Here is a 72,089-nt window from a genome sequence, read left to right as displayed (position 1 = left end):
AAAAAGATCAACAAATCTAGGGGTTGGTTTTTTGAAAAAAAAAAAAAATAGGTCTCTCGCTGGACTAATAATGAAGACAAGAGAGAAGACTCAAACACAATTAGAAATGACAATGGGGATGGTACCACTGACCCCCACGAAATATAAATAACCATCAGAGATTACTACAAACACCTCTATGTACACCAAACTAGAAAACTTCGAAGATATAGATAAATTCCTGGACACATACAGCCTCCCAACACTGAACCAGGAGGAAACTGATTTCCTTAACAGACCAATAATGAGCTCTGGAATTGAATTAGTAATAAATAGCCTACCAACCAAAAAAAAGCTCAGATGGATTCACAGCCAAATTCTACCAGATGTACAGAGCTGGTACCAGTCCCACAGAAACCATTCCAAAAATCTGAGTTGAAAGGACTCCTCCCTAACTCATTCTATGAGGCCAACATCATCCTGATACCAAAACTGGCAGAAGCACAACAAAAAAAGAAAACTCGAGGCCGGCATCCTTGAAAAACATAGATGCAAAAATTCTCAACAAAATACTGACAAACTGAATTCAGCACCACTCAAAGAGCTAATTCACCAGGATCAAGTGGATGTTATCCCTGGGATGCAAGGTTGGTTTAACATACACAAATCAATAAATATGACTCATTTCATAAACAGAACTAAACACAAAATCACACAATTATCTCAATAGAAACAGTACAGGCTTTAAATAAAATCAACATCCCTTCATGTTAAAAATCACTCAATAAACCATGTGTTGCAGAAACCCCTGAAAATAATAAGAGCCAGCTATAATAAACCCACAGCCAACATTATACTGAACAGGCAAAAGCTGGAAGCATTCCCCTTGAAAAACAGCACAAGACAAGAATGCCCACTCTCAACATTTCTATTCAACATAGTATTGGAAATCCTTGCCAGAGCAATCAGGTAAGAGCAAGAAATGAAGGGCATCCAAATAGGAAGACGGGAAGTAAAACTATTCCTGTTCTCAGACAACATGATTTTATATCTAGAAAACCCCACACTCTTGGCCCAAAAGCTCCTTCAACTGATAAACAACATCAGTGAAGTTTCAGGATACAAAAATCAACATACAAAAATCACCAGCATTCCTATACACCTATACACAACACCCAAGCTGAGAGCCAAGTCAGGAATGCAATTCCATTTATGATAGCCACAAAAACGATAAAATACATAGGAATACAGTCAACCAGGGAGGTGAAAGATCTCTACAAAGATAATCGCAAAACATTGCTTAAAGAAATCAGAGATGACACAAACAAATGAAAAACATTCCATGCTCATGGATCAGAATAATAGATATCATTAAAATGGTCATATTGGCCGGGCGCGGTGGCTCAAGCCTGTAATCCCAGCACTTTGGGAGGCCGAGACGGGCGGATCACGAGGTCAGGAGATCGAGACCATCCCAACATGGGCTAACATGGTGAAACCCCGTCTCCACTAAAAAATACAAAAAACTAGCTGGGCGAGGTGGCGGGCGCCTGTAGTCCCAGCTACTCGGGAGGCTGAGGCAGGAGAATGGCGTGAACCCGGGAGGCGGAGCTTGCAGTGAGCTGAGATCCGGCCACTGCACTCCAGCCTGGGCGACAGAGCGAGACTCCGTCTCAAAAAAAAAAAAAAAAAAATGGTCATATTGCCCAAAGAAATTTACAGATTTAATACTATTCCTATCATACTACCAATGACATTCTTCACAGAACTAGAAGAAAACTATTTTAAAATTCATCTGGAACCAAAAAATTAGCCCAAATAGCCAAGGCAATCCTAAGTAAAAAGAGCAACACTGGAAGCATCATATTACCCAACTTCAAATTATACTACAATACTTCAATATCCAAAATAACAACGTACTGTTAAAAAAAAAAAAGCAGACACATAGACAATTGGAACAGAATGGTCCAATGCAGACACATAGACCACTGGACAGAAAGCCCAGAAGCAGTGCTGCACAACTACACCCATCTGATCTTCAACAAAGCTGACAAAAACAAGCCATGGGAAAAGGACTCCCTATTTAATAAATGGTGCTGAGATAACTGGCTAGCCACATGCTGAAGATTGAAAGTGGACCCCTTCCTTATACCATATACAAAACTCAATTCAAGATGGATAAAATACTTAACATTTAAAACCCCAAAATATAAAAAACCCTGGAAGATAACCTAGGAATTACCATCCTGGACATAGGAATGGGCAAATATTTCATGACAAAGATGCCAAAAGCAATTGCAAACAAAGTAAAACAAAACAAAACAAACAAACAAAAACCTAATTAAACATAAGAGCTTTTGCACAGTAAGAGAAACTATCAACAGAGTAAACAGATAATCTACAGAATGGGAGAACACTTTTGCAGACCATGCATTTGACAAAGGTCTAATATTCAGCATCTGTAGGAAACTTAAGCCAATTAACAAGCAAAAAACAACCCCATTAAAAAGTGGGCAACGGACATGAATAGACACTTTTCTTGTTTCATTTATCAATCTTAATTTACTTCTTATCCATTTGGAGTGGCAAATAACGGCCAAAGAAATTGTAATTATAAATTAAAGAACACAATTTAGCAAGGAAAAGTAAATGAAAATAACACAAAAATGTATTATTCTTTTACTTTTGTCATTAAGCAACAAACATATTTCTGATAATTTGTCAAATATTTTCTCTTTGAATTAATAGTTTATCTTATTTAAAAGGGTATATTATGTTTTTTAAAATTTTATTTTAAATTCAGGAGTACACATGCAGATTTGTTACATAGGTAAACTTGTGTAATGCGGGTTTGTTGTAAAGATTATTTCTTAACTCAGGTATTAACTGTAGTACCCATTAGTTATTTTTCCTGATCCTTTCCCTCTTCCCACCCTCCATCCTCTGATAGGCACTAATCATTAGAGAAATGCAAATTAAAACTACAATAAGATATCATCTCATCCCAGTCAGAATGGCTATTACTAAAAAGTCAAAAAATAACAGATGCTGACGAGGTAGTGGAGAAAAGCGATCACTTATACACTGTTGACACAAGTGTAAATTAGTTCGACCATTGTGAAAGATAGTATGGTGATTCCTTAAAGACCTAAGACGAGAAATACCATTCGATCCAGCAATTGCATTACCGGGTATATACCCAAAGGAATATAAATCTTTCTATCATGAAGACACATGCATGCATCTGTTCACGGCAGCACTGTTCACAATAGCAAAGACATGGAATCAACCTAAATGTCCATCAGTGGTAGACTGGATAAAGAAAATGGGATACACATACACCATGGAATACTATGCAGCTATAAAAAAGAATGAGATTATGTCCATTGCAGGAACATAGATGAAGCTAGAGGCTATTATCCTTAACAAACTAATGGGGGAACAGAAAACCAAATACCACATGTTCTCATTTATAATTGGGATCTAAATGATGAGAACACAGGTACACGTAGAGAACGACAGACACTGGGGCCTACTTGAGGGTGGAGGGTGGAAGGAAGAGCAGGATCAGAAAAACATAACTATTTAGTACAAGTCTGAATACCTGGGTGATGAAATAATCTATACAGCAAACCCCTGTGACATGATTTTACTTACATAACAAACCTGCACATGTAGCCCTGAACCTAAACGTTAAAAAAAATCAAACTGTATTGTTAAATTATTAGGATGATTTATAAACAATGTTGTTTTAGGATAAACAATTTAATTGTTCGACAATTGCAAATTATTAAATTAAATATCAATATGTTAGGGAATGTAATTCAAATGATGTAAATATTTAGGCTCTAACAAAAGGCAGCCTTATATTATTTACCTCACCTCAAAAAGGGGTATCATTTCCATTCCCTTGACTTTAAGGTAAATTAAGATAAATTTGTAAAGCACTCAAAAGAATATTCAATTCAATATGTGGTGGACAGTTGAGAAATTATGTGTTATCTAGGTCATGGAAAAGCAACTTGTAAAAAGAAAACATTTCCTCTGAGGTTTTCACAAATAAATGAAACTGTGAACCCTCGTATGTACTGTGAAAGGACGATTTGAGGAGCATCTCTGATTAGCAGCAGGTTGATTATTCTTTCCTCATTTCATGTTATACTTAGTAAAACAAACCATACTTGTATATACACACGTTCACTTACACTGAAGATGCAAGATGAAGAAAGGTACATGACATTGAATGTACAGTCAAAGAAAAGGACTTCTACCCAAACAGCTCAACTTACATTTAAAGGTATAGAATTTAATTTTGTTTTTCAATTGGTGTGAATTAACATAGTAGTTTTCCACATTCTCTTCTATTGTGTTATTGGACTGTTTCATTATTTGGGTGCTTTTCTTTCTCTGTCTCTGTATCTTTCTTCCCTTCCCTCTCTTTCAATATTAATAATGATTTAAAAATAACAACTAGTCTTACTATTTAAGAAACACCAGTTGCAGGCACTATACAGAGTGTTTTATCTATGTTCCTTCATTTAATGTTACAAATTTCCCGTGAGATACTCTCTCCCTCTCCCTCTCTCTCTCTCCCATTTATCAATGTGGAGCTAATGCTTACTTGTAATATCTTGTCTGATATAATTTCTTAAGGACATTCTCTGAGGAAATATGCACACTTAATTAAAGTTAATAATTTCAAATCAGTGAATATTTGGTGCCATTCACCTCCTTAACATTCATAGAATATGGTGTTTTAATGCTTTTTTTTTTTTTTTGAGACGGAGTTTCACTATTGTTCAGGCTGGAGTGCAATGGCACGATCTCGGCTCACTGCAATCTCTGCCTCCCGGGTTCAAGCGATTCTCCTGCCTCAGCCTTCTGAGTAGCTGAGATTACAGGTGCCCACCACCATGCCTGACTAATTTTTTTTATTTTTAGTAGAGACAGGGTTTTACCATGTTGGCCAGGCTGGTCTTGAACTCCTGAGCTCAGGTGATCCACCTGCCTTAGTCTTCCAAAGTGTTGGGATTACAGACGTGAGTGAACGTGCCCGGCCTTTGATACTAATTTTTAATTCAACTTCTCTAAAACTTTAAAATATGCTCTTCACCAGGTTGCCTCAAAATAAAGTTTATGCACCTGCAATCAACAATTTAATTTACTACTTCAAGCATACCCTCCATACATAGTGCAATTCCATCATGCCACCTGAATGTGATATGGCAAAAGAGATAAGCAGAAATTAAAGACACAAATAACCACAGTTATAGAGACTGTCTGTTCTGTTCTATTGCTTTCTAAATATTTCTCTTTTAATAACTTCACCCATGAAAATGTTACTTATCTCTTGACTCCTTCCGCAATTATCATCCATCACAGATTCATCTTAGAGTTACACACCTGCTATGTGTAAAAAATTTATGGCTTCTTTCATGTCAATTTTTACAGATTCCCATATTTTCAAGTCTTTACTTCCTATGCTCAGTTTTTATTTCCTTTTTGGAAACTAGAGATATTAAACCTGAAAGACTACAAAATATAGTGACTTCTCTGCAGACATTTTTCCACACTCTGTTCATAAATGTCTTTCTGAGGCAAAAATGTGCAGATTTTCAGCTCCCAGATATTTAAGCGACACATACTAATATTTATGTCTTGCACCTTTAGCTAATATTTATTAAAGCTTGAGGTAAGACATATCTTACGTGAGTTAGATTGACAATTTGAGCCTTGGGGTTATGATGTTCATTCATATAACTTAATTTTGTGATGTCATATTTGTAAATCTTTTCTCATATATTGAAACATCTTTGTTGCCAGGGATAGTAAGAAATTACATAGCTGCTCTATCCCACTATGCATATATAGTAGTTCAGAATCACTATAGAAATAATATTATAATAAGATAGTTAGTTAAAACAGATTAAAATGTTTTGCAGGTTTAAAAATCCTTAAGATATATTCCATTGAGCATGCACCATTAAATGTTTTAAAATCACTTTAAATAATTCCTCTCTCCATAGTGAAGACACTAGCAATACCTAGTTGGATTCATTTTCTTCATTTTTTATGGATTTTTTTCATTTTTGTTTAATTTATTTTATAGTAATGTAAAACATTTACATATTTTCAGTCAAACTTATATAATAAAGGGCCAAGTGTGGCAGCTCATACCATTAATCCCAGCACTTTGGAAGGCCGAGGCAGGAGGATCACTTGAAACCAGGAGTTCAAGACCTGCCTGGGCAACAAATGAAGACTCCCATCTCTACAAACAATAGAGATAAAAACATTAGTCAGTCATGGTGGCACATGCCTGTAGTCCTAGCTACACACGGTGCTCAGGCGGGAGGCTCTCTGAGCCCAGGACCTCAAGGTTACAATGAACTATAATGGTGCCAAGCTGCACTCCAACCTGAGCAACAGAGTGAGACCCTGTTTCAAATAAATAAATACAAAGTTAAAAAATTTAAAAAATTACTTTCAGAGAAATCCACCTTGCATAAATCCAGCACCCTTCATAAAATTGTACCATTTTGTATTTCTATATTTTCAGTGTTTACTTAGCTATTCTCACTCTTTTGTTCTTCCAAATAACTTTATAAAAAATTATTCAGGCTCACTCACCACAAACAACAAAAAATAAAACGACCCGATGTAGCTTTTACATCTAAATTACTTCCTAGTTTGTCATTCAACTTAGGGAGAATTTATATTTATGACACACAGTTTTCTTTTCCCAGAACATGAGCAAATTAGTATTATTCAGTTTTCAGTTAGTTTAGTTTTGTTTGTATTGGGTTGGGGCACTTGTCGAGTTTCTGTCTAGTTTTCTTTTTGTTTGTTTGTTTTTTTTGGTTAACTGTCCATGAGTAATGAATTTCTTTCATCTATGTTTTCATAGTGGTTACTGGATTATACAGGGCACTGATTTTAGTATGTTAGTTTTATAAATGCAGCTACTATTTTTTGTTCCTGGAATTATGGTATTTTTTTCAATTGATTGTACTCATATTACCTTCAAATAATTTTACCTTCTTTTTCTAATATTTCTACCTGTAATTAGAATATTTTTTCTTCATTGCATTATATGTTACCTCTTCATATTAAAAAGTAGTGGAGATTTGAGATATCTTTCTTTTACTGGACTTAAGCAGAAAAGCTTCTTTCAGTTTTCTCAATTCAATAAGATGTTAGCTTCATTAGACATAAAAGTATTATGTTGAACACGTATCCATTAATTTCTGTTTTTTAACATAAAGGTATAAGATTTTATCAATTTCATTTTTTACGTCTATTGAAATGATGACAGATTTTTCCCTAACTTTATTAATATAATATTAACATGGATTTTCTACTATTGAATAATCTTTACATTCCTAGAATAAACTAAACATGGTTATAATATATTTTGGTTGCTGATAATGTACTTAACATTTTTGTATAGACATTCATAAGACTGATTTTGGCTTTTTATTTTATTATTTCTGGTTTTGAGTGGTAAAAAGGCTTGTGTTTTGACCATTATAAGTTAAATTAAACCACTTCCTTACAGGAGAAAATACAGGATAATGAAAGTGTTACTTTCTCCATTATTCAGCATCTCTTAAAAAATTTTTTTACTTTTATTTTTATTTTATTATTATTATTTTTTGAGACAGAGTCTCGCTGTGTCGCCCAGGTTGGAGTGCAGTGGCACAGTCTTGGCTCACTGCAACCTGTAGTGCTTGGGAGAAATAATTGAGTCTGGATTGAATTTCAACTGCCTTCCACAACTTTTTTTTTTCCTAATGTTTTCTGATAATTATTTTTTAAGTTTTAAAATAAATATATGACATTTTTAATACACCGTGCTTGATTTCTTGGAATTTATTGCTTATCAATATTAACATAAGAAAATTCATAAACAATCCGAGAAATGTGTAGTATGCATTAAATGAATTCTGATAAAATTATTTTAGTATCTTTGACAATGTTATAATAAGAGAAAACCTGCAAACCACTTATGTAAAATATAATTCTATAGGTTCATCATGTGCTTTTCTGACAGGGCTTGACAGCTTCAAATGTAGTTTCTCTATTTTATCCAGGTTTAAAGTGTATTTAGAATATAAATCAGCATTAGTAATTTGATTTATTGACTGAACAATAAGAATTATTTCAGCTGCAACAGAGGACTTTTATCAATTATTATGATAGATTTGTTATAAATTATCTTTATAAGGACAAAGCAAGCTTCACAAAGCATAGCTCTTCAGTTATTCAGTATAACATAATTATTCATGTAATTTCATAGTCAGTGCCCAGAAATATTCCAAACTCTCTGGATGAAAGATTCCCTATCGTCTGTCCAATGATAGCAGTTTCTTTGAACAATAATCATTGAACAAGGACTTTTTTTTTTTTTTTTGAGAGGGAGTCTCGCCTCAGCCTCCCCGAAAGTAGCTGGGACTACAGGTCCGGCCACTCCTCGGCCTCGGCTACTTGTATATTTTTAGTAGAGACGTGGGGTCAACGTGTTAGCCAGATGGTCTCGATCTCCTGACCTCAGGATCCGCCTGCCTGCCTCCCAAAGTGCTGGGATTACAGGCTTGAGCCACTGCATTTTTACCAAACGACTGCAAAATATATGAAAAATAAAGCAGTTCTTAAAAGTTTACCATGTAATAAGAATATGAAATATTATTCATGACTTACGAAAGATTTTAGGGTTTTTTTGATTAGAATAGCAGGATACCTAAAGCCATATTTAGTTCTGATTTTATCCTTAGTAAATAAAAAAGGCTCAAAGGACTTGTAAATGTTATATTAATGATGAATTAGAAGGTGTTTATGTGGATATACATGTATTGTCTGTAAATGCATGTGCATGTGCGTGAATGGATGTGTCTCTATAATGGTTGGAAAATTATTCAATATATAGAGTAAAATTATTTCTACAAGTTAATAATGTTAAATATTAGCAATTTCTTAGGATTTGATATGACATGAATCATAGCTTCTGACCATCCAGAGTGTTATCGTTATTAAATAAATGTATATATTTTTCTATTTACTTAGTCTTCATGCTTTTGTTTGCCTAATATCCTTTGAAGCCCAACCTTATATATTATACAATCCTATTATTACAATTGCTATTATATTACTCCCTGGAAACATACTTTTCTAAACTAATTCATGTGATTAATGTCTCAGATTATTCAGTGGTGTTGCACTGGTATAAAATCTTACTGGGAATATCTGGAACCCTGAATGGTATTCTGGCTTTGGCTTTGATCTCCCTGATCCTATTGGGTAAGTTAGAAGATCTTAATTAAATAAAAGTATGAAAGATGTTTACTTGTTTCTTATAAATCTTTTTATAATTATTCATTCATTCTTCACGACATTAACCAAGATTGAATTAGAAGCTACTGCATGTAAAGCTATTAGTACACTACATGGTGCTATATTTAATATGCAATCAAATCAGGTAAGTCTCTTGTCCTCAAGTAGCATACAGTCTAATACGGAGAAAGGAGTGTATGTGTAGAGAGTGTGTGTGTGTATGTGTTGTATTTGAAACCATTTTTCTGTATTTCTTAGATACTGGTAATAGATACAATTTTACTGTTTTGCTTAAACATTTTAATGCATTTTATCTAAGGTTGTATTTAGTTTGCTTTTCCTTTTGTCCAACAAATATTCACTGAGCAACTACAATACTCCAAATATTACAAATTCCCCAAAACTTTTAAGAAAAGAATAGTCAGGGTGAGGAATGTTATATTCTAGTGGGAGAAGCAGATATTAAGTAATTATGTCACAATGTGCTGAGTACAGTATTGGAGGTTGCAGCAAAACATTAAGAAAGGATGAAAAGAGCCTATACACTTCCCAGAGCAGAAACTTGACTTTATTTACTATTGTATTACCAGTTCATAGGAATGCCTGGCATGGAATAAATTCTCACCAAATATGTGTTGTAAACATGAATTGATTGCGTAAGATTTTGAATTCTTTCCATCTGTAGACATGAAAATTTTAAAAAGATCCTAGTGACCCCTTCAATTATTTCTTGTTCCAATCATCAGAATTATCCCAATGAATGTGTCTCTGAGACATTCCACAGAGAACATATTTACCTAACCTTAAAATATTCAAGTTTCTCAGGGAGTATTGCTAAAATGCCAAAAAGGAAGTCATTCAAATACCACCGAGCATGAAGATATTGGAGACCTAAAAATGAATAACGGCACAAGAAGAAATACAAGTAATAAGGACCTTTGTGTTTCGAGATCTGCAGACCAGACAGGTATGTCTCAAGGCTTTGGCTTATCCTTGTTTTAATCTTTTGGACTCTCTAAATGTTGAGCATTTTTGAACAGGTATGCAATAGATTAAACTAACATGTAAAGGTTTGGTATAAATCTACTTTTTATTCAAAGCTTGATTTAGATTTTTTTTTCTTTTTCTTTTTTTTTTTGAGACAGTATCACTCTGTCATGCAGATATCTTTAAACTTGTTGCAGTGGGAGAAAAATTGTAAAACAACATAAGAAATAGGCTCTTCCCTCTAGGAATTTAAAATCAAGTTGATACATACAAATACGGAAAATTAGTTGTTATTAAAAAGCAGTGTGTAAATAGCCATTTTTGCTTGTCACTTATTTATTCTTCTTTTTCTGAAATACGGACTAGATAAAAGTCAATATTTTAAAAGTTATTCGTTATGATTTTAAGCTTAGACTTTTAAGCTTAGAAATTCCAGTCATACAGAATTTTGATAACATTATCTTCTATTTTTAAATGTTTAAGTTGAACTTTTAAATACTTAACTGATAATTTTGACATTTATTTTATTGTATGAGATGATATATTATGACTTTCCAGATAAATGCATAATTATTATAAAAGGATATTTTCTAATCTGCTAGTTCATATTGCCTCCTTTATCATATGTGAAAATTTTACATACTTTATATTCTACTGATTGACACTCTCTTCATTTGGCTTATCTGTCTGTTTCACAGGTATACGTCCCAAACCAATAGAGATATTGTAGCTTTGTCTCATATTTTATTGTCTCCCTATCTCTAATGTCTGTCATTGTGTTGGGTATCATTGCAATAACACCTTAGAAAAGTTAAGGCGGCTTTGGTAGGTAAACATGGAATCATATACATGTCATTAAACATTAATTAAAGTAGGGTATAAATACTGTATATTGAGCTATAATATATTTATTTCCTATTCCTTTTTTTAACTGAGGTACAATTCAAAAACTTGAACCTTTAAAAGTAAACAATTTCATGATGTTTAGAACCTTCAAACATTGTGCAACTACCGTGTTTATCTAGTTGAAAAACTTTTCCCAAAAATAAATCCCTTACATACCCAATAAGCAAATCACTCTCCATTCCCCCCGCATTTAGCCTCTGACAACTACAAATCTTCTTTCAGTCTATATGGATTTACCTATTCTGGATTTTCATGTAATAGAATCACACAATATTTGGCCTTGGGCTTCTTTCACTTAGCATAATGTTTTTAAAGTTCATCCACATTTTATTCTTTTTTATGGGTGAATAATAGTTCATTGTGTGTATATATCTGTAAATATAGAAACATACATATTTATATGTATCTCTATATCTATAAATATTGATAGTCATATGTATATCTATAAATATAGATATGCACAATATTTGTGTGTGCAGAGCTTAAAGGTCAGTCCAATGTGAGATCTTAGGTCCTTTTCAGGTGATTTCTGAGCATGCACCCAGCCCAGGGCTTGTGCCTGGCCTTCCAGATTTTCAGGATTATGTGGGAGCTTTTCAAAGTCCTTATTACTGAAACAGCTCATCCCCCAGCTTTTCCTCTCAAGCTTTTCAGTTAGTCCTGTTGTTTGTTCCAACTATTGTACGTTGCCTCATGTGACAAAAGCTAACACATTTAACTTAATTTTTACAAATATCCTTTGGTAGCCTCATGGCAGATATCTAAGTCTTCTTTACTGGCAGTGATATCTACTGCTAAAACAATTCAAGAGTCCATAGATGCTCTGGATTTCATGGAAACTCATGAAAGACAAACTCAGTTACTGTTGTCTGCTAATTCTACAAATAACACCTCACCTGACTTGAATGAAAATCACCACTGATAGCAAGGCCATCTCTTCGCTAGGTCAAACACACAACTTACAGCCAGGCCCCTGGTCCAGGGTGAGCCCTGAGAAAAAGAGAGTTTATATTGGACCCCAAAAGACAGGTGGGTCCCAGGTTGGATAACCTCTGGTAGAATGATGAAACAGTTGCAATACTTACTAGGGTTGGATGACAACAGTGCCAGGCTTCTCCCTAGCTTCTGGAGGCAATCTTTCCTTCTGCACCTCCTTCTGTATCCATGAGTAGCAGGACCCCACTCCCACATAGGGATATGGTGGGCATGAAAGCAGGTGTCTTCTAGTAGATATTCACTCTTTTACCAAATTAATTGAGGTTGAGTCTCCAAAAAATAATCAACTTTGACTGGCTCTGACTGCCTTTTAGACATGAATGCCCCAATTCCTCTTATTCCAGGAAGCACTCATAAATTAAAGTGATTTTTCTGGGAGGTGAATAGCTTTGAGGAAGGGTAAATTAAAGAAGCAATTCCCTGCTCAAATATTAAATTTGGTCCCATTTTGCTGAAAGATGCTTTCATCCTGGTTGTCCCTCAAGACTGTTCCTTTGCTCATCCTTGAAATGGACCTTCTCAGTCAGCACGTGAGCTCATGGAAAGCTTTTACACTATTGGTGGGCACTACACAGTGGAAAACAGTTAATCTTCCCCACCAGTGTGAGTGGTAAATACTCCAAGATACCAAGCAAGGCAAAGCACTGCAGGATTGTGGTTTGTTATAGCTGACTTTGTCAAAGGAATTCTATTCTTTACCATGTTGCCTTTTAACTTCCTGGTATGGCCTATGTGTAAAGCCACTACTAGAGAGTGAAGGCTAACTATAGACTACAGAGAGTTAAGAAAAATTATTCCTTTTATTAGAGCACCTTTATTGGATAATTGCTTTAATGAATGACCTTCAAAACATAGGTAAATGGTTTGGGAACAGACTTAGCTAACATATTCTATTTAGTAAAAATTTTTCAGGAGAATGAATCACAATTTGCCTTCACATTTACTTGGTTGCTGTGGACTGAATTGTACCCTCCCCTTAATTCATATATTGAAACTCTAACCCCCGATGTGATGGGATTTGGAGATGCGGTCTTTAGGAAGTAATTAGATTTAGATGAGGTCATGTGGATATGTCTGTCTTAGTTTGGGGTGCCACAGCAAATTACCATAAGCTAGGTTGCTTATAAACAACAGATATTTATTCCTCACAGTACTAAAGACTGGAAGTCTGAGATTACAGTGCCAGCATGGTTGGGTTCTGGTGAGGGCCCTCTTCTCTGTTGCAGACTGCCAGCTTCTCATTGAAATCTCTCATGGCAGAAAGCAGAATGACTCAAGTTATCTCAGGACTCTTACAAGTACTAATCCCATTCTGATTTTCATCTGTTCTTAGCTCCCAAATGCCCACCTCCTAATACCATCATATTGGGAGGTAGGATTTCAGCATATGAATTTTGGGGTATGCAAATATTCAGTTCATAAAATTTTACCTCTGAATTCCCAAAATTCATGTCCTTCTAACGTGTCAAATGGAAAAGACAACACACCAAAAGAGAAAGATATATTTGCAAATCATGTGTCAGATAGGGGTATAATATTCAGAACATATAAAGAACACTTATAACTCAAAAACACAACCCAATTTAAAAATAAGCAAAGGAGATGAATAGACATTTCTCCAAAAAACACTATACAAAAGGCCGATAAGCACTTGCAAAGATGTTTAATATGATTATTCATTAGGGAAATGTGAAATCAGAACCAGGGTGGAAAGCCACTGCACACCCACCAGGATGGCTACAATCACACAAAAAGAGCAAATATTGGTGAGGATGTGGATAAATCGCTCACATATTGCTGGTAGAAATGTAAAATTTTATAGTACTGCGGAAAACAGTTTGACAGTTCCTCAAATCATCACATGACCCGACATTCAACTTTTAGGTATATATCCAATAAAATGGAAGACATATGTCCTTACAAAAATTTGTACATGAATGTTCATAGTAACAATATTCATAATAGCCAAAGAATGGAAGCGGCTCAGATATCTGTCCATCAGCTGATAAAGAGATAAACAAAATGCACTACATACATGTTATGAAATATTCTTACAACCATAAAATAGAATGTAGTACTGATACATGCTACAACTTTTACAAGCCTTGAAAACATGGTGCTGAATGAATGAAAAAGCAGATGCAAAAGGCCATATATTGTATGATTCCATATATATATGAAGGGTCCATCATAGTCAACCCCATAGTGACATAAAGAGGGCTAGTGGTTGCCAGGGCTGTGGGAGTAGAAAATGAGTAGTGACTACTTAGTGTTTATATGTAATGCAAATGCTCTAGAATGAGATAGTAGTGACAGTTGTACAACATTGTGGGTGTATTAAAAGCCAGTGCATTTGCACTTTAAGATGGCCAAAATGGTGAATTTTACGTTACGTGAAGAAAAATAGTCATGGTAAGAAATAAATAAAAAGAGAGAGATTGTAATGGGTCATAAGTTAAAATAGTTATATTGGTCTTTATTTATATTTTTGTATATATCTCACTTTTTCTCAATATGATGTCAAAAATCTCAATATTTCCATTTAATTTAATTTTCTTTAATATTAGGAAAATCAAAGAACTACATAATATTGCAGTTATTAAGAGGTTGAAAATAAGGAAGTTGAAAATAAAGTGTTATCTTTCTTGGCATAATTTAATCATTATTAATTACTTAATATTAAGAGGGAGAAGGGGATACACATACAAAACTACAAGGAGAGTGATTTGAAAACTTTGTGTGGTTTTTATTTGCATTTCCTCTAATGATCAGTGATGTGAACCACGATGAGGTACTAACTCACATCAGTCAGAATGTCTATCATTAGAAAGTCAAAAAATAACATGCTGGTGAGGGTGTGGAGAAAAAGGAATGCTTATACACTGGTGGTGGAAGTATAAATTTGTTCAGACTGTGTGGCAATTCCTCAAAGATCTAAAGACAGAAATACCATTCAAATTCAACCCAGCAATCCCATTACTGGGTATATACCCAAAGGTATGTAAATCATTCTATTGTAAAGACACATGTATGTGTATGCTCATTGCAGCACTATTCACTATAGAAAAATCAATCTAAATGCACATCAATAGTAGACTGGATAAAGAAAATGTACATATACACCATGGAATACTATGCAGCCATAAAAAAGAATGATATCATGTTCTTTGCAGAGACATGGATGGGGTTGGAGGCTATTATCCTTAGCAAACTAATGCAGGAACAGAAAGCCAAACATCGCATGTTCTCACTTATAAGTGGGAGCAAAATGATGAGAACACATGGACACATGGAGGGAAAAAACACACACACTGGGGCCTACTTGAAGGTGAAGGGTAGGAGGAGGGAGAGGATCAGAACGAATAACTAATGGATACTGGGTGCTACCTGGATGTTGAAATAATCTATACATCAAACCCCCATGACACAAATTTACCTATGTAACAAATCTGCACGTGTACCCCTGAACTTAAAAGTTAAAAAAAAAAACTTTGTGTGGATAAATTCTAAGTAACACAAATTACATTTTATCTAATCTCTCAAATAGCTATTTTATTTTGTTCATGCTATTTTTGTCAATATAATAGATCTTGGCATCAAAATTCCCATTATGTCTAGGTTTTGCTTCATCTCATTAAATTAATTGTCTTAACTTCCAAGGACCATCATTTGTGTTTTGGCCATCTTTTATGTCTGGACAATTTGCTATGAGTGATTTTATTGTAGCTCAACTCTTACTTATACAATATATAAGTGTTGTTCTTACTGCCAATTTTCAGAGATGCATATGTACTTTAATTTCATTTTGTTTTCTACATTTCTCTGTAGTACTATGCCAATCAGAATGGCTCAAATACCAAGGGAAGTGTTATTGGTTCTCTAATGAGATGAAAAGTTGGAGTGACAGTTATGTGTATTGTTTGGAAAGAAAATCTCATCTACTAATCATACAGGACGAACTTGAAATGGTAATTGGTCTAGTATCAGGGTTATATGGCATCTTTGCAGTTGAAAATGGCTTTCCTTAAATATCTTTCCATCTTTGCATTAAATCATCATTTACTTTGATTATGAAGTTTTGGGCACTGTCTTAAATTTTGTATTCCAAGCAAGGGCCTCACTTCTCATGCTGGATCTGGCCCAAATTCATATATTCAACTTGCAATTGCGTGTGTGTGTAACATATATATGATATAATGTGTGTATAAGTAAGATATGAATTGATTATCATAAGAATCCCCATGCAGAGTGCTCTTTTGCAATAAAATTTAAAATCTTCAGTGTGTCTGAATTGCTGAAATATTTTGTTTATTTAGTCCCTCATTGTCCACATTTTAGGCTTTTATACAGAAAAACCTAAGACAATCAAACTACGTATGGATGGGGCTTAACTTTACCTCCTTGAAAATGACATGGACTTGGGTGGATGGTTCTCCACTAGATCCAAAGATGTGAGTCAGTCTTAAAAGGCAATCTGATTTATTGTCTGTTGTAGAATATGTCTCCTCCAGGTTCACCAAATTCAACTCTGAAATAGTTACTGGTACTACAGAATTCGAAAGAATGAAAATTAATTTAGTATTTACAGGAGTAATGATGGATATTTTGATTTGATTTTTAAAGAAAAAGGATTTGAAAAAGGTAGTTTATGATTTTAAAATTTCTCACACTTTATATAGAAAAGTAGCTTGCATCAATGCGATCTCCTGTTTTTAAAGTTCTCAATGCTTTCTTTAGCCATCTTCAGTAATAAAACCAATGTGCATTTTTTTGTGTTATGTGATTATCACAATGTTAAAATATAAACAATACATACAACATAGAACAAGATTATCCAAAAGTCTCTGAACAAATGCATGGAATTATTGATTTTAAAAGTTCTGTCAATATTTTTGTGTGCATTATTTTATAATAAAATATTTAATTAAAAATATAATTAGTAAAACAGGTAAATTCAAAATCCTATTCCTATGTTAGTAGGCTTGATAATGGTCCCCAGAGATGTCCACATTCTAATCCCAAAATGCTGTGAATATGTCATTTTATATGGCAAAAGAGCCTTTGCAGGTATGATTAAATGAGGAATCTCGAGATAGGAATGTCATGCTGGATTATCTGGGTGGTCCCAATCAAATCCCTTAGAAGAGGGAGGAAGCAGAATTAGAGTCATATTGGGAGATATGAAGTGGAACGCAGAGATTCACATGATGTGAAAGCACCTCTGTGGGCCAAGGGACGCAAGTGGCCTCGAATTCCTCCCTAGTACATCCAGAAGGTGACTCTGCAGACATTTTGATCTTAGTCCTGTAGGGCAATCTTGGGCTTCTGATACTCATAAGTGTAAGATAACAAATTAACCTTGTTTTAGGCCACTAAGTTTGTGGTAATTTGTCATGGTAGTGATAGAAAAATAGTACATTATAGTAACCAACTTAATAGTGCTATTATTTTCCCCTTATTTCTATTTCATCATTAAATATTAAATATTTTCTCTCTGACTGCACTAAATCAATATAAAAAGTGAATAAAAACATTATTTGGATTGAAGGATAAAATTATGGATGTGTGTCATCTGAGAGCAGAGTTGTGTCACTGAACATGACATGAAGTTGCCAAACTTTGTTTTGTCCTCTTGCCACATCCATTCAACACTACCCTTTAGGGTTGAGTTTTAACTCTAGATCATGCTTGGAGATTTTTGTCCATAATATATTCAATACAAAATTTAAATCTAAGCTTGGACAAAGTGTATTTTCTAATATGAAAATTCAGTACTTACTTGCCCTTATCAATTTGGAAGCATTGAAGATCACGTGCACCTTTTCCAAGATTCTTTCTTGAACTTTTTCCACAGGTCAAACAAATTTATCAGAATGTATCACTAACACTACATTATTTTATATATAAATTTGTTAATATTTTTAATCTGTTACATTATAAGTAAATAGTGCAATAAGTATGGAATTTATTATTTAGGTCATACATAGATCGCTTTGTGTATTGAGTTCTTTACAAACATCAATTCATATAAATGCTAAACAATATCATGAAGTATTGTTATCATCCTTATACAATTAGATATAAGAAGGAAAGAGAGGTTAAGTGAGCTGTCCAAATGGAGTTAATCTTATTTTTAATGTAACTGAACTACATGGGGCAAGAGAAGGAATACTAGAATGGGAATGTGGAGGGAAATTTATTCTCATCTCTGTTAGTTGCAGACTCTCTGGCAACGCTTGACCAACCACAGCTAACAAGGCTAAGTTACAGAGTTATTGTAATCATTAGTGAACTCAAGTATGTAAAAATAGTTTGAAATTTTGAATTACTTTTTTATTTAAAAGAGGATATTAGCAGAAGGCACAAATGGATGTCTTCAGCAACAGCGCTTAACAAAGTATTCATTCTCTCTTCCCCAGATTCTTCATAAAGGGACCAGCTAAAGAAAACAGCTGCGCTGCCATTAAGGAAAGCAAAATTTACTCTGAAACCTGCAGCAGTGTTTTCAAATGGATTTGTCAGTATTAGAGTTTGACAAAATTCACAGTGAAATAATCAGTGATCACTATATTTGGCCTATTAGTTTCTAATATTAATCTCCAGGTGTAAGATTTTAAAGTGCAATCAAATGCCAAAATCTCTCTTTTCCCTCCGTCATCGACACTGGTCTAGCCTCAGAGTAACCCGTTAACAGACTAAAATATACCCTTCAAAATTTGTACCTGATAGTATAAACCAATGTGACTTCATGTGATCATATCCAGGATTTTTATTGATTGTTTATTTTATGCCAAATGTGATCAAATTATGCCTGCTTTTCTGTATCTTGCGTTTTAAATTCTTAATAATGTCCTAAGCAAAATTTCTTATTTCTAAGTGTTGAAATATAATGTGGATTTATACATTTTTTACCCTTTTATCAAAGAGAATTAACTTTGTTTCCAGGCTTTTGATACTCTGCACTCAGCTACAATAAACATCCTGAATGTTTTCTTAAATAGTAACACCTTTATTTCTATGATACAAGCCCTAAAAGTAGAATTTCTAGGTAAAAGTGTTAAATGTGTTGTTTTATATTTTGTACAATTTTTATATGTTGCACTTTTGTTTCCAAATTTGGAAGCTTTCAAACTTATAAGAAGATACTAGGTGCAGAAAAAGAACATACTGCTTTTCTTGAACCTCTTGAGAATTACTTGCCAAATTGATGCATTTTATTATAACATTTCATTTGCTATTGGATACTTTTTGTGTATTTCCTTCCAAAAAAGGGGCTTTCTCCTACATAACCACAATAAAATTATGAAAATCAGCAAATTTACACTGACATAGAACTATCATCTAATTCCCAAATTTCCTTCAAGGTTTGCTATTTGTCAAAATAATGTTTTTAGAGTAAAAGCATCCAGCTTAGAATCAATGTCTACATCTGGTGACTATCATCTCTTTAGCCTCCTTCAATATGGAAGAGTACGTGAGTCTTCCTTGACATTCATGACCTTGACACTTTTGAATACTACATGTTGATTATTTCGTAAAATGTTCTTCAACTGAAATATTCTGATTGTTTCTCATGGTTAGATTCAAGTTTTATCTTCTTGGTAGAAATGGCATAGAAGTGATGTAGTGAAGCTTGGTCTCTGAATCCTTTCAGGTGGTACACAGTTTTATTTGTTCCATTATTGATTATATTTATTTCATTCACATGATTGATGTAACTTCTGCTTGAATTCACTGTAAAGTTATTATTTTCTCATTGTAATTAATGCATATTTTGGGGAAGTGACTGAGATGGCCTTAATATCCCCTTCAGCTTGGGGCTACATTCTTCTTTTTTTTTATACTTTCAGTTCTGGGATACATGTGCAGAATGTGCAGGTTTGTTACACAGGTATACACGTGCCATGGTGGTTTGCTGCATCCATCAACCTGTCATCTACATTAGTTATTTCTCCTAATGCTATCCCTCCGGATAACAAGAACTCAGAAATAATGTACAGAGTTATGATCTAATAACAGGTGTATTCTAGCTTTTTTACCCAGAAAGCTAACTTCTTTTCTACATTCATTATACAGAAATATCAGATTTTAAAGCCTCTTGAGGCTGGAAAGCCAAACCAAGACAAACTTTAGATTTTATCTATAGTATTAAGGTCTTTGAAACTTCTAGGAAGTAACAGTTTTTATTTACTCATTGTAAGGCTGTGAACCTTCAAAGTTAAGCATGTTATGTATATTGTTAAATATGACATTTTAGTCAAAGCCTTAGTAATGTAACCAATGTCTTTTAAATTGTATTCTACTATTAAGAGAGAGCAGAATTTTATTGGACTTACGGAAATAACTTTATATAAATAACCATATTGTCATGAGAATACTAAAAAGTACATTTGAAATTTTGAAAGAATCAAGTAAGGAGGAAAAATGCCAAATGGTTTTATCTTTTTTCACAAAAGTATATTTTATCAAATTACTATAAATTATAGGTCACTCAAGAGAGAAAATTTCTTTACACCTGAAAGACAAAACATTTGAGTAAAGGACCAACAACGTTTTAAATAAACATCATAAAGACATGATCAGTTATTGAATGTTATGTAATCAATTTTATTTCTGCTTGATCTTCATTAGTAATTTTATAAATCTATTTATTTTATTAGAGTTTTGGACATTTTTATTTAGTCTATTAATCTTAAATGTATCAGAAACCTGTATCTATGAGTACTTGTGGGGGTCTTTTATGAATCTGATTATGAATGTTTTTAGAGAAGAATTTAAAACCGTAGAAGAAAACAATTAGAATAGTCATGGTTAAAGACCTGAGGAAAGTTTATAATTGACAAGAAAATTAAGTTCCTTGTATTATAGATGGCATTTAAAAATAACAGCCAGAATTATGACTGCTAGAATATTAGGTATTTATGAATTTACACACATTTTGAAAAATATTTATAACAATAATATATTTATAAATGTAACTAAAAGATGATCTACTATTACTTATTGTTTGACAATGTTTTCTACATGATTTATCTAATAAGCATAATTATTTAACATTTCTACAGGATGAGAGTTATATCTTTTAAGGCTTTTCAGGGACCCACCTGGAGAATCCCAAACGTGATTTTAGGTGAAAAAGATTTAATTTATGATTTCATTTTGAGGAAGTTTATTAAAGATGTTAAAAGGCTCAAAACACTTGATGAGAGAGTGGGGCTTCAAGATGGCTGAGTACAGGTATCTGGCACCCGCCAGCTCCACAAAGCAGCAAAATGTCAAACAGATAATCACACTTTGAAGACAGCACCTGAGAGAGAACACAGTAGTTCAATAGCAAATGGATGGGAAACACCTAAGGTAATGAAGAAGAGGCAGTCTTCCTGGCCAAGGCTGGCTAGGAAACCAGAGAGACTCTCCAGTGCAGAGAAAGAGGAAGTGAGAGATCCCTAGGGATCCACATTCCCAATATTAGACTCCTGGAATCCTTGCCATGGGAGAATCCAGTGATGGTTGCCGACCCTGAGACTCATACACAGAACTCTCTGGAGCTTCAGATATTGCTCCAGAGACAGATCCCAGTCTAGGTCCCGCATATTAACAGAGACCTAAGCAGCTGCAGTATAGCATAATTATGAGAGCTCACCTCCACCAGACTGCATCTCACCCATGGGCCTAACAGCCCCTCAATCTCCACATCCCTGAAACCCCACTGACACTCCCTCCCTACATCCAGCTGAAGGGCTGCAGTGGCACAACACTGGTGTGCTCTGCAGCACGGCAGTGTCCTCAACACTCTAGCACACAGTGTCCTACACACCAAGGAATTGGTGGCACAGTGCACTGGGGTGGCTGCCTTAAGACAGAGGGAGCCAAAATACATCTCACCAGAGCCTGATTCTCTCCTGGCTAGGGTTACTGCCATAACACTCACCCTGTCCTGCTAAGCCACAGGACTGCTTGCACATTCGCATTTGCCCTGAAGACTGGATCTCCCCATTCCTGCTCTTGTTGCTTCCACTATGAGGGATCTGAAGCATACACTGCCCAGCCTCTTGTCTCCAGCTGCTACCACTGACAGCAACCCTGAATCCCCCAGCAATAGGGCTGAAATGCACTTATATGTGTCCTGAGGGCAAAGTTCCTCCTCCAACCTCTGCCACTGTTGCCATCAACCAAGTACGTAGCCAGGGACCTGGGAATAACCTTGTCCCTACTAACAATAGCCTGTACCCATGCACAGCAACAGGAGGCCTGAGGAACGGGCTGCCTGGCCTGGCATTGCTCTGCTCAGTGCCTGAGCATGCCATTCAGGGGCCTGTGAATCATTACAACCTGGTCATCATTCTTGGTTCCTGTACACTCCCCTGGCAGCCTGAGGATGGAACTGCCCAGCCTTCCACTACTACCATAGCTGGCACCCACTCACATGTACTTCTTGGGGTCCTGGGGAATGGCCCACCAGCTTATTGCAGCCATTTATTTTTTTAAATTATTATTATTTTTTTGAGACAGAGTTTGGCACTTGTTGCCCAGGCTGGAGTGCAATGATTTGATCTCGGGTCACTGCAACCTCTGCCTCCTGGGTTCAGGCAGTTCTCCTGCCTCAGCTTCCTGAGTAGCTGGGATTACAGGCATGTGCCACCAAGCCTGGCTAATTGTGTATTTGTAGTAGAGACGGGGTTTCTCCGTGTTGGTCAGGCTGGTCTCAAATGCCCGATCTCAGGTGATCTGTCTGCCTCAAACTCCCAAAGTGCGGGGATTACAGGCGTAAGCCACTGCGCCCGGCCTTTTGCAGCCATTTATAACCCAACAAAGGCCACTTGGAGGCCAGAGGATTATTCCACACTGCTGGAATGATCTCATAATTGCCCATGCCATGCACACTGCCTAAGGATCAAAGACTTGCCCCCCTACCTGGCCCACAGCTGCCACTTCAGGAATTCAACAAAACCAGCTGGAGGACCAAAAATTGGCCTAATTCATCTGGTTAACACCAGATGCTGACCTGGGACCCAAAGACAGGCATGATTGGCCCACTGCTGCCACCACTGGGGTCTGAGGACTGGCCCACTTGGCATCCTTGTCCCCAAAAAACCTCACCACAGCCTCCACTAACAATCACACCCTAAGTCAATGTGGAAACCACAGACACTTTAGATGCTGCTTACAGTGTAATTGTTTCTCCTTATAGAATGTTCATTTAGATAATTTGGAAGTTGAACCTGATGAAAAGGACACTTGAATTTAATCAGACACAGGAACAATGTGTCTAACATTATAAGTGCAACAATTAGATATATCAAGAAAAGCAAAGAGTACAAAATCAAATTATATTGAAGGAAAACACTGCTTTTCTAGGCCTTCATGGTAAGTATTTTACTGTCAGGACATAACAGCAGAGTTAGAACCAGAGGAAAAGAGTTACTGGAGTGGACAACAAAACAAAAAGGCCTTCTCAAGGTTCTCGATGGCATTAAAACCCAAGGTAGTGATGTATGCCTGCAAATCACGTGCAGTGAGATACAGCAAAACTTGAACCACTGAGATATGAATCTGAGAAATTTGGAAATGAAAATTTTGTTTCAAGAAGTGAAATTATTATGTAAATGAATAGGAGAGCATGTTTAGCCTGTAACTAGGGAAATTAAATAGACCTCCAGGAAAAAAATGGCTGAAACAGACACTGTGGTTTAGAATAAGGCTGGTAAAGACACAGATTTTGTGATTATAAATCAAACCTCTTGCAATTTTATGAAGAGCATATACATGTTTTAAGAAAACCTTGTAGTTTCAAATATTGAGGATCAGATTCTGGTCAAGTATCAATGCACCCTTGATACCAATATTTACTTTTTAGAAAAACACAGAAGTATATTTTTCTCAATCTCACCACATAAAACCTCTTTTATAAGACCCATCTTTTTTTTTTTTTTTTTTTGAGACAGAGTCTTGCTCTGTCTCCCAGGCTGGAGTGAAGTGGCCTGATCTCGGCTCACTACAACCTCCGCCTCCCAGGTTCAAGCAATTCTCCTGCCTCAGCCTCCTGAGTAGCTGGGACTACAGGCATCCGCCACCACCCCCAGCTAATTTTTGTATTTTTAGTAGAGATGGGGTTTCACCATATTGGCCAGGCTGGTCTCGAACTCCTGACCTTGTGATCTGTCCGCCTCGGCCTCCCAAAGTGCTAGGATCATAGGCGTGAGCCACTGCGCCCGGCCAAGACCCATTTTTTGTTACTCTTCTTTAACTTGCTTAGACCTTCTATAATTTTTTTAAAACCTCCGGTCTTAGTCTTATAATTTTTGGTTTTATTTTTTCTTTTGGGAAAACCAACCATTTTATCTTAGGAAAGAAAATTATTATGTAAGATTTTTTTCACACACAATTACCCTTTAAAATTTATATTTTGATTGAAAACCTATATATTATTAGTCTTTTTATAAGATTTAAGATGCTAGAAGGAACTTATTTAACAATTTGTTTTAATTTTTTAACTTGAGTATTAACCAGACATTTAATGAGTACCTAACATTTAACTTAATGTAAGGTAACTTTAAAATTTTAAGTTATATGAAAACTTCATTTATAAACATTTATTTTATCAATAATTATCTAATTTATTTATTAACAATTATATCTGAATTACTTATGAAAATTCAGATATTAGAGCTACTCATTTAAAGTTTTTTTTATTGACCAATTTGTAGCTGGTTAATATCAGATGTTAATCTAAGAAGCTTGAAGTTAAATGCATGTACATCTCATCGTTAACCCAGAAGATATATTTGTATTAAATCATAATTAACTTTTAATTAAATAATTTATGTATTTAATAATAGACATCAAACCATTAACTTTTAATTAAATATATTATTAATTTAAATAATATAAATTAATAATCTGCTAAATTAATAATTTATTGATTAAATTATTAATTTAATATAGATTTTAAAATTAATCTTATTTATTAAAAATTATTTATAAAAATAATATATCAAATATTATTTTGTTTTAAGTTGGGTTTATAGGTTTATGACTTTAAAATATCTAGTAGGGGCAAATATAAAACTGACCAGTTAACTCAGGCAAAAATGTATGCTGGCAATTTTGAAACCATTTCTAATGCTATTTTATTAACAAATTAAAAACAATCTATTTATTTGAGATTTAAATCAATCTCAAACTTTGAGATTAAGTTTATGTAAACTAAAGAAAACATTTGCATAATTAAAATACATTTTATATGAGTGCCCATTATCTAAATAAAAATTTTAAAGAAATTTCTGTCCAGCAACAGCATATTTTATCATTTAGACTTAATATATAATGTAACATATGTACGTTTGTAGAAACACTTCTAAACATATATATATATATGTCTAGAGACCTTATAGCTTAGATTTTCGAATTTAGTCATAAAATAGTAAAGCATCTTAACTCATCAGTTGATTAAAAACAATCGTATCTCAATCTTTTTTTCTTTTTTTGACAAAATGGGATAAGGCTAAACCTTAAGTTTTGTTTTCTTTTACTTTGACTTTGTCAATAAACAATTTTACAAAGGCCATGAACTAACTTTTGGGGAAAGACGGTTGAGTCGGTTGAGTCAGTTACCAACATACTGGATCGGACAAGGAATAGTTAACTTTGAGAATGTGACTCAATTAAGTGAGGAGGCCCCCAGAAGATTTTAACAAGGTTCATACAGTGTTTTCTTGGTCTCAATTGCTTGTCTTTGGTCATAATAATGTTGCCATTCCTTTTAGTATGGAAAAAGTGTCTTTTACATGGGAATTTCACCTTTTGCTTTTAAGAAACAGCATAAAAGTAAAAATGATTTTCTTTTACATTTTCTGACTTTCAAGTGTTTTTACTTAAAAAATCAGTATGCCAGAATATTTGAGGAGTTTGGAAAGAGTTTAGCTTAGAGAAAGATGAAGAGGAAAAATTATAAGAGAAGAGGAAAGATCTGGAGAGGAAAGAGTCTCAGCTAGCCTTGAGATAGTATTTTGTAGTGACACAATCAATTGCGATATGAGGCTTATTTGGAGTGCATAATTTTATAGCCGTGGTCTTTTAGTTTAGATTTAAGAACAGAGTGTTGAATGATCTCTGTAATATTTGAACATGTTACCAGTTAGAGTCACAAAAAATACCTTGGCATGCCTTTAAACTTTGAGAATCTGTTTGTAACTAAATTTATCTAGGTGATTTTGTTTAATGCCAAATACACAAAAGCCAGTTAAATGCAAGCACTGATTATGAAAAGGCCAAATAAACCCAAGAAGGAAGATCAGCTGCCATCAACTGAAGGAAAAAATAAAAATGCTTTTGGCGAGGCTTCAGCCTGAAAAGAGAAATCCCGTCACCCAGACATCACAGCTGAGGTCTGCCAGGAGGAAAATAGTCCTCCCTAACAGAAGACCTTCCAACCAGAGGGAGAAAGAGGTCTCTGAAACAAGAAGAGGAAAGACTCCTCCTCATCTAAAATCCAAATAAAACAGAAGCAAACTAAAATTGGGAGGTCAGTCCAAGAGACTCACCAGGGAGAAATGAGGCAACCTGCAGCAATAGTGGGGTCACAGGAGTCAATAAGCCCCAGTGTGAGTACATCATGCCCTAGCCCTGTAGGCCAGTGTTTCTCCCTAAGCTGAGTCAGCTTTGGAACCCAGCTTGACACTAAGTAGGTCAAAATCCAAATAAAATATAGGGACAGATCTCTACATTTAAAATATTTTATTAAAGAGGTAAGAATTGTGATTTGGCCTAAATGCGAGGACCAGGGGTGTTTGGTTTGTCTAAAGAACAAAACGAAGGTTGGAGGTGTTATTAAAAAAAAAAAAAAGTTACGTATTGGTTTGAAAGAAAGTTTATTGGCTCTAGTAAAGTTTTGAGGAGCTGGCACGTTCTGACTGGTGTGTGACAGTGGTGGGTAAAACCAGTCTTGCAGTCACAGTAGGTTGTTTGAATAGCTGTTAGATAAAATTGGTTTTAGGTAACAACAGGTAGTTTTAGCAACTAGGTTTGTAGAGAATTATATTTTTGAAGCAATGCTATGTGTCCTGAGTGCCTTTTCCCTCTGGATTGTCTACACTGTTTTAGTTGCATATGACAAGAATGACCCCATTTGTTTGATCAACTTGTACAGATCAAAGAAAGTTTAATTTTCTTTTGGGTAAAGCCAATTAGCAAACACATACGGTGTATAATCTCCTCCTCACCTTCACTCTTAAAGCCCCCACCCGCTTTGTTTTGACAGATTTTAGTTCAGACTGAGTCCTAGTCTCTTTTCCCTGTTGTAATCGTCTTGAATAAAATAGCCATTATCCATGTAACATTGTTCAGTGCCATTCTTGCTCTGTCAGGAGGTACTTCATCTTTCCATTTACATCTTTGTGGACTCCCAGTTTCACATTTTGTTCAATAGGCTATAATCTCCTATTCTGGTACTCAAATTGTTCCATATTGGGTCATGAAAGTCCTATCTAAGTGCCATGTATATCCTTGATCCCTGCAATTGTTTTCTGGTTTACAGGTAAAAAAAGAAAAGAAAAAGAAAGAAAGAAAAGAAAGAAAGAAGAAGAAAGGAAGGGAAGGAGGAAGGAAGAAGAAGAGAGAAGAAGAAAGGAAGAGAAAGAGAAAGAGAAAGAAAGAAGAAAAGAAAGGAAGGAAGGAAGGAAGGAAGGAAGGAAGGGAAGGAAGGAAGGAAGGAAGGAAGGAAGGAAGGAAACTCAGCAGAATACCTGTAACCATTTTTTGCCAATCTTTGGAGTGGCTTTTATGTGTAGCATGACGCATAAGCATGAATTAACCAGACAGGCACAAAACTTCACCTTTGTTTAATTAAAAAAATGCTTTGTTTGGTTTACACTTAATAATGTTATTTTCTGTTCTTCACATTATCAGAGACATTAACTTAGTGTATTTTTTTCCTGCAAATCCATTTCCTTTCTGTGTAACATCTAGCTGTTGCTGCACCATCATCACTGAGGTAGGCACATCCTTCACTCCCTCTCATGCCAAACCTGCAACAAAGGGGTTAACCATTATGGAGTCATGTGATTTCTTCCTTGCCCACCGACACCTTTAAACAAAAATTCTACTTATCTAAAGTGCTGAAAGGTATGCTGTCACACAGTTCTCTCTTGCTAGTGTTGAAATACCTATACTAATTTGGATCAAAAGAGTTTCTTTTCCAAGAATTTGTACATGTTAAACTGGCATTAGGTTGGTTACATGTAATCAGTGGAGCTACCAGTTCACACAAACCGATGGTTTTCAATTAGGGGTGATTTTGGTTCCAAACCAAGGGACACTTGACAATATTTGGAGATGTTTTTTATTGTCACAAGCAGAGGCAGAAGTCAAGCAGAGTGGACAGTATATCCAGGGATGCTGCCAATGCCCTACAACGCACAAAGAAAAGTGCCCCCTTTCCACGACAGAGAAGTATTCAGTACAAAATATCAGTAGTGTTTCTATTGAGAAACTCTAACATAAACTAAGTGGCTAAGTGACTTAGAGTCACCATTTGGGATGTGTACACACATTTTCCAAATTATAATGCTAAAGATATGAAGCCCATGACAAATTGCATAATAGCGAAATTGCAAATAAAATCAGATTAAAATGAACATCAAATTGAAATTGAACTGTAAAAGACATCAGAAAATAGGCAACAAAAAGTTTAAAGAAGAGTCATATAATTGGACAAGATAGTTTATTATCAGATGAAAGTTTCAATTGGGGTGGGGGGAGTTGTGTGTATCAATCTCAGGTGTTTATTTCCAAAATAGCCAACTAGGAGATCTGTTCCCTTATATCTTAATTTCCAACCTTCATGGTTGCCTCCTTGAATGAATCTCAATATATATTCAATCTCCCCTCCATCTTTCTAACATGTGCAAAAATCTTGGGCTCTGGAGAATTTTAGCTAAAGCATAAGTCCTAGAGAAGGCTGCACTATCTAAATTTAAGTGATCCCGGAAAAAAATAAACTCACGATTTGGTAAATATAGCTCCATCTACCCATTGTCCTGTTCGATTTTTTGCCATCTTCAGACCAATCCAGTGATCAGAACTGCATTTGTATCGCCTAAGAAAATTCTTTAGAGACAAAGTTAATTTCAAAACCATACACGCCAATTTTTACGACGACCTACTGTGTACCTCTTGTTCTGTAGGTTGTGAAGTGCAAGGCAACAATTATTCAACTCCTGGCTTCACTAGAAAATAGCCATGGAGTTTTTAGAAAGTACTTTATTTTTCCTATGACCTTCAGTTTTCTTTGTGAAACAAGTATGTTAGACACATTTTCTTTAGATATGATTCCAAATTGATAAATGTTCAATTTGAAAATCTATTCCTTCACAGTTTTCAAACTGTAAGCTCCTAGAAAGCCAAGTTTGAAATTGAGCTCTTGCACGGCGTTTCCAATTACCAGATATTTATTATACTATTTGTCCACTTCCCAGTAAATAGTAGTAGCTTCATTTTAGTGTTATGTTTTACTTCAGTTTATCTCCCCAAACTACGCATATAAATACACACACATACACATCCTCATATATCCAGTTTCTTTAGAACCTAATTGTCAAATTTTATTTTTCTGCTAAACATTTAAATTTCCAAATACGTAATTCAGAAATAAATACAATGCTTTTTTCCTGACATTTCTCCTGACGATGCATTGTTTAACTTACCTCGCCCTTGCTTAACCCTCGACCTTTTTCTTTAATCATAGAGTTATATTAAAGTCCTGGAGGCTACTCTGCTACTAAACAGCTTGGATACTATAAGCTTCACACTGCATCACTCTACTTTTCAATTTAAGATAAATATAAAGGAGTTAGGCCAGATCACAACGCTATGGTCAAATCCTATCTACCCCACCTTTACAAAAGTTACACCTGTAACTTTTGACATTTTAATACACTATCTTCACAGCACTGTGTAAACTAGAAAAAAAATTCATTGGGCTAAGTTTTGGCTTTACAAATAAACAGATTAATAAAAACGCCATCCTACATTCAAAGGCCTTCATTTACAGGAAAGTAACGTAAACATAATGTTAGAAAATATTCTACTAGATATGGAGAAGCTATGAGTGTGATAAATACAATGTGGAATTGGAACTTACAGAAAAAAACATATGAGTTTTTAAGGGAAACTTTGACACAGGATGTGCTCTAAGGCAAGAGTAGAATATTACGTGTAAATGCAGATGGCCAAGGAGAAGAGGGTAATTCATAGTCTAGACTCAGGAAAGAACTTCAGGAAAGGCTTCAGGCGAGAGCTTGACTGGTCTTGGTGACAGAGAACTGGGAGATGTGTTTCCTAGTCCCGCTCTATGAAAAATGTTAACATTATTTGCCCCGTTTTAGCCCCTTGTTAATTCTAAATAGGTGGAAATAGATATAAAAATATTTTGTAAGACAAACTTTATCTCATATTATTTTGTAATTAAAGTTCACATTTAAATTAAACTATTTTAAATCATCTATTAAAATTCTGATGCAAATTTCTTCTCCACTCCACAGACAGCTTTACTTCATTCTGTTTGTCACTTAAATTTTGCCAGTGTATGTAGTACATATGGTCATCCATGATCTTCAAAATATATCAGGATATGTTATGATCAGTGTTTTTTCTTCATCCAGACAGCACAAGCATTCTTCCTTGATAGATTTGAAGATTTCTCTTAAGTTCAAAACTAATTATTTGTATATACTTCTGGTCTTCACATTCCATGATCCTCACTATTTATTTAGTCAATCTTTGCAGACAATATTCCTACAGTGGATATATTTACTTTAATATTGATTGTCTTTACATTTCTTCATCTTTCATTTTATTAACACTCATTATTTTTCCATCTCACTGCTAGTTTAGCTTTCTTTCCACCAAGAGGAACTGTAAGGAACAGTCAGAGTATTTCTCAATACTCCTGCAAAATTCAGCAGCGACATTATTGACCACAGAAGCCCTTCCTATGATGTTAAGCTTGCACCTTAATTCTTGATTTGCAATATCTACTCCTAATTCATCTAGCTTTCAACATTTTATTACCTTTTGTTTCTTGCAAAATAGTTTTGTTTCCTTTCACTGACCTATAAATTGGCTCTGCCTGATTCACATGCATTTAAATTTGAACCAATCTTCAGGCAGATTGCATAAATAAACTTTCTTCACCACAGAGGGTTCACCACAATTGTCTTTTAACAATGTCGACTGTTGTGCTATTCTGCTTTTCATTGAAACACTTCTCAATAGCAAATTATTTGCAAAAAATATTTTTAATCAAGTCATATTACCTCTTATATTTTCTTTTCATTCTTAAAGAGACCAAACAAAGGTAAGTAAACATGTATGTTTACAATATAAATGACTAGGGGAAAGAACAAATTTCACGAATGCAGAGGTGCAATTTTTCAATCCCTTGTTAAAGTTCTTGGAGAGCCTCTTTACTCATAGAGATTTTGTCATGTAAATCAAAATTTATTCAACAAGGATCCGTTAGACTTTTCATTTGTACCTGCTTTGCACAATAATGCTAAGGATAAAATTTCAGAGAAGACATGGTATCTGCTCACTGAAAACTTATACTCTGGTCTAGGCAGAAATTTTGATTTTCCTCTCTATTGCATTACTGGTAGAGAGTGTTCTAATGGGAGCTGCCATGGGACCTCAGAGACAGGCAGCAAAACAAAATGGAGAAGTCAGAGGAAAGTTTCTCTCAGGAGGTAGAATGGAGAATCCCCTCCTTTCTCTGACAATTCTCCTTTCTTGGGGGAGTACTGGCTCTTAAAACGTTTTCAAACATTATGAAGCTCTTCTGTGTACACTCTTTAAAATATAAAGATAGATATTAAGTCTACTACTTGATGTTAGTCTTACATTCTTCAAACAAAGCATCACTAGGTATTTCACCTTTGTGTCACATGGCATATTCTGAACACCTTCAATATTCTGCATAGATAGGCATGAGTGAAAAGACTTCAAGACTATGATGGTATTTGAATATTTCTAATGTTCTGACTCAAGAAAATTCACAAAGAATGTATATTAAATTACTTACCATTTCTTCTGTGTTGTCAATTATAGTTAGGTCAGCATGTTGAGTGGAACAGTTGTATTTACTTGAATTCCAGTCTCCTTCTTCTTTAGAAAAATAATAGCATTTGTTTTGGAAACCAATCCAACCATATGGGCAAAAACTCTGAGAATCTTGAGTTAGTTTAACTGGAAAAGAGACAAATACATATCTTACGGGCCATATAGAATAATAAGCTACTGAAAATATGTTTTGAGATCACTGCACACAGGTTTTTGATGTAAAAGATTATGGTCACTACGAAATTTGTATATCTATTATATGTTAGGTTGGAAAAAAATTTATATCTTTGTCATGTCAGGTCAAATGACAGTAGTTTAAGATTTATCAGGGCATTTATATTTCTTTCAACTTCAACTTCAGTGATATACAGGTCTTCCAGGAGCCACCAGAATTATTCTACTTGTGTAACTTACCCTCACCATTTCTGGGTAAATGAAATAAAAGGAAGTCCAAGCATTAACTAAGAGTAATCCAAGTAATAATTTGTATTAGTCACCAATGAATCTAAATACATGAGTTAATCTACAAAGAAGCAACAAAAATAATAAAGCAAAATACAAAATAAGTTGGACCGCTCGTTGTCAGCTAAGAATCACCATCACTGTATAGCCCTGGGTTATCCAATGAATGGAACTCACAGGGGATTTGGAAGGTGAAAGTAAAGCAGAAGGTATAATTCCTGGAGACCATGAGCATAGGAACTTCATAGGTCTTTCCATGTGTTGCCCTGTTGCAGTCTTGGCAGCTAGATATCTTAGCTTCTTAGACGTTCCTCCAAATGTGTTAGTGTATTATGCCAATATTCTTAGTGACCATTTCTCATCCAGCTTGTAGCACAGCCCCAGCCTTCAGCCATGCATCACTTCTAGATGTTCCCACATTCACATTATCCCTAATTTCTATAGTAAAGCCTTATCCTCATAATATGTGTTTGTATTTTGGAACACACCCAGACTGAATCAGTTTTTGGTACCAAACATAATTCTAAGGAAACAGAACCTTGAGGATGAGATATGGTGTTACTTTTTAAACATAATTCACTTTAAAGGCATCGATCCAACTACCAGTTATAAATAGAATGCTGATGGCAGTGGAGCACAGTGGCAAAATAATTAAATTATCACCTATAGTCATCTGGTGCCAAGAGTCTATAGAAGATAAAATTTTATATACATACACCGTGTGTATATATATGTATATAGGTATGTGTACATATAAGGGTATATATATACATATACACATATGTGTATATATCTCTCTCATATACTAATATAAATTAGTGTTTGCGTTACCCTTAGATCATGCTATGATTTCATTATATTTCATTTACCCAGAAATGGTAAGGATGACCTTTACATGTAGAATAATTCTGGTGCCTTCAGGAAGATATATCACTGAAGTTGAAGTTGAAAGGAATATAAATGTCCTAATAAATCCTAAACTACTGTCATTTGACCTAACATGACAAGACATGAAATTTTTTCAACCTGTTATATGTTAGATATACAAATTTGGCTGTGACCATAATCTTCTACATCAAAATCCTGTGTATCTTCAATGATCTCAAAACACAGTAGCATCCAAACTTCTGGGATTCAACTAAACTTGTGGGACACAGCAACTCCCTTAAAGCTTACAGGAAAATTCATTGGCTTCAGATTATGTTTTAGAAATGATGAAAGACTTTTTGAAAAGGTAATTATCTTACCTTACAAAGTTAATAATAGTGATAAATTAAAACCAAAGTAGAAAGACACAATTTAAAAAACAAAAAGAACAGAAATCAATTGAATAAAAAATTAATGCCAAATAGAAGAAAAGTTTAAAGTCATAAGATGACTTTTATTGAATACTCTAAAACAAGATTGACCACTATGAAAACTGATTTTAAAAAATGTAAAAGTGAGAGATAAAAACACAAATTAGCAACACAAAGAATGAAAAAGTAGAGAAATTTCTAGAAGAACACAATTTAACACAACTGACAAGATAAAAGCAATATTTCTAAATAATACTATATCTAGTTAAAAATTGCATCTTTAATTTTAAAAAATCGCACAAAAAGAAATCTCCCTGTCCAGATGGCTTCAGTTAGAAATACTTCTAATCATTTAGGAAAGGCATAACAGCAACGTTATACACACTCTTTCAGAAAATAGGATAGGAGGGAATACTTTCCAATCAAATTTTAGAAGCCATCACAATGACATCAATACCTGACAATAGTATTGAAAGAAAGAGAAATTATAGGTCGATCTCTTATGAAGACATAAGATGTATGTACATACATCTTAAACAAAATACTATTCAGTTTAATTGAAGAATGTTAAAAGGTTAATAGGTTATGATCAAGTTGAATCTATCACAGAAATTGAAGATTATCTTAATATTACAAATTCTGTGTAGTTCTACATATTAGCAGAGAAAAGAAAGTATCTCAATAGATCAAGATAAAGCATTTGACATTTTAAATTAAATTAAAGGGAAGTAAATACAACACCTTTAATCTGATTAAGAATATCTACAAATGCTACTACTTAATTGGGAAATATTAAAAACCTCTTTATTGATTTAAGAATGAGACAAACATGTAAGCTGTCACTACTTACACTCAACCTTGTACTTGAAGTTATAACCAGTAAAATAAGAGAATACAATGAATAAAAAAGGCATAAGGTTTCCAACAGAATAGGTAAAACAATTATTATTTTCAGATAATGTAAATTTTTACATAGAACCCACAAAAGAAACTGAAGAAAATTTATGAAAATGAATAGTTAACTATAGCAAATTTGCTATATGAGGCTTATATAGGTATATATTAAATATATAGAGATAATTTTTATAGGCCAGCAACAGACTAAATAGGAAAATAAGGTTAATGAAAATACTTCTATGTTACTTACAATTGCATTATAGAGCATCGAGTCTTTAAAAAATAAATTAAAAGATGTGTGTGAAATCTATTATGAAAGCTATAAAAATTGCTGGCAGAAATTATAGAACACCAAATTAATATTTTTAATGTATGGCTCAATATTAAGATAATGGCTCCATGAAAATTAACTATAGTTTAATGCAATCTCAATCAAAATTATAGATAATTTATATGGGAGTTTAAAGGATCTAAAATGCTCCAGGTAAACTTGAAGAATAAAAATAAAACTTTCAAACATTTAAACAACCAAACATCAAGACTTATTATAAACTGACAGTGTTAACACAGAATGATATAGACACAAAGATAGATAAAATAGAGTAAGTTAATATAATAAAATTTTAGCAAAAATGACCTTCACCTACACAGCTGATTGATGACAAAGACCAATTGCAGTTAAATAGGGAAAGTATAGTCTTTTTAATAAGTTGTTTCAGGTTGAAAGTTTAACTAAATGGGAAATAATGCATCCTAATATCTATCTTCTAATATTTATAAAAATAAATTTCAAGAGGATTATGTTTTGGAAAGTGAACGGAAAATAGAAACCTTGCAAAAATATTTTTATGTCTTTGAAGTAAAGTGAATTTCATAGGATGAAAAATGTAGTGACAATAGGGAAAAACATAACTACACTACTTTAAAATTCAGAAGCTCTGTTGATTGAAAGACATGATACAGAGGGTAAACTTCAGCTTCATAGTTAAAGAAGATATTTGCAATACCTATAAACTACAGAGTCTCATCTAGAATATTGAACAACTCTTATGAACCAAGCAGAAAAAGACAGCTAACTCACTACAATATAGGGAAAGTACTGAAACATTCCAGTCACAAAATATTACACCTAAATAAACAGCAGTTATGAAGGTACTGAACCGTACTGATCATCAGAAAGACGTCAATTAAAGCCAAAATCGAGTAACAACATGCACTCATTGGAATGGTAAAAACTGATAAAACCAACAATAAAGCATTGACATGGCATGGAGCAACTGGCAACTTCTGCTGAGATTATCTACTATTTTTGGTAAAATACACTTAAGTTAATCTATGCATATTTTGTGCTTAATAATTCTTCTTATAAGTATACCTCAAGTTATTTCCAGTATTCATTAAAAGACAAAAAATATAAAATTATACAGTTGTTCAAAACCACCCAGTTTGCAATAGTCAAAATGTAACACAATCCAAATGTTCATCAAAAGTGATACATAGCAGTGAATGCACTACACGAAACATCTGCTAATACAGCCTGAGGCCAACTCAGTTCACCTTCTGTTTTTGTACAACCACCAGGTAAAAATAACTTTTACATTTTAAAAAGAAAGAAAGTAATCAAAATAATTAAAAAGGAACACTATTTTGTGACATATACAATTTTATAATATTTACATTTCCATGTTCAATTTTATTGATACACAGTCATGGTCAATGTCTATGCATTTTCTATGGCTGTGTTTCTATGAAGAATTAAGTAGTTGCAGCAGAGACCGTAAGGCCAAAAAAGCATAAAATATTTACATCTGGGTCTTTTCATAAAAAAAATTCAACCTTTTTCTATAATAGTGAGTTAATGAACTTCTGCTACCTATTATTGAAAAATCACACGAGCATAATGTTGAATAAAAGGAAAAAGATACAAAGATACATACAAATTCATGATTGTATTTATGATACATGCAAATTGCATATTGTATTTTATATGTATTTACATTTGATTGTATTTGTATAAAATTTTTTAATAGACGAAACTAACCTATAACAATAGAAGTCAACATAGTGATTAACATAGGCAAGAAAGTGTTGAATAGAAGTGAGATTATCAGGGTGAATAATTTTACTACAATAATTTTGGTATCTCTGATGCCTTACATAGGTCATGTAATTAATAAAATTTATTCATTTGTACCAAATAAATGTTATCATGTATAATGGGAAGATAATGAGATACTGAGAAAAGATCATGACTGAGACAGAAAGAAATAGGATCATACATAGAAAGTCATGAAAAATAAAATAAAGGATGTAACTTACCTACACATACAGTAAAAATATTAGTTATTATTATTAAAGCAGCACCAACTATAAAACACTTTTTATGTTTGGTCATCATACCTGAAAAATAAAAATAAAGACATTTAGACTTCTGGCTCCAAAATGATGGCATAAAAGTAAGTTGGCTTTAATGTCCCCCACAGAAAACAACAACAAAACATTAGTGCTGTGATAATCACCAGCAATGCCCCAGAACTCAAATGTGAGGAGACAATTCCTGCAGCCACAGAAAAGTGAAAAATCAACAAAAAACTCCATACCGATAATAGAATTAGAGTTCCACATCCATGAGGCCTCTCCCGGCAATCTTCCTGGTACCCAAGGGCATGGAAACATCATTTCTATACTGGAAAAAGTGAGATCAAGATGGATAACCAGCTTCCCCACCAGCTTGAATTCCCCGGCAGGAAACTTGCCCCTGCCTTAACATTTGGGAAGCAGGCCGGGCGCGGTGGCTCAAGCCTATAATCCCAGCACTTTGGGAGGCTGAGATGGGTGGATCAGGAGGTCAGGAGATCGAGACCATCCTGGCTAACACGGTGAAACGCCGTCTCTACTAAAAAATACGAAAAACTAGCCTGGCGAGGTGGCCGGCGCCTGTAATTCCAGCTACTTGAGAGGCTGAGGCAGGAGAATGGCGTAAACCCGGGAGGCGGAGCTTGCAGTAAGCCGAGATCGCGCCACTGCACTCCAGCCTGGGCGACAGAGCGAGACTCTCTGTCTCAAAAAAAAAAAAACAACCTTTGGGAAGCATCAGGGGTGCCTGAACGAGGACAGGCAGAGACAAAGTGGGGAGGCAGGACTACCATCCCCAGTACCAGAAACTCTGCTCTGTTACTTGGCCAAAGGAGATGCCAACTTATAGTGACCGTGGAGCAGCATCATGCTATAGGAGATTCGTTGCATAGGTCCCTTGGGCTGGAACTCCTAGTCAGTTTTCCCACACTACTGGGTTATCCCTTTTGGAAGCTCCCCCATTTGGTATGGGTGGCACTCTAATTGTTTACTAGAACCAAGGCAAACCTGGGTTAAGGCACCATGTAGTCTTAACAAGGAGGCAGAAACCTAGCCCCTCTCCAAAAAAATCAACAGGCAAATTACAAAGAATATTTAAGCAAACATACTCAATATAAACCACAACAAGCCATATGGAATCATTCAACACAAAGACATAGATGAATATCCATAAGAAGCAAGAGCAAACAGGGAACTGTGATATCCCCAAATGGAACCAGAGACAGACCTTAATGAAACGGCAATATGAGAGCACTTGTACCAAGCATTGAAAATAGTAATTTTAAGAAAACTCACTGGTCTCTAAAATAACACAAAAAACAATTCAGAGATTTATCAGAGAAATTTAACAAAGGGATTGAAATAATTTTTGAAGATCAAAAAGTGATATTGGAACTGAAACATACATTTGCTGAACTGAAAATTTTACTAGAGGCTCTCAAAAGAGAATGGATCAAGAAGAAGAAATAATCAGTGAGCATGAAGATGGGCTTTCGAAAATACAAAAGGAAAGGAGAAAAAAAGAATAAAAATGAATAAAAATGAATGAAGAATGCCTACATGTTATAGAAAATTATGCAAAAGACCACATCTAAGAATTGTTGGTGTTCAAGAGAGAGTTAAGCTAGAGCAAAGGGTATAAAGCCTATTCAAAGAAATAATAGCAGAAAGCATTACGAAGCTTGAGAAAGAGATAAAGATTCAGGTAGATAAAGGTCAGAAAACACCAAACAGATTCCGACTCTAACAAGACTATCTCTAGGCATAGAATAATCAAACTCTCAAAGGTCAAGGAAAAAGAGAGGATCCTAAAATCAGCAACAGAAGACAAGCAAATAACATTTAAAGGAGCTCCAATTTATCTGACAATAGAGGTCTCAGTGGAAACCACACAGGCCAGGAGGAACAGAGATGACATTTTTTAAGTGCTAAAAAACAAACAAACAGAAAACAAAACAAAACAAAAACCTCTGCCATCTAAGAATACTGTATCCTGCAAAGCTAACCTTCAAATATGAAGAAGAGACAGTGTTTCCCAGACAAACAAAATACTGAGACAATTCACCACCACCAGACATGTCTATTAAGAAATGTTAAAGGGAGTTCTTCAGCCTAAAGGTAAAAAAACACATGAATAGAAAACAGTTGATAAAATTAAATGTATGGACAAACCCAGAATACTCTAATACTGTAATCGTGGTACACAATCTTCTCACATCTCTAGTATGAAGACCAGAAGACAAATCTATCAAAAACAATGACAGCTACAGAAACCATTTAAGAGGTAGGCAAAAAAATATGTAAATTGGGACAACTAAATTAAAAATGTGTGAGGGTGGAGTAAAAGTGTTTTTGTCCTTTGTTGCTGTTCTTTTCTTTGTAATGTAAGTTGTTATCTCTTTTTTTTTTTCTTGAGATGGAGTCTCGCTCTGTCGCCCAGGCTGGAGTGCAGGGGCGCGATCTCGGCTGACTGCAAGCTCCGCCCCCCGGGTTTACGTCATTCTCCTGCCTCAGCCTCCCGAGTAGCTGGGATTACAGGCGCCCACCAAATTTTTTATATTTTTGGTAGAGACGGGGTTTCACTGTGTTAGCCAGGATGGTCTCGATCTCCTGCCCTCGTGATCCGCCTGCCTCAGCCTCCCAAAGTGCTGGGATTACAGCATATGTATATTATACATACATATATATCTGAATTTATGAACATCATTTTAATAGCAGTAATTTAGATGTGTGTATATATGTGTATATATATGATTTATATATATGATTGCATATATTATATATACATATAAATTTATATAATTTATATGTGTGTATGTGTGTGTGTGTGTATATATATATGACTGTATAGTCATGTCAGGATGACGGTCATCCTTTTTGAGATTGTACATGCCTCAGTTCAGAACGTCAGTCCAAGCTCTTTCTGATGAGGTTTCTTATCTTTCATATATAACCTTATTAATATCGTGAATTATTTATTAATTTTCTTTAAACCTCAGGTATCAAAAAGACAGGAAGTTCTTTCTCCCTTTTCCATGCCATGAATCAAGTAAATATGTCAGTATGTCATTCTGTTTTTCTCCCCGTGAATTGGCATAATGTAAAAAGATAGAGATATCATGATTTCAAAATCTTGATCAAACCTTTGTGCCATGTAACTGTATTTTCTTACCCTCATTTGATCCTATATCTCTTCATCCATTAACTAGTATCACTTCTATTTTTTTTTTAAATTAAAGAGCATATGTGTGTTGTGTTTTTAGAAAGTATAGTTACAACAGGAAGTAAATAAAAGGTAACTTTTGCTATTATTTTTTTCTTGTGTTATAGTTGTACTATTTTTAAATATTTTAATAATTTTGTGTGTGTTAAGAGTGTAAAGTTTATTTACATTTGCAGCAAGTAGAAGTATTTTTTGAGTCAGTTTCATATCCGTTATTTGAAGGAGGTAGTCAGACCATTTTGATATTCTTTCTTTCATAATGACTATTGAAAAGAAAACCCTAAGCTACTTAAATCAACGGCCTTTTCAATTTAAATAAATCTAGCTTATTGAAGTAATGTTTCTGAGAATTGCGAAGGGATTTAAAACAGAGGAAATAACTCCGAGCTAACAGGTAAGTAGAAGGGCAATGCACATCCTGACAATATGAGAAATGACAATTTGCAGATGCGGGGAAAATAGGAGGCCTTTCAATTGCAAAGTTGGCAAGGTATTAGAGTATAAGGACTTGGTGGTGTATACAGAGATGGTAGATCTTATGTACAGATGTCCCCAGCTTCAAAAAAGATGGTTGTACTTTAAATGTGGCAAACAAAACAAAACAAAACAAAACAAAACAAACCAGTGTGGCTTTTGTTATGAGTGCAGCACAAAATAGTAGAACTAGACACGAAGAGATAATTTATATTGGAACGTGGTCTTCTCAGACGTAATCAGTGGAGACTGATGAATGGAGACCATTATAACACCTCGATGTCTTATAAAACCTGGGAAACTTCATATAACCTTGGAAGAAATCTCTCACTCTCAATACCACCAAATGACAGAAAGTAAGTGACCCGTCCTGTCCATTCAGTGGGATAGAGACTTGAAGTAACATTTAATTTTATTTAAATAACTAATAAATTCAACATTTATTGCACTTCTGAATATATAGGTACAAATTTAAATCTACTATGTGTTCATTCTCTACTTAATCTATTTCCTGAGCCCTGAAATCTAGCTTTTTACACTCACTGTAAGTTGTTTTCACTTTTTATTTCCCAGAACCTTTTCATTGTTACTGAATTCTCAATACTTACTTAGGAGGCTGTAATTATTTACATGAGTTATCAAAAAAAACAATAGTGGCATTGGTAGAATGTGGTTAGCATAGCTGCCTTTCAAAAAGTTAAAAAATTGTGATCTCCCACGATGAAGCTGATATTGAAACTGAATTTCAAAGTTGCTGAGCCTTCTTAACGTTTGATGAGGCTATGCATAAAAGAACACTTCCCCAGACAGTTCGAGAACAATGGATTTAATTAACAGTGTAACTAAAATTTATAATCAAATTTATAATCTAAATTTATAATATATTCAAATTTGTAATCTAAACAGCTAAGGACTGCAATTGTTTTCCCCATAGAAAAGTTTCACTGACTCAACCATTTTGTGTTTGATTCTGCTCTCTAAGGAAAGATAAGAAAGATGCAGAGTGACCAGTGCATTTAAAATCAAACAGAATATTATTTTTCTTAGCTGATAGCTATAGAAAAAAACCAAAAAATATTGATAAGCGGAGCAAATAAAATATTTATTAAAATGTATATAAAAACTAACTGAATTATATCACACTGCCCTAAATTACTGCTATTAAAACGATGTTCATAATTTCAGATATATATGTATATATAATATATATAATCTTATACTGAATATATTATTCAGTAACTTTTAAAATATATTCATATGTAATATGATATATATTATTGTATTATATAATGTATTTATATACAAATGTATAAATTTATACAACCAAAAATAACACTGGTTTTACTAGTGGCTGGAAGACATTCTTAAAACTTTTGATTAAGATGATATTGTATGCTACCATCAAATATTGATCTCATTCCCCCTAAACTTCTTTTATCTAACTTTAGGTAGAATTATAAAACTGGTTAAAATAAGGGAGGAAGGATAAAGTATGCATTCTATTGTACCACAGCGATTGTTTTTTTGACGGTAGCATGCACTGGTAGGTTGACATTTAGTTAAATGAGAAATGCTTAAAGCTCATCACAGTCCCTAAATCCCTAAATCATAGATTGTTGTATTGAATGCATTTAGTTTCAGCCTCTTCTCTTTCACATATTTTGACATAAATAAACCCTGTTGAAATCCCAGCGATGTAGTTTGGATCTTACATATTCTGAACTTGCTATTTAATAAATCCAGCGCTACCACGTTGTTTCATAGTGTAATTTTTAGAATATTTTCTCTCTTATCCTTCTTAGGGTTGGTAAAGACGTCTCCATGGATATCAGGATACTAGCAATTCCTTAGTAAGAGTAGGAAAGGGATATATTCTTTCCGTTAAGTACTCCTAAAGCCCAGAGTATCTTTACACCATCCAATAAAGCAATCTTTAAAAATATTAGAAATATTAGCTAAATTTTTCATATTATGTATGCATTCTGAGAACTGTATGCGTATCTGGATCATAGCTAACATCTTCTTAAGTATTTGTTTTATAAAATACTTAGTAAAAGTGAAACTAAATCTTGAGCAGTTTTAAGTCATGGTTAAACCTTCTCCATTGTAATTCAAATAATGTGAAGTAAGTCTGAATTTATTAGGACAAAACAGTCACATACAAATCTCAATCTTGTTGTTATAACAAGGAATTTTCCAGCTTCACAAAAGAAACCACAAAATATATTTCTTTTCTCAAAGGCTTTAACGTTATGCATCACAATTTCAATAAATAACGGTCAATCTAAACAAACAGAAATGTTCTTACCTTGCTTCTTTTAATCAGTATTTTGATTTTCTGCTAGCAGCTTTCTGTCATGTCTTCCAGAACCTCTCTTCAAAGTTATAACTTTATTTAACTTTAATATGAAAATGTTGCTCTTGTCTTTACAACACAGCTCCAAACTAGAGGTATACCACTTTTGAAGAGTAACTCAAAGTCTAAATAGCATTTTGCAAACTGGAAGTGACCAAGGGACTATCTATTAGTCATACTGTTTTATTACAATTTTCTTCTCCAAAAAAAAAAAAAAAAAAAAAAAAAAAGCTTGCCAAGGAGGAAGGAAGTTGTGAAATAAAAATTTAAAGCTGAAGAATAAACACATATTTTCTTACGTTCTCAACGGGGATTCTCATCTGAACTACAGAACACAAAATTGCTCAAGTGGCTGATTCATCCAGGAGTGGTACAGAACTGGTATCCTTCCAGAGCTGTAGGAGAGGCTGATACTAATTAATTAAACAGCATTCTTTAGGATATTATTGCTTTATTATCCTGTGTTAAGAAAGATCACCTTAAAAGCGATAGAATCAAAGAAAAAGCAATGGTTTAAACTTTGGCTACTGAAAGAAAAACAAAAACTATTATGTCTCTCTCAAAGACAAATGTGTGCACAGTCACACTTATGGGTGTGAGCACACACACACAAACACACACAGAGGGAAAACAGAAAACGAAAGTAACTAAGGGCCCAGAATGTTATCATCAGCATACAAGATGACGCCATTGCCATTATGCTTTTGCTAAGTTACCAAGCCACAGTTTTATTTTCAAATCTGCTCTAATCAGTTTCCCAGTGATTTTGAATTACCCCTCAACAAATATATTAGGGTGGAAACTGAGGAGAAGAAGCCAGTGTCCCACAAGTGGCTTCGGGATTAACACTGCATTTGTTCTGAGAGAGAAACTTTAAGAGGAAAAGCAAATGAGAATAGAGAAGAAACCGTAGTACAAAGGAATTAAAAGAAAGAAAATATGAAGAGAATAAGAAATACAGGTTTAATCATTTCTGGGCAGAAGGAAAGGACAGATAACAAAATTGCTCTTCTCATTTTTGGACAGAAAAAAAGACAGAAAATTCATGAGGAAATGAATATATTCCACCTTTGTTGTTAACAAAAGATTGTATCCAAAGAACTATTAGAAATGCTTAGAAAAATATAGAGATTACTCAATTATGGTTGAGTGAAATTTAGTTTTGTTCCAAAAAGGAAAACAGTAAAGATATAACAGTTAAGATAGAAAACATTTTCAACACAGCACAACGTTCCCTGCCATTGCTTTGTGGTTCATCCTCACCCCTGAAACCAGGCAGCAGTCAACTTACTATCAATAAACATGAGCTTTGCTGGTTTTAGAAATTCCTGTAAACAGAATGACACAGTCGGTAATTCTTGTAAGTCTGATGTCTTTCACTGAGCATGTTTTTGAGTTTTATCCATGTTGCATAGATCAGCAGTTCATTTCTTTTTATTACTGAGAAATATTTCATTGTATCAACATAAAATATTTTTTATCCATTTTATAATAAAATGTATCCATTACTACCTTGAGCTTTTTCCACTTCTTGGATATCATAAGTAAGGTCAAAATAAACATTTATGCAAAAGTTTTTCTATTGACACATGTTTTTTAATCTTTTGAAGAAATACCTGGAGGTGAAACTGCTAGGTTAGATAGAAAATGTATGTTTTATTTTATAAATGTATATTTTTCCAAAAAGTTGTGCCATTCCCAACATTAATATTGGATGGTTCTATTTGCTGCACATCAATAACCACATTAGATATGCCCAATGTTTTTCAATTTAACCATTCTAGTAGGTGTGTAGTAGAATCTACATGTGATTTTAATTTGTACATCTCTGATGATACATTGAGCATTTATTCATGTGCGTATTGGTAACTCATATACCTTTTTTCAATGACCTATTTAAATATTTTTCCCATTTTTATGGATTTATTTGTTTCCTTACGATGACTTTTAAGATATTATATATATATGTAAATATATGTGTAGAGAGAGAAACATACACATAAAAATGTGTATATAAATAAGTAAAATGGGTTGCAAAATAATATAGAAAAAACCCATTTTCTACATTATTTAAGTATTTTAAGTATTTTCTAAGTATTTTAATACTTTCATCATTTATCATTTATGAAAGTATTTAAGTATTTAAAATACTTTCCATCTTTTATATAGTGATTTTTCACAATTTTTTTCTCAAAAATTTTAAAAATCTAGAAGCTTCTAAATGTTGGACTCTCTAATCCTAACAAAGTTACATATTCTCCCTTGTTGAGGTCATACCTTTTTCCTTACTTAAAGAAAATATTGAGTCCTTCACACCCTCCTTATAACCCTCCCTTACTTTCCTTTCTAAGAAGTTATTGGTTATAAGGCTAATAACTAAGATTATGTGCTAAGCTTATAAGGGAGAGAAAAAGGCTATACTCAGAATGAATTTGGACTTAACCAATATATAATAACAACAGCTTGGCGTGTACACAGTGGGATTGGATTCTGAGGGTGCTAGATCATGACAGAAACATAAAACTAGATAAGGGAGATTTTATCAGCATTGGGGCATTCAGTTGCAATATAGAATTTAATAACTTGGAAAAATGCTGTGAACAGTGCTGACACACTGCTGAAATAACTCCCAGAAGACTGGAGAAAGCAATGGCTCATACTAAGTAGAGTAACATTCCAGAATTCCCATGGCAGATAGCTGAAGAAAAGATAAAAATGCTTAGAGGAGTGAGCATGCTATAGAGGGTAAACTAGAAATAAGGACAGGAAATCCACCAATTGACTATGTTCTATGGGATGGTATAATGGGCACCTTATTTCCCAAAGCAATAAGGAAAGCACTGGTGGAAGAACTTAAGTCCTACATAAACATCGCTGAGAAGCTTGGCATAGCTCTTCTCCGCATGCCAAAGATCACAGTAGGAGATGTTCCCACAGGACTGAATTCAGAGTGAGTATTGGCACAGGGTTTAACGTAGGAAATGCCAAGTGTCAGAGCACCACTCTGAAACAAGTTGGGGCCAATTATGGTAATGAGGGTTGGATTGCAATAACAGCCGGGATTACTGACATATACAGCTATAGCAGTGTCAGATAGAGCTCAATGTTCGCAGAAGTAATACAGAGAGCCAAAAAGGGTGCTTCCACTTCTGTGCTGTCCTTTAACAACTGGTGGAACAGAAAAAAACTCACATACAACAAGCTCTGGTTTGTAACACCAGCTGATTTCGTGATGTAATTATTCTCAACATTGCTGATTTCAAGGTACCCAGGTGACATCACTGAACACACAGAGTTGGAAATAAATATGCAGTAATACAGCATTACATATTATTTTCACTATATAAGTGTAACAGATGTTAATAATTTCATGCATGGATAATAGCAAAATGTTCTAAAAACCATCACGAATTGATGAGTTCTAAGTATTTATTTTATTAGATTGGCATTAAGGCCACAACTACTCCAAATGTCATGACCCGGGTTAGGTTCCAGCCCCTGCTGAGGTCTGAGGGAAGTGAGTGGATGGACGATAGCTGAAAGAACACTTGGGGGCCCTAGACAGGTGAAATGTAGTTTTATTTACCATCAGCGACGCTCTCACACTGTCTGCCTTTATCTCTGCGATCTGCTCTGGCTCTGTGACTCCTGCCACCGCGGCACTTGCCGCAGCACGCCCTGGCCTGCAAGGCCAGCTCTGTCAGGATCAGCAGCTTAACTCTTCCCTTCTGGGCACAAGCTCGTTCCTGGTTCCCCTCTGCCTGTCTTCAAGGTGACTGGCTCTCCCTTACAAGGGTCAGTTGTGCTACTCTCTTTCTGGGTACCAGTGTGAGCCATGTCATGCCATGCCATGCCATGCCATGCTGAGCCAAGGCAAGCCCACAAGCACCTGTACAGCATCAGCAGGGCAGTTATACCCTTTCCAAACAATAGTGGATTTGAGCCAAGTATGATCTTATACAAATAGGTTATATAGCAAGTGGAGTTATATGCCTGCACTCCAAACTCGCTAAGTCACTATGGCCTGGATGTCTGCCTCAGCCTACTTGACCAAAGCACATTCATGCACCTTACAGTTGGTGCAAAAGTTACTTTTGCACCAATGAATACCTTTGCTTTAATATTATTTTATTAATTTAATATTATTAAGTTGAAGTTTAGATAACAATTTTTACAATTAACAATTGGTTTGAGAACCTTTGAAAATTTAACAGTCAGTTGTATACCACTGATTTTGCTGGACATGTACGATAGGAAAGAAATCAAGGGTGGATTACTAGTGGGCTAAGGGCAACCATGTACTCAAAAGGTATAAACTATTACCCCAATCTAGTTTGGCCCAAGCCAGTTTTCTGACAGAGGACCCAATAATGGGAGAATTCATCCTTAAAAGGAAGCCTTCTTCAACACCAAGACTAGAGTAAATGGTAAATATTTCTCCAGTCCATACCCAGTGCGACTTATATTAGTATTCTCAAGCTGCCATAATGAAATAACATAGGCTGGGTGGCTTAAACAACAGAAATTTATTTTTCATTATTCTGGAGGCTCAAAACCTAAGATCAAGGTGCTAGCCAGCTTAATGTTCAATAAGGTCTCTCTTCCTGGAGCTGGCTACTGCCTTCTCACTGTATCCTCACATGACATTTTCTCTGTGTATGTGCAGAGACGGTATCTTTCCCTCTTTTTATATGCATACCAGTCTTATGAGATTAAGGCCTTACCCTTATGAACTTATTTAACCTTAGGTTCCTCCTAAAGACACTCTCTTAAAATATAGTCCCACTGGGGGTTAGGTCTTCAGCATATGTGTTTGGATGGGAGCATCAGTTCACAACAGGATTCATGCCCATTTATTTGAATAACTGGGAAAAAATCCAGGACATACATTTCTAGGGTTGCAGAATGCGGGTGTAAGTTGACATTGATTCCCAGGAAAGGATCATGACCCTCCTGTCAGAGTAGAAGCTTATGGAGTCCCAGTAATAGAGTACTTGTTTATGTCTGGTTCACAGCAGGCCCAAGGACTCACCCAGTAGACATTCTTTGGTCTTTGAATACATAATCGGACATCACATACTTAAGAATTGGTACAAAGTTCACACTGATTCCTTGGCCAGCTTGGTATGTACTGTAGTGAGATCAAGGCTCCTGAAACTGCTCTCCTCCCCTCCACTGGACACGATAGTAAACCCAAAATAATTTTGCATGATAGAGTGAATGACAAAGGTTATTGCCACCCATAAATACCTCAAAGATGCAAGGATGCTGGTATCCATTTATCTCTATTTTATTCACCAGTGCAGCTCTGACAAAAACTATATGGATTCTGGATGATGACAATTGATTATTGCAAGCTCAACCAAACAATAATTCCAAGTGTAGCTGCTGATTTAAATGTGGTATACTTGTTAAAGCAAATTACCCCACCCTCAGGTACAGAAAATATGGCCACTAATTTGGCAAAAGAATTATTTTTTATCTCTTTTAACAAATGAGTACCAAAAATGTTCAGTATTTATTTAGGGCTGACATGAGTAAACACTTGCATTCTTACCCCAGGTCTGTTAACTCTCCCACTCTTTATCATAATATAGCGAAGAGACCTGGACTGCTTGGACAGCCTACAAAATTTAACTCTTGTTCACTATGCTAATAACATTGTACAAATTGAACTAGATGAGAAAGAAGGAGCAAGCTCATTGGAAACTCTGGTAAGATGCATACACTTCAGTGAGTTGTGAATACAACAAAGATTGAATGGCCACTGCATCACATCAGAGAGAAAAAAAATTGTTTTTTAAGACGGAGTCTCGCTCTGTCGCCCAGGCTGGAGTGCAGTGGCGCGATCTCGGCTCACTTCAAGCTCTGCCCTCCGGGTTCACGCCATCCTCCTGCCTTAGCCTCCTGAGTAGCTGGGATTACAGGCGCCCGTCAAAATTTTTATATTTTTGGTAGAAATGAGGTTTCACAGTGTTAGCCAGGATGGTCTGGATCTCCTGCCCTCGTGATCTGCCTGCCTCGGCCTCCCAAAGTGCATCAGTGAAACCTTTATGTTTACATGGGTTTGGTGCACGCCGGGGCATCTCTTTAAAAAAGTAGAGGACACAATGTCTGGTAGGCCTCATTGGATACTGAAGGGCCAGTGTTCATATCTGGAAATAGAGTTCTGACATATATATTAGGGGACACAAAAGGCTGCAAGGCTCCCATCATGGCCCAGAGAGAAAACATGGACTCCTCAGTAAATCTGGCTGCAGCGGAAGCATCTCTACCACTGAAGCCATGTAACCTATGGCACACTGTAATACCAAAGGTATCAATGGTGAGAAAAAAATGTGTGGAATTTATGGCCAAGTCGTAACAGGTGAAACATAATTTCTACTGATCCTTTGAGTCCTAGAGCAATACCAGGTCAATTATAGCTAAGCATTTACAGAGCTTTTGTGAAATAGCTCCTGGAATGCTCCTGGACCTTGCAGAAATAGATTACTCGGATGTGAGTCATCAGGCCTCCATATGTTCTGAACTGCCATTAATAAAATGAAACCCAGCCTGGCGTGGTGGCTCATGCCTGTAATCCCAGCACTCTGGGAAGCCAAGGCGCACGGATCACTTGAGATCAGGAGTTCAAGGCCAGCCTGGCCAACATGGTGAAACCCCATCTCTACTAAAAATACAAAGAATAGCCGGGCGTGGTAGCGGGTACATGTAGTCCCAGCTACTCAGGAGGCTGAGGCAGAGAATCACTTGAACCTGGGAGGCAGAGGTTGCAGTGAGCCAGGATCCCACCATGGCACTCCAGCCTGGGTGACAGAGCAAGACTCCATCTCAAGAAGAAAAAAAAAAAGAAAGAAAAGAAAAGAAAAAAAGAAAAAGAAAAGAAAAGAAAAAGAAACCTGTAAGACTCACCAAATATAAAGAGCAAGACTCCATCTCAAGAAAAAAAAAAAGAAAAAGAAAAGAAAAAGAAACCTGTAAGACTCACCAAATATAAGTTCAGGCACTCCCAGCAGCAATTCATTATAAGATGAGATTGGTATATCCAGAATCAGCACAGGCAGATTCTCAGTGAAAAGGCAAGCTGAAGACCCCTATGCCAACCAGAGAGCTTCAGAAATGATAATAATGATACTATCCAGCTGTTTCACTGGCACCTCTCCTCGGCTCATGTCTATGGCTGTTTAAGATATTTCCTAGTACCTGCTGATAAACTAGGAATAAAGTTTAGTTGGTTCTTAGAAAGGTCTGTTTTGGATGTAGATGAAAGCTCTAACTGGACGATGGTTACACTACAGCACCACTAAGTGAGCTTCATCAGACAATAAAAGTAACCCACATTTAAAACATATACGAATTCCTGGGCAGTGGGTAACATGTGTCTCTGTCTCTGCCACTGCAATGAAAGCTCCATGAAGCCATGAACTCAGAGTTGTTTATCTGTTTTACTCGATGATGTATTCTCAGTGGTTAGCACTGTGGCCATAGCATAACATATATTCAAACAGTCTTATAGAATGAATCAATACATGAATGAATATATATGGAGGAATAGTCATAAATATGTTAGTAACAGAAAATGAACAAAGGCACAAATAGTTAACCCATGACAAGGCATGTACAGTCAGTGTATCCAAAGTTGTCTAAACACAATGAAAATCCAAGAAATCTAAAGTGAAACAATGCAACAGCCTATCAGATTAACAATGTGTCTATAATCACTTGAACTCAGGAGTTTAAGGTTACAGTGAGTTATGATCACACCTCTATATCTGGACTGGGTAACAGAACAGACCCTGTCTCAAAAAAAAAAAAAAAAAAAGGAAATGCCCACTTAAGATTAAAATGATAATCTGGTATGAGTGTGAGAAATTCCAAATTTCAGAAGTGTGAAGTTGTAACGTTTCTGGAGAGAACGAAGACTTCCTTTTATTAACTAATTCATACATAAGGATATGAATTTTGTAAAAGACGCACATTTTCTATGTCTATTTTGGATTTGTGGAGCATCACATTTATTGAGTATCTCAACCCTTAAAGATACTCTTTTTTTGTTCATGGGCCAAGGGGAGAGGGCAAAAGGAGACTAAATGCCATGAAGGAATAACATCAGCCTATACGGAGGTTGAGCCAAGATGGTGTCCTTTAAAATGGGAAGTAATGAATTTACTAGGGAAATATGCAGAGGGTTAAACTGACAGAACTTAATTACTAATTATATAGAAAACACTGAATAAATCTATAGTTTGGGAAAAGCATTCAGATACAAATTTTATACATCTTCAAGTTTTGATACTCTAAAATATTTCAGCATTCGATCCCACCAAATCTGTTAGACCCATACTGAGAGAATTAGCCCAGACATAGAAGGTAAAGGAAAGAGAAGTTCCTGAAGCTACTTGATGGCTCTTGGGTAGAACTGAGGAGTCTGGAGCCCTGGATGGGGGTGGGGGAACAGTTTTAAGGTTGCCACCTTTTATATAGTGAGGAGGCTGGCCAGTCGTTGACCACCTTCTCTCTCCTTTCTACAGCCTCCTCTAGACTTTGATTTCCTCTCTTCAAGGTCAGTTTTGTGAACTGATTTTTTGGGAGGATGGGGGGAAGGAGAATGCTTTTGTGAAGGAACCTGGTGACAACCTGCTGTGGCAACTGTTCTCTGTTGACTACAGATGTATTGGCAGATGCTACAGCGGAATCAGGCTTTCTGATATCAATGGCAATAATTTGATTCTAGAGGTCAAGGGGTTGCAGTTGCCACAATAAGCCAAAGGGAATGATTAGTAATCAGAGTTTTCATCCACAGAAATCTGTGACAATGATTAGCTGATTTTGAAGTTTTGGGAAATGAAAAAAGAGAAGAAAAGAAAAGAAAAAAGAAAGGATATTTCACTAAGGAGTTCCTTGATATGCTAAGGAAAATTCCATGTATGTTGGCCAGAAACAGCCCATATTTTCAGAGAGGAGATTTATTGTGTCTCACCCAATCCCCAGACTTCAATGTAGTTAGTAGGCAAAGCTCTTCCCAGACCAGGAACCACTCAACTGGGGAGGAGGTAGGCTGGGTCTCTTGGTGAAGGACATTGTAACGTGGCCACAGGTGTAATTATGAGATTTATTCCCCAACACCTAAACCGGAGGAAACTTCAGCCATTTTCTTGAATGACTATATACTGGGAAAAAGCTGAGAACCTGTGATGGTTTCTGGCTTGTATTTACAAACAGAAATAACAAGTATTTCTTTGTTGCCTTGCCCAGGTGTGTGTCAGCTCTCCTGATCTCTGTTATAAGATGGCCCAGAGGGAACTAAATCATCTTGATAAAGCTCCCAACATGTTATACCTCAGAACTGGTTGCACACAATAGATTCATTTACATTGATGCTATCATGCTAACTGTTCCTGGTGAAAAGTGAGCAGTAAACATACTACATATTTTTATAAGATATATGTTCACCACCGTGAACTTGATCCAACTTGACCACTTTGACCCAATGAACCCTAGATTTAGAAATGCACAGAAGCATTTTATCACAAACATAATTGGGGCATTTTGGAGGCAAGGCCTGAACAATTCCAAAAGAAGCACAGTAAACTGCATGAGCAGATGGCTCAGACTCCAATGGCACATGTTCGCATTCCTTTGCCATCTCCACCTCAACCACGCCTATGGCCCAGGTTGGGGATGGAAAAGAGGGTTCTGTACGATCTTACACTGAAGTAGTTGAAAAAAATAGGTTTATCAGTGGATACGTAAAATACAGCAGCTGGAATAGATGCCACACTACAGTCCCATTCAGGAGAAGACTGTGAAAGACAGAAATGAAGGTAAGTGTTCCCACTGAACAGAAGTTTGGACGATATGTCTGGTTGTGCACCTGACAGGAGGGATAAGCACTCAGAGAAATACATCTAAATTGTCTCATCAGAAACTAATAGGTAAGATAGCTTGTCAGAAACTCAAAAAGAACAAAATAGAAAAACTAACGAGAAGCTAAGAGGTACATATAGAAATCACGCAGAATGGACATGGAGTGTGTAAATATGCATTCCCACGTAAATACTCACAAGTGACGTCCAGTGTTGAGGAGGAGCCTCAATAATCAGGTGAACACAACACGTGCCGTGGGAAACAGCCTCTTTCCCTGGATACTCTGGTGTTTAATGAATGGATTGCTATTGAGTGGCCATGTAGCAGAAACAGAACCATTAGCGTGTGTGTGTGAGTGTGTGTGTGTTAAGTAAAATATATATAAAATAAGGAATGTGATTATGGAAGCTGGTAAGTCAAAATTCTGCAAGTGGGCATGGACAGATTGGGTACCTAGGAAGGCTCAATTCAAGTGCAAAGTCCGCTGTCTGTAGAATCAGAAGGAGCCGGTGTCGCAGATAAAGTCTGAAGGCCATTGCTGGAGAATTCTTTCTCACTCAGGGAAGATAAGTCTTTTTGTTCTATTCAAGGCTCCAACTGACTCAATAAGGTCCCATCACGTTACAGAGGAGGCAAATCTGTCTTACTCAAAGGTCGCTGATTTAAATATGAATCCCGTCTAAAAACACCCTCACAAAAATAAGCAGAGTGATGTTTGATCAAGTATCTGGACTCTCTGTGACTCAGCCAAGTTGACAGAAAATAAACGGCCACACCTACTGAAGGAAAATCTGTCAGGCATTTTCTGAAAAACAAACAAACAAACAAAAAAGTTTAAAAAGTTAAATTCTTTCCAAGTGATTCCTATTGTCACTGACTTGAGACTTGCTGATCTTCTATTTTCCTATTTTGTCCCATCTAACCATTGTTATTTGGACCCTGCTAGTCAAAAATTAGTCAGACCCTAAAGCCCACAGACTAAATGTATGGCTCTGGGCAGAAGCTTTTAGCCTTCTTAAATCTCAATACTTTGATTTATAATAAGAAAAATCTACCTAATGATGCTTTTACGTGACAGTTAAATTAAATTTACTACTTTTTAATCTATGTCCCAAATAGCAAAATGGCTATTTTAACTTTTTTAATTTGAATTTTCAGTTACCTAGACATTTGTTTTGTTTATTTAGAGATTTTTTGTTTTATTTTATTTTTTCTCTTACTTTATTATAAAAGACATGAAGAAAAGAAGTAGGTCTATCTTGTTCTCTATTATGTTTCTAATACACCGTACACAACTGGCAGGAACAAAGTCCATTTGTTGAAAACAGTAGAACACATGAGCTACTTTTACCTTGAAATTCACAGAATTGTAGCCAGATATTAACAAGCTTATATCCATTTTCATTTACCAACACATCCTGTGTGGTTTTAGACATCTGTGTCTGAATAAATTTTGACTATTTTTGGCCTTCCCTTTAGTTTTCTTTTGGTACTTTGTGCCTAAGAGACCTATCCAAGGTTGAGATTAGTTTCCATTTTCTTTGTACTATTTTCTGGATAATAACACATTAAACATTTGAAGAGATGGAGAATGAAGATGGGTATATGATGTTGAATTTCAAGAATCATAAATCAAAGCAGAAATCTAAAGGTAGGAATATTACTCCCCATCACCGCATTTAGTTTAAAATTTCATTATTCTTCTAGCAAGAGAATTATCTTAGAATATTTTTAACATCTTAAAACTGATAATAATAAGGAATATAAAAATGGTCATAAATTGTCTGTTAGATTATTTAGATTCATGAAAGCATCAACAATAAAAAGGCTGCATTTTCAGAGTCATGAGGTAAGAGAAATGCTAATATGACGATGTGTAATCCTGTGTGTTGTAGCATAAGAACATAAGTTTCGAAGAAAAGGCTGAAAAATCATGTTTTTATAGCAACTTCCTCCTACAAAACTTAAAATTTATGGAAACACCAATGTTGGTATGATATCTATGAAAACATGTTTAGTGAAGTTGCCTATTATAGTTGGAAGGTAAGATCTAGTGGTGGTTGTGGGAGTACCAGTGGTCCTGTAGTGTTTTACAGCTTAAAAAGCACATATATGCTTATATATGCTTATACATATATAATATTTTTAATCTTCATAACATCTCTATAGGATTGGTAGAACAATCCACCAGGAATGCGAGAAGAGAGGAAAAAACAAAAAAACGGGAATCCTTGCTCTTTAGGGCTGCTCTGTGGTTGGCTTTATTTGTTTATTCAGGAATTTTGAAAAGAATCATGTTGAAATAGCCAAGACCTAAGTTAAGATGACATAGGCCAGAAATTGAGAATTACCAGTCACAGTGGCAGTTCTGCCATATATATTGAACGTTCTCGTGTACTATCTCATTTTATGTCTAGTGAATGCAAACTTTCCCTTCACCCCCCCCCAAAGTGACACTTTTCTCATTATCTGAAGACTCAGGATCTTTTTTGTGTTTCAATATCATGAAGCAAATGTTTACTTTTTCCATAGTAACTTACTTCCATGCAGCAAAAACTAGTACCCTTGGTGTTAAATTGACTGAGGCAGGCCAGGCATGGCGGCTCATGCCTGTAATCCCAGAATTTTGGGAGGCAGAGGTGGGTGGGTCACCTGAGGTCAGGAATTCGAGACCAGCCTGGCCAACACCATGAAACCCTGTCTCTACTAAAAATACAAAAAAAAATTAGCTGGGTATGTCGGCGTGTGCCTGTAATCCCAACTACTTGGGAGGCTTAGGCAGGAGAATCACTCGAACCCGGGAGGCAGAGGTTGCAGTCAGCTGAGATCATGCCACTGCACTCCAGCCTGAGTGACAGAGCAAGACTCCACACACACACACACAAAAAAATTTAGTTAGACCCTAAAGCCCACAGACTAAATGGATGGCTCTGGGCAGAAACTTTTAGCCTTCTTAAATCTCAATACTTTGATTTATAATAAGAAAAATCTACCTAATGATGCTTTTACGTGACTGTTAAATTAAATTTACTACTTTTTAATCTATAAACTACTTTTTAATATACAAATGTGTACAGATACTTAAAATCTGAGTATTGATACATAAAATATAAGATAATATCCATTTAAATTATGAAAGAAAGAAGGATAGGGCTGGGAAAATAAATTGGGCCAGAAAAATTCCTATAGGCATGTTTGTGCTTGCCATACATTTGCTTCCAAGCTTCCTTGTTATTATTGACCTAAGGGTAGTTATTCAATTCACCTTGTGTATAAGATAAAGTTACACCTATTGCTTAAGATAGATATAAATAATCTTGGTCCTAAATCAGAAAAAGTATTTTCCTGAGTTCTCATGAAGCACATAAAATAATACATTTAGTGTTCTTGCAATAGTAGCACTAGCAGATTTTGCAGGGTAATTTCTTCATATAGCCCCATGTAAGCCAATGGCATCTAGCCAAGCATTGCTAAGCTAGGTCAGCATATTGCACTTCGGGTACTCAGCTCTCTGTTCACCTGGCTTGATATAGTATGTAAATCATGGCTTACATGAAAATATTAATTTTTGATCTATTGTTAGGTTTTTTATAAATCTTATTTGGCAAGAAGTTTAAAGTCTGTCCTCCATGGAGACTTTTTTCCATGTATGGAAAGAGCACTTGTTCTTCATTACCAATTAACTACAGATCCATATACCTGTGATTGGTATTTTCTCATAAAATTACAGAAATGTATTTTGACGATTTTCAGTTAAGTAGAAGTCTTTCCATGTTTGCTTGAACAGCAGAAATATCTACAGGGCAGAAAAAGAAAGAAAATTATTTTGGACTTACTCAGTAATACAGACAATTGAGTGGTAAATTTCAAAAGGTACACTACATATAGTAAATTCTCTAAGTATATACTACAGATCTAATCAGATGCAGTAAATCCATAAAACCTATTGAAGTAAGGCATCCACACGGAAATTTGATTTGAGAAACAGCACTTTTATTATGACGTAGAAGGCAAATTATTTGTGAAATGTATGACCAAGGTGATGAAATTAAATGCTTGTTTATAGATAAAATAATAAAAACTAGCGAATAATTATCAGAGTATCTCAAATTACTTTGCTTTGTCTTTGGCCACTAGCCTGGTAAGTTAGCTAGAATGATTCTAGATTGAGATATTAATTATATGATGTCTGCATGTAAAAGGAACCAGTTATAATTTTGTGAAAAAAGTGTATAAATCCAATTTATTCAAAAGTGCTAATATGTGGAAAAAAGTAGATAAAATTGAAAGAGGATTATAACATACATGTCCCTGTTTAAACTCTCTAGAGATTATTTGTTTATTCCTCTGTAAGGAAACTGTTCTTGCCAACTCTAACGTGATGAAATACTATAGCATAGATGCCATATAAGCATCATGAATTGGAGATCTAATACTACCTAGGGTGAAACTGATTCCTGTCTAAAGAGTCAAACCCAGAAAAATATAATATATTACAGGTATAAGGCGAAATAAAATGTGGCTATTTCCAGTACAGTGACTGGTACATAATAGAATTTTAATAAATATTTCTTTCCCTCTTTTATTTCTTAACAGTGACTCACTAAATTGAGTAAAACACGCAATTGTGCCTGACATAGATATATACATTTTATATATTATTCTTTCTATATAATTTACATGTATAGAAAAATATACATGTTTACATTGTATATATTTATATTTTATATAATAATATGTATAACAAATATTTATATCATATATAATTTATATAAATAGTATATATCATATTTATTTGTATGTATAATATATATGGAATTTAAGACATCATTTTTAGGTCCTCAAAAACACCACCAAATAATTAGCAAATCCATGTCAGTACAATCCAAAACATTTAACAATAGTAGTATCTCCTTGGTTTGGGATTATAGAATTTTTATTTTAAATTTTCATTTAATCATAAATTCTAATGACATCTCTAAAATGAACATGAATTGTCTCTGTAATAAAAATGAAACAAAAATATTTATAAAGTGAATAATCACAAGAATTCTAAAATTCATGAAGTAAAATTCAACATTTCAGATTTCTCCCTATATCCACAATATTATTGTCTTCTGCTCATATTTGGATGCATTGGGATCCTTATTTTCATTATGACAGTGATTGGTGTGAAGTTCTGGCGTGAGTAGTAAATTTTTATTTATTTGAACATTTTCGGAAGATAAATGTTTATACTTCATTCCTCTGAATGCCAAGATAAGCTATACATTGTAGCCCAAAACTGGTATATGTCATATTATAAAATTATGTTAAATTTAAAAAATTAAATGCTCAAATGCAAACTTGGTGTTTATTCTGTATCTTTTCTTATAAAGAACCCCCAATAGAGGTTGACTTTATTATCTTATAATAAAAAAGGAATGTATTTTTACTAAAGAGTATGTGCTCATTGGTATCACTTTGTGAGATCATTATTTAAGTATATATATATTTTTAAGATTCCTCTGAAAACCATTTTAGACCTCCAGACTTTTTTCTTCCTGAAGTGGTATATGTGTATACTGTAGCTACTCTATTTGAACCAAAGAAATTCATAGTTTCTTTGATTTTTCTGTCTTGCTTTTAAGGCTGTGAGCTAAAATGAGTAGTGTTTTACATATAACATGACAGGAAATAGATTTTGGGGGCTTTTGAGATGAGATTTCTAAAAATAGGTGAGTCCTAAAGCAACTTCTGTAGCGTAGAAGATCCTTCACTTCTTAATAAAGAATCTATTTTTGTATTGGGCAATTGGGCGATTTTGTGTTTTTCCCAATACAATAAGGGAAAATGTCAGACTTTTCTCAGACCAAATAGATATTCTACTTAATGTATTTTTTTCTCTAAATATCAATCATATACCTCAAATGTGTTCAGTGCTATACTGAAATCAATTACTAATCACCCGAAAAAGTCCACTTATCTAACATTCAATGTTAAACGACTATTTTTAGTTATTATGAATCTATCTAAGTACGTATTGCCTTCTGTTAACCAGTAATTCTAAGAAGTTGAATCCACTGTAGTAATTACTACGGCTTTAAAAATGTTCCTAAAATTCGGGAGTAGATAATTTCTTGTTAGACACTGAGTATGATTTTTACAGGCCAGTCTGCTCTCTTGTAAATCAGTTTTCTCTTCAATAAAATATAAATGGTAAAATGACATAAATGATGCAATAATTATTCTTTTAAAGAAAAATGCTATTGAGAAGAAATCAATAAAATTTGATATGTTGATGAATTACTAGTAGGAAAAATATTTTTTTCTAGCCATATTTTTATTCTAATAAATTAATAACAATTACAATATGTGTGTTACTATAAAATTTGTCCTTGGATTTTGCCCAGTTTAAAATATTCTTCATGGCTTCCAGTCAAAATGGAGTATTGACCATAAATATTTATATCTCCTCTCTTCCAAGAATCTATCCGTAGAACAAGAAAAGATAACAAAATAGAGTATTTTAATCAAAGCACATAGAATGGAAAGGGGAGAAAATTTAAAAACAAATGAAAAGTGGATAGTATAATGCTATTGGATAAATCACTAAGGAGAAACTTAGTTCAAAGAAAGTGTAAAAGACAGCTTCTATGTAGATGAAAGCTGTTCATCACGGCTAAGCTAAGGCAGGGCTCCACTTCAGAGAGGAGAGTCAGAGGGTAAATGGAGGTCTAAAACAAGGTAATTCTTTAGTACATACAATGCTTATTACCCATTAAATTAAAAATAAAATAACTTTTGAAAGCCAAAAAAATGAAGCAAAGTAACTAAGTGGAAGACTTTCTAAGCCAGGCTCTTTTCGATTGGTGTCTTGTCAATCTGTCGGTCTATTTACACAGTGGATTTTGCCCCTATAGCATGCAAAAAAAAAAGAACTCTCTAAAACAGTGAGATATATAGATAGAGCTAGGTAGTGTTCCTGATTTATGGACTGGTGGCCTGTGCAATAAGGTGTATACCCCCTTGTTTTGGTTTTGGAGTGAGAGAGGGGAGTAATGTATAGGTCTACCACATAGCTTGCTGTTTCTTGTGCCCTGTCTTCTGAAAAGTCATGATAGCTAACCAAATATCCCAGAGCATAAAGAAAAATGTCAGAAAAAAATAAATAAATATAAGAGGATATCTGAGACAAAAAAAAAAATCAAAAAATACCTGTTTATCCAGGAAGGTCAATAGCTCTTTTAACAAGCTTCCAGAAGAAGAAAATAGGTGAAAAAAAGTACATATAAAATGATGAAAAAATAATATAAACCATTTTTCAAGAGTAAAAGCAAAACCAAAAAGTATGAGTTTTCAGCTTACAAGAACCCACTAAGTTCAGAACAGAATACAAAAATAGATAATACATAGAAAGAGATGATAGATTAGATAGATAGATAATTTCAGAACACCATGAGTAAAAATATAATCCTAAAGGGTTTATATAAATAGTTTTCCCCCCAAAGCAAATTAGCATCAGATTTTTAAATGCACCTAAAAAGACTCTACTGGAGCAATGCCTTCAAAGGTACGAGCAATCTTGATTTTAACTTAAATTTAAAACAAGAGTAATCAAGTAAATATTTTTTCCATTCATTCTTTTGGAACAACAACAGCAAAAAAGAATGTGGGAGGTGGGTGGCTATCTTAAGATAGAATCAAGCTAGCCCCAGAATATAATTAAAAGACTTTTCAAATTAACAACTGTTCTGTTTTCCTAGCTAGCAATTAATTCTGTCTACATGAAAACACACTCTAAACGATGCAACTAGGAAGCTGAAGGAACTTGATGATATGGTCAAAAGATTTTTTTTTTTTGGTCTGCAACAAAGGAAAGTAAGATCAAGACTAGGTGTTGGAGCTCATGCCTGTAATCCCAGCACTTTCGGAGGCGAGGCAGGCAGAGCGCTTGAGCCCAGGAGTTCCACAGACCAGTTTGGGCAACATAGCAAAACCCCGTCCCTAATAAAAAAATGTACAAAAATTAGCTGGGTGTGGAGGTGGGCACCTGTACTCTCAGCTACTTGGGAAACTGAGGCAAGAGGGTGGCTTGAGCTCAGGAGCCAGATGTTGCAGTGAGCCGTGATGGCCCACTGCACTTCAACTCAGGTGACAAAGCCAGATTCTGTATATATATAAAATTTAAAAAAAGTTAAGAAAAGTAATAAAAATAAAAAAAAGAAAAAAGAACATCAATTAAAAAGTCCAGTGAAAAAAATAAAATAATATACAAAAATGTAACATCATATATGAAGTCTAAGATTGTACATAATATTTAGAATTGTAGGCCGAACGCAGTGGCTCACGCCTGTAATCCCAGCACTTTGGGAGGCCAAGGCGGGCGGATCACGAGGTCAGGAGATTGAGACCATCCTGGCTAATATGGTGAAACCCTGTCTGTACTAAAAATACAAAAAATTAGCTGGACGTGGTGGCCTGTAGTCCTAGCTACTTGGGAGGCTGAGGCAGGAGAATGGCGTGAACCTGAGAGGCAGAGCTTGCAGTGAGTCGAGACTGCACGAGACACTGTCTCAAAATAAATAAATAAATAATAATAAAAAATAATAAAAATAAAAAAATAGAGTTGTGATTTGCACTTAAACGAGTAAAAGCAGATATGGTGAAACGTAGTTAAATCTGGGGAAGAAGAGGAGTGGATGCATAGGAGAAGAGAAACACAATTTTTATTAGTATGCCTGTATTTACTGCTGGTACTTTTTCTCATGTACCCAGATTGCTATTAATTTTTTAATGTTTCTCATATCTTTTCTTTGCACTGAGTACAGATAAAAAAATGGATTTCTCCCAGAATGTAAATATCAGCAGTCTATCAGGTAATGCTCTTTTTGTTTGTTGTGTGCTACTCTTAGGGGTAAATTTAGTTTTGACTTCTCTCTTCCCGCATTCACCCATGTTACACAGTAAGCCAACAGCGCTGGTGGAGAAAGGTATGAGATTGAAAAGGACATCCTCTTCCTCAGTGCCACTGCTGCATATCAAATGGTTGAAAGGAAGGACGGTTGTAGTGATTTCTAGGAGGAAAAAAATAGGGTTTTAGTGAGTCAACAACAGGATGATAGTGGATTTCCTGCCATACCTAACTTGCCAAGTATTTACTGAGCGTCCACTGATAGGTGTAACATGTAATGGCTGTAGGCTGTAGTGGGAAGAGTGTGGGTTTGGGATAGACCTGTGTTTGAATCAAGAGATTTCAGCCAACTGTTCACATGAATTTAGGCAAATTAAACATAATTTTTTTAACTTTCAAATGAGGATATTATAATACCTATATCATAGAATATTTCATGTAGATTAATCAAACATAGGTCTATCCCAAGCCCACACTAGGATTATATTAGATAGCAAGATGACAGCATGTATTAATGAGTTAAGAATATATATGATGTTTCATACATCTAAATTTAGGTCCTAATAAACTTTTTCAAGTTATACTTGCTCAGGTTACTTTTTTAATCTTAGCTGGACATATAGTTTAATTTCTAAAAATAATTTTTAAATAAAATTTTAGGGTCATAGTTGACAGACTAAAATATTAACAGTGAAAATATGACATGCTTTAACTTAGAAATATTTAATCCAACCAGTCAACATTCAACAATAAGCATTTATTACATACAAAGTACTAAATGATAAGACAGTCAAAGATGAATATGACAGTCCCACCTCACAAACCTTCCAATTAGGTGGAAGATACGGAGATGTTTACAAATGACCAGGACATAAACGATTTGTCCTTTGCTTTAGCAAAGGTATCAATTACGATACCTATGTGTTGAGTCTTATAGATAGCAGAAATTGACTGGTTCAAGGCTTCCTTTCTGAGGTGGACATACAATTGTACATTAAGGAAAAAGCAGGTAAAGAAGGAAGAGGAGGCTATTCAAGACTAAGGTAACAGTATGAATGACAAGCACAGGAGAATAAGTACCCAATGCATCAGTAACAGTAAGTAATCTCACAGACATGAAGTGCAGGATGTAAAGACAATATTGAAATGTCAAAGGAATTAGAACCAGATAGTGGAGGAAATTAAATAATAAGCTTTTACTTTTTCAGTTTATAATTAACTGTCAAAAATGTTATAATTTGCTTCCTTTGATTATGGGGATTGGAATTCACAAGCTTTGTTCTCCCCTACTCCATCATCCAAAACCCTGCCCAACTCCTGGAAATATACAGGTCAGCAAGTTATTCTCATTTTACATAACTGCTTTTTAATGACAAAAAATGAGCTGGAAAAATCTATTTTCCAAATAGTCCCATTTGATAATATTTATATCTTACATCTTCCCTGTTGGCTGTAAAGTTTAATTAACTTTCCCCTATATTTTCCTTTAGGACACAATTATTTGTGCCCAAATGACTGGCTGTTGAACCAAGGGAAGTGTTACTGGTTTTCAACTTCTTTTAAAACGTGGAAAGAGAGTCAACGTGATTGTACAGAGCTACAGGCACATTTACTGGTGATTCAAAATTTGGATGAGCTGGTGAGAAATCAAAAACAGGATGTAAGCACACAAGGAAAAATGGCTAGGTGCAAGTTCACTGCCTAAGAAGCATGGGAGGTTTATTGTCCTTGCTTTTGAACATGTGTTAGCCATAATGCAGTTACTATTGTTCATGAAAACATGCTAATGTATATGAAAAAATATATTTTATTAATGCCGGCACAGAGACTTACACTATAGAAGGCATCAAAATTTGTTTAAACAAATGAATGAATAAATATACTATTTCCTCTGCAGGAGTTCATACAGAACAGTTTAAAACCTGGACATTTTGGTTGGATTGGACTATATGTTACATTCCGAGGAAACCTATGGATGTGGATAGATGAACACTTTTTAGTTCCAGAATTGTGAGTAGTTATTTGTAAGAGAGGGGTGATAATGTTTATTTATAGAATTATTTTTATATTAAGCTTCCTCACTTTCTATTCTTTTTTTTCCTTCTTTCTCTGTTTTCCCTTATCTTTAATTTTTTTCTCCTTTTTCCTTTCTAGCTCTCTCTTTTCTTTCTTTCCTTCCTCCCCTTCCCTTTTTTTTCTTTGCTTCCTCTCTTCTTTAACATTCACTAATTTTGAAAAATGGGATGGAAAGTATTCATTTTGTCACCTGGCATTTTAATTGTCCAAAATTCATAATAATTTTTAAATTTCTAATCTGATTTAAATCTCATTTGAAAATAATTTTATGCAAATACTTTTCATGTAGTAAAAGCAAAGACAAAATTCACCTATAAATAAAAGCTGGAATATGTAGAAAGGTCTGGAATTGAAATCAGAAAACATGATTCTAAAAATTTTGCCCTTCAGAAATTCAACTAAACTTGTTGATATCTGTTTCCCTCCATTCCTCCCTCCCTCCCTCTCTTTCTCTCTCCATTCCTTTTCTTCCTTTCCTTCCTTCCTTCCTTTCTCTCTTTTTCCCTTTCTCCCTTTTTCTTTCTTTCTTTCTTTCTTTCTTTCTTTCTTTCTTTCTTTCTTTCTTTCTTTCTTTCTTTCTTTCTTTCTTTCTTTCTTTCTTTCTCTCTCTCTCTCTCTCTCTTTCTCTCTCGCTCTCTCTCTCTTTCTTTCTTTCTTTCTTTTCTTCAGCAGAGCCTTGCTCTGTGGCTCAGGCTGGAGTGCAGTGGCAGGATCATGGCTCACTGCAGATTCACCTTCCAGGCTCAAGCAGCTCTCCCACTTCAGCCTCAGACTAGCTAGGACTACAGGTGTCTGGTTTTCTGTATGCTTTGTAGAGACAGAGTTTTGCCATGTTGCCCAGGCTTGTCTCCAACTTCTGAACTCAAACTATCACCCACCTCAGCCTCCCAAAGTGCTGAGATTACAGGTGTGAGCCACCACTCCCAGCCTGATACCTGCTTCTTTATCTCTATAAAAAGATTCATGATACTTTCTTCACATTGTTCTTATGTGAACAACATGAGGTATTGCATGTAAGAGTGCTTTAAAATTCTGAAGTTCACATTTGATATTTTCTTCTGTGCTTTCAGTTACTAGTCATACTACCAAAACACTTGAGATGTGGTTAAGTTTGGAGCAAAGACCATGGAGTGATAGTTCATTTCAGTTTAGATATTTATCTACACCTGGATACATCTATTCTACATTTATTATCATCCTTCATGAACATAAAACTAAAGGATGAAGTAGTGTCCATTTCCTGGACCTGCTTTTAATGCAATCTTTGAAAAAAAAAAGTAAGCTTTCTTACTAATTTTTATTATAATTATTTTTTACTTTTTTGGAAACCAGCATTACTATAAAGGTAAAATATCTCTTTTAAAAGCTTTTATCTTATCATTTAAGGAAAATGACACACATGCAGGTGGTTATAACAGTGTTCAGTCTGTATTTTCTTAAATAATCATTAGTAACTAGAAAGAATAGTTTATGAAATAGCTCTCTTCAAAGGCATTCCATTTATACATTGTGCATCATCCTAACCTTATACTGTGGAAGTTATATGAGGAATTTAAGAGTCATTTAATAGTTTTTACTTTGACTTAAACAAAATCCTGGGCAACTGCCTCCCAACTCACATTGTTATAGCATACCTATCACTGTGTAATTTCTATTAAAAACTTTCATTTTGGCATCTACTTACCTTATAAAAAATTATTTATGCTGCTGTGTGGAAAATTAATAGATGGGAAACAAAATTGAAATTATGGAGGTCAGTTTAAAGGCTATGGGTAGAGATAAGGGAGAGATAATGGTAGCTTGAGTCTAAATTGAGAAGCTGGGACAAGTGAATGGATAGAAGAGATAATCTGAAAATAGAATACTCAGGTCTTGCAGGTGTATATAATGAGAGGTTTGAGAGGTAAGGAAGAAGCTGGGATGTCTTCTAGTCTAGCTTGAGCTTGCATGGTGTTGTTACTAAGATAGGAAAGAGGAGAAGAGGCTGCATTAGCAATGAAAATTCCATTCTAGAACCTCTGCAAAACTTTGGCTGCTGAAGACTTACCTATAAAAGTTTGGCTGGCTAAAACTTTAAGAGATACTACCATCATTTTAAGATAGATGCTCAAAAATCTGTCCTTTATCTCTCAGGTTTTCGGTGATTGGACCAACTGATGACAGGAGCTGTGCCGTTATCACAGGGAAGTGGGTGTATTCTGAAGACTGTAGTTCCACATTTAAGGGAATTTGCCAGAGAGATGCGATCTTGACGCGCAATAGAACCAGTGTTGTGTAAATGTACAACAAAATGTAGAAATACTTTGCACGTTAAAGCAGAGCCAGATTTTAAAGACTTGGGTTTTTTAGGTAAAGTTTCTAACAGCAAGTTTCTGCTAACAGACATCATCTAAATAGGAGAAAAGTATTTTATCCTAAATTGATCACAAAGACAACTTCTGAACAGAACTTTCACTCCGTACTTGGATTTCCGGTTTGTCTTTTCCATGGCATTGACAATAAAAGCTAAATAAAAACTTAGTAAATCTTTTAATAGTTATTTAATAGTTTGATATTTTTTGCAATTAAAATAGCATAGAATAAAACAACTTTAAAGGAATGTTATTTAGCTATATGTACTATGTGGTAGATTGGAAGGAAAGAAGCAGTATATGTACAAATATAATATTTGAAGCATGGACTTCTGAATTTTTCATTTGTGTATCATAGCCTGAAGTGTTTGGCGGGGAGTGGGTAATGAGAAATTACCTAATGGGTATAATGTACAATATTTAGGTGATGGATAAACTAAAAGCTCAGACTTCTCCACTCTGATTCATGTAACAAAATTATACTTGTACTGTTTAAATGTATACAAATAAAAAAATAATAAAGTCATGTGGCCAAATATTCAAAACAAAAAGAATAAAAGCAAATCCGTGCATGTAAATTAAGAATTGAAAGAAATGTGTATGGATGTTAACAGTGCCTATTCTTTTTCTTTAGTGAAATACAAATTTATTTCTTTTTCTATCCAAATATAAAATTTTAATGTAATGCTTCTAAATGAAAAACTACAATAACTTGTTCTTATTTTTAATACACGTCTTTATTCTTTAAAGTTTTATTGAGGTCAAATTGATACACAAAATACTGCACATACTTAATGTATACTTTCTGGTGAGTTTGTATATACCTGAGATGCCATCACCACAGCTAAGGTACTAAACGTATCCATTACCTCCAAATATGTCCTTATTTCTTTTCTGTCTATCTGCTTTTATTTTTATAAGAACACAACATGAGATATAGTCTCTTAATTTTTTTTTTTTTCCCCGAGATGGAGTCTCGCTCTGTTGCCCAGGCTGGAGTGCAGTGGCGCAATCTTGGCTCACTGCAACCTCTGCGTCCCAGGTTTAAGTGATACTTGTGCCTCAGCCTCCTGAGTAGCTGGGATTACAGGCATGCACCACCATGCCCAGCTAAATTTTGTATTTTTAGTAAAGACTATATTTCACCATGTTGGCCAGGCTGGTCTCCAACTCCTGACCTCAAGTGATCCGCCCGCCTCAGCCTCCCAAAGTGCTGGGATTATAGGCATGAGCCACCATGTCCAGCCTCTCAATTATTTTAAAGTGCACATTACTAAATTGTTAATAGTAGGTACTATGTTGTAGAGGAAATCTCTAGAACTTATTCATCTTGCATAAGTGAAACTTTCTGTGCTTCGAGCAGCAATTTCCCATTTCCCTTTCCATCTATCGCCTGGAAACTAGCATGCTATTCTCTGTTTCTCTGGGTTTTATTTTTAACAGAAAAACACAAAGCCTTATTTTTTCAGTATATTAAAAAATTAAATTTAATCTAATTCTGCCTCTTTTTCTGTGTATGTGATGCAGGATCTTTTGCTCCTTAGTTCAGTTAAAATCCAAATTCTTGTCACACGACCAGGAAAAATTAGGCACGTGGACACGTTGAAAAGTGAGGAGAGCAGAATTTATCAAAAGAAAGCACTCAGTGTTAAAAATAATAATAATAATAAAAGCAGGGGGAGGCATCCTGCCAACAGTGCCACCTCACAGATTGAATACCACGCGATCACACACACAAGCTGAAGAGGCCAGGCTCCTCCTGCCTGCATAAGCTTTGAATTCTCAGGGGCTCTACCACATTCTCCCAGTGTGCAAGCAGGTCCCCAGTCCATTGTGGGCATGACCAGACAAGGCCCTGGGTAGGTTCCCTCATCTGCACAAAAGCATCTGATGTAAACACTTTTAGGGTGGATCAGAGATTCTCTGGGGATCCGCCCTTATCTGCCTACTGCATCTATCATATGTGTTTTCTATTCCTTGGATTTTAACTCCTTCTAAGCATTTGGGGGAAAATAGATCAGGCACATGACTATAGTTATGCCATTTCTTTCACTGGCATTTCCACCAAGTTAAGTGTCCTCAATTTTCATTAAAAAGAAATCAAACTTACAGCTGGCAATAAAGTACTAAAATGCTGTAAGCATAAAATGACTATTTGAAGGAATATGCCATGTGGCTTGTTTTTAGTGTGATGCCATAGTTTATTCCCCTTTTATCAAACGTATTTAATCTAACTACTTTAGTTTTCTAAATGAAATTCTATATAAAGTTTACTTTTCCTCTCATTTTGAAACCCGCTCAATTTCCTCATAGAATTGATATTTATGACTTTTTGGAATAAACATAGAAATTGACCCTCCTGGTCCTCAAAAGTGAAACTCACACTTGTCTTACCTGAGATCCTTCCTTGGGAAACTGACCCTCAAGTGAGGAACAGAAAATCATCAGATCACCACATCCAATCATATGCCAGAGCCCTCATCCATTGCTTTCTTACTTCTTCCTACTATTTTTTTCCTGCCTTCCCTGGTATGTAAACCCCAATTTTAGTTTGTTAAGGAGACAGGTTTGAAACTTTACCTCCCATTCTCCTTGACTACAGCACCCAATTGCCTTCTTTCCTGGCAAAACTCATGTCAGTGATTGGCTTTCTGTGTGGTGAGCAGCAGCACCTAGACCAAACCCCTGGCATGTTGGTAAGAACTTATTTAAAAGATTTCATAATAAATGCAACAGCTACGACCACTATTTATTTTGCAAAAATGATGACTCAGAAATTTTAAAGCAGCAAAAACCTTTTATAACCCTTTACAAATTTACACCATCCTCAGCAAAATCCCCTATGACCATCAATAGAAGGCTCTGTCTCTTTTATCTCAAGTCCCACCAAAAATCTTTGATAAACTTAGAGGTGGGACCCAAATATGAACTCACAACCTTTTTAGTAGATTCAGGAGCACCTGGTTCCTCTGTGTGTTTCCCTCCATCTGATATCACTTGCTCCTCAGAACTTTCTGTCTCAGGGTAAAGGGAGAAGGATTTAAAGTAAAAATCTTAGAAGAAACAGAAGTCAGTATAAAAACTGATCAACTCACATAAAGCTTCTTTTAATACCTGAAGCAGAAATTAACCTATTAGGAAGGGACTTAATGCTAGAACTAGGCATCATGTTCTAGAACTCTGGGCCAACATGTAGGCCACCAGCTTACATGTTGGCCCAGAGGGATTCCTCACCTCACTAAACCTATTTACCACTGTGGATGAAAGATACATCCATCCTGATGTCTGGTCAAGAGAAGAAAATCAAGGAAGACCTCAAGTCCTTCCAAAACACAAAAAGCTAAAAACGGCTGGGGAAGCAGTAAGAAGAAAACAATATCCCATTCCCCTAGAAGGCAGAATAGGCTTGAAGCCCATAATTTAAAATGTCATTCAAGATGGGCTTCTTGAACCCTGCATGTCCCCTTTTAACACCCAAATACTGCCTGTAAAGAAATTAGACAGGTCATACCAACTAGCACAAGACCTCGTAGCTATCAACCAGTTAGTCCAAACTACTTATCCTGTTGTCCATAACCCTTACACCATCCTCAGCAAAATCCCCTGTGACCATCAATGGTTTACAGTCACAGACTTAAAAGCTGCCTTTTGGGCCTGTCCCTTGGCTGAGGACAGTTGGCACATACTTGCTTTCGAATGGGAAGATCCTTATTCTGGATAGAAACAACAGTAGTGATGGACAGTTTTGCCCCAAGGGTTCACAGATTCCCCTAACCTTTTTGACCAAATTTTAGAACAAGTTTCAGAATAAATTCATACCCCAAAACAAATATGTCTGCTTCAATATGTACACGATCTTCTCATATCTGGTGAAAATGCAGAGAAAGTAGCTGCCTTCTCTACACACCTTCTTAACCATTTACAAGGGGAAGGATTATGAGTTTCAAAAGGAAAACTCAAGTTTGTAGAGCTTGAAGTTACATAGTAAGGACACTTAATAAGTAAAGGCAAATGAAGGATGGGACCCGAACAAGTAGAAGGAATCAGATCCTTACCTTTGCCTCAAACTAAGCAGAAGCAGAAAATTTTTAAGATTAGTTGGATATTGCCGCTTATGGATTCACTCATATGCTCTAAAAACTAAACTTTTATACAGAAAATTTACCCAGTGGAAACCTGATCATATTCTGTGGACTCCTGAAGAAATTCATCAAATTGAAGAATTAAAACATATGCTTATAACTGCCCCTGTTCTAGCCTTACCATCCCTAGAAAAACCATTCCACCTTTTTGTTAATGTTAATAATGGGGTGGCTTTAGGGGTACTTACCCAGGAACACAGAAGCCACAGGGGAGGAAGACAAGGAGTTAAATGAAAAACAAGCGCTTCAGAGGAAATACAGCCTGTTTGGCTACCTGATCTGCAAGGTTATTTTTCTGACTTTCAAAGGAAAAGCCTTTTTGGTGTCCTGGAACATGGAAAATCGCTATCTCTTTGGGTAACTGGAGAGTATTTAACACTTCGGTGATTAACTCTTTGCGGATGAGATCTTGGCCTTTGCTGTTAATAAGACCTTGTTCAGTCCAAATCTTCCCGAAGGTATAAGCTACCTCAAAGGCATACTTAGAATCGGTAAAAATTGTCCCTTCCTGGTTTTGCAAGCATTTTAAAGCCTGGCTTAATGCAAACAGTTCACAAGTTTGGGCAGACCAATTATTAGCCAGTCTTCCTGACCCTATTTCTACTAAAGCTTCTCAATCTATTATTGAATATCCATTATGTCTTTTCCCCTCAATTACCTGGGAGGAGCCATCTATAAATAAATGCCACCCCGTTTTGAAAGGGGTGTTTCCTAAATCTGGTCTGACTTTTGTGTGGTAGTTAATTAAATCTAAATATATGTGATCTCTTTTTAGGTTTGGATACCCTGTTAAGAAACCTGCTGGGTTGAGTGAGTTATCAGTGGTTAGTGTTAAATCATTTCTTTGTAATAGAACAGCTTCATATTTTAAGATGCTTGAGTCAGTGAGCTACCTCCCTGCCTTTTGGTTTAAGATAGTTGTAACTTGACGGGGCATGCTTACCACTAATTTTCCCCCGAAGGTTAACTTCCTGCTTTCTTCAGTCAATAACATGGTAGCCATGATAGATTGAATGCATTCGGGCCACCCACATGTACTGGGTCTAAAATCTTTGACAGGAAGGCTACAGGCTGCCTGCGGTTTCTGTACTGAACAAAGGAGAGTAAGGGTGTTTATTCCTAACACAGTCCCTGCTTCTGTGTCATTCCCTATTGGCTGGAGTCAGACCACACAACCCAAACTAGTCCCGATTGGCTAAACACTTAAACCTTCTATGTCAGGCAGATGTGTGATGGGGGAGAAGGAAGGAAGGGAAGAGGGCTGCCTGTGGATGGGAGAAAGCTAACCTTTTTCCGAATCAGGACAGGAATGTAGAATGAGGCTGAGACTTGTCTAGGCATGCCAGGGCACAGCAATAGCAGGAGGACTGTTTGCAGGCTAG

The 72,089-nt window shown here is 35.2% G+C and overlaps 3 protein-coding genes across 9 annotated transcripts; 2 read left to right on the top strand and 1 right to left on the bottom strand.

Annotated features, from left to right (window-relative positions):
• The first annotated feature begins 4,076 nt into the window (after window positions 1-4,076).
• On the top strand, window positions 4,077-19,614 carry KLRF1 (killer cell lectin like receptor F1). 3 transcript variants are annotated; one of them, XM_021922023.2, is made up of 6 exons: window positions 4,089-4,276; window positions 9,178-9,276; window positions 10,127-10,276; window positions 16,027-16,166; window positions 16,537-16,649; window positions 18,618-19,614. In XM_021922023.2, exons 1-6 carry the CDS (start codon window positions 4,192-4,194, stop codon window positions 18,724-18,726), a joined length of 696 nt encoding a protein of 231 aa, XP_021777715.1. In that variant the 5' UTR covers window positions 4,089-4,191; the 3' UTR covers window positions 18,727-19,614. The 3 variants fall into 3 exon arrangements, 2 of the variants coding, with proteins under 2 accessions (XP_021777716.1, XP_021777715.1); XR_002515536.2 differs by lacking the exon at window positions 16,027-16,166 and having other exon boundaries at window positions 4,081-4,276; XM_021922024.2 differs by lacking the exons at window positions 16,027-16,166; window positions 16,537-16,649; window positions 18,618-19,614 and having other exon boundaries at window positions 4,077-4,276; window positions 10,056-10,244.
• An 8,407-nt stretch (window positions 19,615-28,021) lies between these two features.
• On the bottom strand, window positions 28,022-44,747 carry CLEC2B (C-type lectin domain family 2 member B). Of its 3 annotated transcripts, none has more exons than XM_021922025.2 (6): window positions 43,331-44,747; window positions 37,571-37,656; window positions 37,290-37,370; window positions 32,276-32,439; window positions 29,201-29,304; window positions 28,022-28,223 (listed from the first exon to the last, which is right to left on the bottom strand). In XM_021922025.2, the coding sequence occupies exons 2-6, from the start codon at window positions 37,647-37,649 to the stop codon at window positions 28,115-28,117; spliced, it is 537 nt and encodes a 178-aa protein (XP_021777717.2). In that variant the 5' UTR covers window positions 37,650-37,656; window positions 43,331-44,747; the 3' UTR covers window positions 28,022-28,114. The 3 variants fall into 3 exon arrangements, with proteins under 3 accessions (XP_021777717.2, XP_031506119.1, XP_021777718.2); XM_031650259.1 differs by having other exon boundaries at window positions 37,571-37,651; XM_021922026.2 differs by lacking the exon at window positions 37,571-37,656.
• Window positions 40,684-66,734, top strand: KLRF2 (killer cell lectin like receptor F2). 3 transcript variants are annotated; one of them, XM_009180174.4, is made up of 6 exons: window positions 40,684-40,942; window positions 58,331-58,429; window positions 62,056-62,103; window positions 63,629-63,798; window positions 64,036-64,148; window positions 66,348-66,734. In XM_009180174.4, exons 2-6 carry the CDS (start codon window positions 58,402-58,404, stop codon window positions 66,490-66,492), a joined length of 504 nt encoding a protein of 167 aa, XP_009178438.1. In that variant the 5' UTR covers window positions 40,684-40,942; window positions 58,331-58,401; the 3' UTR covers window positions 66,493-66,734. The 3 variants fall into 3 exon arrangements, with proteins under 3 accessions (XP_009178438.1, XP_003906013.1, XP_009178437.1); XM_003905964.5 differs by lacking the exon at window positions 40,684-40,942 and adding an exon at window positions 50,282-54,896 and having other exon boundaries at window positions 63,629-63,777; XM_009180173.4 differs by lacking the exon at window positions 40,684-40,942 and adding an exon at window positions 50,282-54,896.
• The last annotated feature ends 5,355 nt before the right edge of the window (window positions 66,735-72,089 follow it).

Source organism: Papio anubis, chromosome 9, assembly GCF_008728515.1.
Source record: "Papio anubis isolate 15944 chromosome 9, Panubis1.0, whole genome shotgun sequence".
Lineage (NCBI taxonomy): Eukaryota > Metazoa > Chordata > Mammalia > Primates > Cercopithecidae > Papio > Papio anubis.
This window is presented reverse-complemented; position numbering and strand designations above follow the sequence as displayed.

What these genes read in the sequence shown, in the direction of transcription:
- KLRF1 (XM_021922023.2), top strand. Translation starts at nt 4,192, where the DNA reads ATGCAAGATGAAGAAAGGTACATGACATTGAATGTACAGTCAAAGAAA. An exon ending in TACAGGACGAACTTGAAATG is followed by an intron (nt 16,167 to 16,536) that starts GTAATTGGTCTA and finishes TCCACATTTTAG; the next exon opens with GCTTTTATACAGAAAAACCT. An exon ending in TCTCCACTAGATCCAAAGAT is followed by an intron (nt 16,650 to 18,617) that starts GTGAGTCAGTCT and finishes TCTCTTCCCCAG; the next exon opens with ATTCTTCATAAAGGGACCAG.
- CLEC2B (XM_021922025.2), bottom strand. Translation starts at nt 37,649, where the DNA reads ATGATGTTTCCATGCCCTTGGGTACCAGGAAGATTGCCGGGAGAGGCC. An exon ending in GAACTCTAATTCTATTATCG is followed by an intron (nt 37,371 to 37,570) that starts GTATGGAGTTTT and finishes TTTATTTTTCAG; the next exon opens with GTATGATGACCAAACATAAA. An exon ending in TATTTTTACTGTATGTGTAG is followed by an intron (nt 32,440 to 37,289) that starts GTAAGTTACATC and finishes TCTCTTTTCCAG; the next exon opens with TTAAACTAACTCAAGATTCT.
- KLRF2 (XM_009180173.4), top strand. Translation starts at nt 54,830, where the DNA reads ATGGAGAATGAAGATGGGTATATGATGTTGAATTTCAAGAATCATAAA. An exon ending in GATTGGTGTGAAGTTCTGGC is followed by an intron (nt 58,430 to 62,055) that starts GTGAGTAGTAAA and finishes CACTGAGTACAG; the next exon opens with ATAAAAAAATGGATTTCTCC. An exon ending in CACTTTTTAGTTCCAGAATT is followed by an intron (nt 64,149 to 66,347) that starts GTGAGTAGTTAT and finishes TTTATCTCTCAG; the next exon opens with GTTTTCGGTGATTGGACCAA.